The following is a 72,089-nucleotide window of genomic DNA, read 5'->3' on the forward strand; positions in this document are numbered from 1 at the left end:
AGCTCCTCCATCTAAGGATGTAATGTTATATCCTCAGTAGTTATAAGTAAACTCTCCAAGACTATCTCTCTTAAGGAGCGCCTTCAATGAAATACCTATGTCATCTTCCTCGACATTAAAGACATGATTTAGAAAGAAGCAAATGAAGTACAATGATCTTCCTAGTATGTCGAGAGTTTAGTTTCAGTGAACACGCCCTCACATCCTCGATAATTTGAGTGAGTTTTCAGGCCGTGCCCTGAGCATATATGTCTCATATGTTAAGGTTTCTTCTTTCGGTATAATTACCAAGGTCATCTGGTTGTTTTTAGCAAGAAAAAATTATGAGAGTTGCCTTAGAAATGGATGAAGAAGATAACGCTACAAAGTACTTCTAACAGGGCGCACGCTCAGGGGGTAGGTCACCTCTCATTAGTTCTGCAGTGTTACATATTTCCACATGGGTAAGATATATAGTTGTTCCTAAAAATCAGGGAAATGCTCAAGGTCAGGAAAACACCCACGTTTAAGGAAACGATCAACTTCAAGAAAATGTCTCTGAGAGTGAGATACCCTTTATTGTATGCCACTTCGTGAGATGTCGTGCTAAGAGATGTTTCTACATGAGATAGCTTCTGTATCCCTTGAGTTTAGTTGAAGATGGAAGCCTTCTAAGAATGTTGATCTTTAATTTAGTTTTGTTACATGAAGATTCTGTAGAAGAACATTGTCGAGGTAGATGCTCCTCTTACAGAGGACGCGCCCTCCAAGGACGAATACCCTTGTTGAGGTAGATGCTCCTCTTTCAGAGGACGCGCCCTCCAAGGATGAATACCCTTGTCGAGGTAGATGCTCCTCTTACAGAGGACGCGCCCTCCAAGGATAATTCTCCTTATCGAGGTAGATGCTCCTCTTAGAGAGGATGCGCCCTCCAAGGACGAATACCCTGGTCGAGGCAGATGCTCCTACAAAGGACATGCCCTCCAAGGATGAATACCTTCTCCAAGGTAGATGCTCCTCTTATAGAGGATACGCCCTCCAAGGATGAAAACCCTTGCTGAGGTAGATGCTCCTCATACAGAGGATGCAACCTCCAAGGATGATTCCTCTTATCGAGGTGGATGCGCCGCTTACAGAGGATGCGCCTCTTACAGAGGATGCGCCTCTTACAGAGGATGCACCCTCCAAGGATGATTCTCCTTGTCGAGGTGGACACTCCTCATACAGAGGATGCGCCCTCCAAGGATGATTTCCCTTGTCGAGGTAGACGCTCCTCTTACAGAGGAAGATACTTCTAAGGAATTCCCTTGTTGAGGTAGACACACCTCATATAAAGGACACGTCCTCCAAGGATGTTAACTTGTCTAGGTGGACACTCCTCTTACAGTGGAAGCTCCTTCCAAGAATGAATACCTTTTTCGAGAAAGACCCTCCTCGTAAAGAGGACGTGCCCTTGAAGGATGAAAACCTTGTCGAGGTAGACACTCCTCTTACAGAGGACGCGCCCTCCAAAAATGTTTCGTTTGTCGAGGAAGACGCTTCTCGTAAAGAGGACGCATCCTCTAATGATGTTAATTATTTGAGGAAGACGCCTCCACTATAAAGGGCGTGCCCTCTAAAATAGATGATTATTAAAGATTGTAATTTTTTTTACTTTGATTTTAATAAATGAATCACACTATTTGTGGAAAAGACGAGATCGGCGGTTTTGAGTTATAATTTTACAATAAGCAAGAAATCATATATGGAAAGGTATTGTGTCATCGGTGGAAGGATCACTCTCACCAACAAGGCACGTCCTCCGTGCATCAAAGATTATTTACTACTTGAACATCAAAGAGATAGTCTTTTATTATGGTTGCGCCTTCCCTTCGAGCGCGCCCTCCTATGATGACCCTTTCAGTATAAGGCACGCCTATAGAAAACCAATATTGGGATGGAAAAGTTAGAGAAAACCTTCAAACCTTTGTTAATGGATTATGCTTTTCCAAGGTATGCAAGGTGCAGACTTTTGTACAATTTCTCTTGATTCTTACACCGAGTTAGTTCATGTAAGCTTAGAGATGTGGTGCATAAGTGGTAAACCTCTCTAGATAAACCAAGGTTAAAGCTATCAAGAAGAGAAGCGATAAAGAGTGACAGATGTTACATTATGGGGTGTGAAGTTGTTATACAGATTCATGAGATGCGCATTCATCTAAGGCGCGCCCTATCATGTTTAAATAAAAAATAGAGCGGGATGAATAAAGAGGAATAGATAAGTTTGTAAGGGCACATCCTCAAGTTGGTAGACACTCATACAAATTTTTAAGTTTGCTAGGGGGTGAAAAATCCAATCCCATTTCCAATGGCATCTGGAATTTGGGGGGTAGTTGTTATGCCGAAAATTTGGCACAAGCAATATCCGGGTCAAACTCGGGTCAATTGGATGAAATTAGGGCAATAATACCAAGTTCAAAGAAAGATATGGTAAAACCCTCTTTCCCAAAAAGGTAAGGGCGCGCCCTCCATGATATATGGGTTAGGGATGCCTTAAAACCTCAAGGCACGCCTCAGAACGATGAAAACAAGAAAAGTCCTAACCTCCAGAAGTTAGGGCGTACCCACAATGCCATAAAAATAGGGGAAGCCCTGACTTTCCTAGAAGTTAGGGCGCGCCCTCGAGTTATGGAGGAAGAAGATTTTGAGTGATGATACATGGTGGCACCAATGCATGGGAGTGTTTTGGCGCACCCTAATGGTCAACATGGCACATAATAGAACTTTAACATAAGGTTATGATGAATTCTTTTGACGCTTCGTGAGGATAGGAAGATGATAAATTATTATCGCTAACATATTTTCTGCAGGTACTCTATTGAAGAACTCCTTCCTGTAATGCAACCACAGGAAGGCGGTGTCCGTGGTCAGAGACCTCCAGGGGTATGCCTGGATGGAAGGCCTCCTCCTATAGTCAATGGGTATCCTCATTGGAGATGTGGAGTAAACTATGGTGTGTGCTTTGGGAGCTCTGTCTCTGTAGTCAACGGGTGTCCTCGTTGGGAGACTTCAGAGTATCCTGCACTTTGCACCCAAAAGCTTGGGCTCACTTATTTGCAATCTGATAGGGGCTCCTTATCTGGGGGACAAGGATGCGTCCTACATTTGGGTGAATCACAGCTATACCTGCGTCCACGGACTAGAGAAACATCTCATAGTGGAAGGTTATCCTCGGCCGGGGAGATCCCTTATCCGCAAAGTCTTGAAGCCGTGGACAAACCATGGGCCTTTATGGTTGGGCCTTATCGGAGGACATTCCTAAAGCCCAATAGAATTTCTTGTTCCCAAGAACTACGTTGGCTTGATTTCCTATAAATAGGGATACATAAGCAATTTGTAAGGGGTCGGAAGCGAGAGTCTTAAGGAGCCACCACCAACCCTAAGCAGTCTCATCCCCCAATTCATCACAACCACCACACTCCACTCACTTCTCCGGTGAAGAACCTTCATCCTAGATCTTGATTCCGATGACGAACCTCAAACTTTGTGTTGACGGAGGAATTTGGTAGCAACAAAGTTTAAGGTTCGTAGCTGGAAATAAGATCTGTGACAGTGGTTCTTCGTCGGAAATATGAACAGTAATCGATGGATTTGATTTGATAAACAGTGTTTGGTGGTGGTGATTATTGATGGTTAAGATTACTTAGGGTTAGTGGTGGCTCCTTTGCGCTCTCGCTTCTGACCCCTTATAATTTGCTTACATATCCCTATTTACAGGGAATCAATCCAACATAGTTCTTGGGGAACAAGAAACCTAATGTGCTTAGAATTCTCATCCCGAGGCCCAGTAGAAAACCCATTGGAAACCATCTTCTACTAGCTTTAGGATTGTCTGCCGATGAGGCCCAACCACAAAGGCCCAAGACTCGTCCGCAGCTTCGAGACTTTGCAGATAAGGCATCTCCCTAGCCAAGGATAATCCTCCGCTACCAGCTATTTCTCTAGTCCGTGGACGCAGGTATAGCCATGGTTCACCCCAAATATTGGATGTATCCATGTCCCCCGATAAGGAGCCCCTACCAGATTATAGGACAAGTGATCCCAAGCTTTTTGGGTGCAAAGTGCAGGATACTCCGAATTCTCCCAACAAGGACACCCGTTAACTACAGAGACAGAGCTCCCAAAGCACACACCATAATTCACCCATCATCCCCAATGAGGACACTCATTGACTACAGGAGGAGGCCTTCTGTCCAGACATACCCCTGGAGGTCTCTGACCGCAGACATCGCCTTCCTATAGATGCACTACAGGAAAGACTTCTTTAATAGAGTACCTGCATCAAATAAGTTAGTAATAATAATCTACATCTTCCTTGAATCCTCCAAAGAACCCATCCAAGCATCCATGTCAAAACCTCACCCTAGCCATCTTTGAACTTAGGGCGCGCCCTGATCTCTTCCAAGGGCAAAAATGGTCAATCCTTTAACAGCTTTCTTTCAACCAACAGGGCGCGCCTCCCTCATCAAGGGACGGCGCGCCCTCCATATATACAGAGGCTCATTTCCATTAATTATTCATAAACCAGGGCGCGTCCTTCCCTGCTTATAGGGCGAGCCTACTTTCCTTCTATAAAGGAGGGTCATCTTGTCTTGTTCCTTAATATTAAGCGTTTGTACCTCAATTTCAACTATTTTATCAATCTTAATCTGAATAATATTTATACCAATTTTCTGGCATAACAACTACCCCCCAAATTCCATATGTCATTGGAAATGGGTTTGGAATTTTTACTTGTCTTTCATCGAAATTTGTATAAACCTATTTATCAACATTTTTTTCAATGCACGCCGTCAGCAGGGCGCGTTCAAAATTTCCATCATTTTCTACTAAGATTTTTAGATTGCCGTGACAATTAGACAAGGCACGCCTTCAAGAGGGCGCGCCCTAGAATTTCAAACGGTTCAAAACGGTTCCTCTTTTTCTTCGGGAATCATGACCGACGTGATTGATGGGACTGACAGCTGTCCTACATAACTTCCATCTATAAATACAAGTAATCGTTTAGTTTTCACTTTTTTACTTTACCCTCTTTCACTTTCCCCTTTTTTCTCTAAAATCATCAGCACCGGCGGGAGACCTATTCGTTCATAACCTATCCTAATCTCCACCATTTCTTCAACTCTTCTGGTCAATCTTCTTCAGGAATATAGAAAGGTACATATTACTCTTTGGTTTTCTGAATTTTATCCATTAAATCATTGTACATGTAGTACCAACTGTTCATCTTCAATTTCTTGATTATGCATGTTTTTATATATATATTTGTGTATATAGGTGTATATATTCATACTTTGCAATTTAGATCCTAAATCACGGGATTTTGAATTTCAAATTTATGTTTTTGAGGGTCTTAATCGTTATTATTTTCTATGCCCGGCCAATCTTTATTTAGAATTTGCATATAATCATATTTACTTTATAGCTCGCCATCAGTTTAGGACGCGCCCTCATATTCTTCTCCCAATAACGATGCCAGGTTTAGACACAAAAATATAACTTGGGATGTGACCTATTTCTTGATAGGGCACGCCTTAATTCTTAAATATAGACTTCATTCTTTTAGGACGCTTCTTTTGAACTGATAGGATAATCGTTAAGCCTATCTCATAATAGTTTTTTAATAAGGCATGCTATCTTTTCAATGCATGCATGTTATTAATTTCCTCATATTTTCTTCTCTTGCTTTCTGAATTGGACGCGCCCTCAATGTTTCTTGATTTTCTTGACAGCTGGAAGATGAGGGCGCGTCCAACCCTTTTCATTCATTCAAGGATTTTCTTACTAGGCTAGAAATCTACTCTCTTCCACCTGTTTCTTTTGAGCCAGACTTCCCGGACGCTCATAGAACTCCACACTCCTTAGAACAGGAGGCACGCCTTGTTCAAAAGTTTAAAGTTGGTGATATAATGGTTGAATCATCAAATGACTCTCAAGATCACGTCCCTTTAAGTCAAAGGAGGGGTAAGCAGAGGCTGATCCAGAAAGAAAGATCCCCAACTCCTGTTAGCACAGAGTGGGATGATGATGACTGGTTAGGAATTTTTAACGCGGATAGGTATAAGGGTGTTGAAATTGGTCTTAATATTGGGGCAGGACCATCTAAGGTCTCTTACTGGGCTGTTTCTCCGAGCCTCTTTCAACACCAATCTCAGGGCGCGCCTACTCCCTCCACACCAATCTCAGGGCGCACCTACTCCCTAACAATCAGAGGGAGTGTCCGGAGAAAGCCTATTGCCTCTTCGTGATGAGATGAATTTCTTTTCTTAAGACACTCTCCAGTTTTCCACTTTTCCTGAACCTTCTCCAATCCCTTTCCAGCATTGGGAAGTTTCTGATAGTGAGTTAGACTTTGACTGGGACGAGTTCGAGTCGTGCAATGAAGCCGTGAAAAAAATGCTATAGGAAAGAGCATGGGAAGCTATTATGTGTGGGACTTCCCTCAGCCTGTTCTGATGAGCAACTAGAATGGCTCATGGAGTATTATGACATTGAAGGTATTTGGGCGTGCCCTCTCAGCATGATGCGGCCCCACATTTTTAACTATGAGAGAAATTTTAGGATCCCTAGAATGGTAACCAGTCCTAAGCTGGTTTCATTGGGTGTGGGCACACCCTTGCACCCTTTCCTTAGAGAGGTGATTGAACTCTATGACATGGCTCCACTCCAACTCTCTCCCAACAGCTACAAGTTTGTCCTTGCATTGTTCATTCTTTACACAGACTTAGGTTTTCCACAGCCCACCATGGCCGAAGTAAGTCACTTCTTCAGCCTAAGGAAGTATGACCATGGATACTAGTATTTGGTCATGGACAAACAACATAATAAAAAAAGGCTTCTCTTCTGGAAAGCTTAGCCATGAGAAGGGCTGGAAGGAATTTTTTTTCTATTTGTACGATGTACCCAGGATGAGAATTAGATTCAACACGTCTCCAAGTAAGGGCGCGCCTCCTTTGTTCTCCTTTTCTCAGCTCGTATTTATTTTCTGTTTCTCATAATATTGCTTTTATTCAGACAAACCAGTGGTAAGAACACTCAAAGGCACGCCCAAAAGGCGAGTAGAGGCCCTTCTTAAAGTAGCTTCCGAGAGATGGAATCTGAAAAAAGTGGTCACTAGGACCAATCTGATGCGAGTTGGAATCCTTTCTGACCAAGTGGGAGCAAAGTGTAAACTCATAAAATTTAGCAAAGGTGTCCCCATTTCTCGTTTCATTGATTTAGATAGTGATGAAGAAGTAGAAGACAGCTCCCTTCAAGTCGAGGTTCCTTCAGGTTTAACCATTTTAGATCTTAATGGCGCGCCTCCTTCGTTGTTGGCGCGTCTTCATTGCTTAATAAAAACTTGGTTTCATTTAAAATTTCTTGTTAGTTTCACTCCTTGTATATCATATTATTGATTCAACATCACTTATCTAGGGCGCACCCTTTACTAGGGGCCTTATACTTTTAACTGTTATTTTGTAGATTGCACATTTATACTTATGTATATGTTTTTATTTTTACTAGTCATTTCTTTGTACATCTCATATCGGTAACCTCTATTAGCAGCCTTGTTTTGGTGCATCCCCTTGATTAGGCGCGCCTTGTTGCCAGGTTTAACTAATATTTTTCATGTTTTGTGTAGAGATGGCTCCCCCAAGGATTCCTAAATCGTTCAGGGTGCGTCCAAGCGACAAATCCAAGCCCAAATCAAGGAAAGATGTTTCAATAGCCCAAACATCCGCTCCTGTTCCTACTCCTGTCCCTCAGACTACTCATGTTCCGAAAAGACCAATCATTGATCTGACCGAAAAACAAGGCGCGCCCAAGAAGCCAAGGATCGATGGTGTGCCTTCAGGATCCTCTGCTGCTTTGAATTCCCTTGGTCCTTTAGGTTCCCTCCACATTACAGATGAGGAGGTGGAGTAGTGGCAAGCCATGAGCTTGGAGGATTCCACCAGGGCTTCCATTAAGGCATCTTGCCAACTGTTCATCCACTCCAATCAGATGGTGGACAAGCTTTTAAAGGAGAAGGCGCGCCTTGAGAGGCTGCAAGGTGAGAATAACATTTTGAAGAACACTTTGAAGGACAAAGACTTTCTTCATGCTAAAAATATCAAGGCCAAGGATTCTGAAATCTCCTTCCTCAAAGGTGAGGTGGCAAACTCAACTTCCCAGCTTGAAATAGCCAACCAAAAAGCTGAATCTCTCCATACCGAGATAGATGACGTGAAGGCAAGGATTGAATACCTCGAGGATCATGAGAGGAATGGCTAGCTGGAGGAGAGGAGGATCATAATAGATGATGCTTTTGCCAACGATTTTCATTTTCATAGGATTGGATTCGTGGCGAACGATCCTGAGTACACCTTCGAGAAGTTTGGTGAAGAAACCGTAGCTGAAATGGCTGAATTCAAGATGGAATTTGCTAAGGAGATTCAATAGAAAAGGGTTAAGCTCGGCTTAGAAGAAGCTGAGGGCGCGCCTACTGACGAGCCTGAGAAGGACGCGCCTGAGGTTGACCCATCAATTCCTCTCCAATCCATTCCTCCAACCGGTGAAAATCAGGGTGCGCCCTAATTTATTATCATGTTTATCAGAACTAAGTCTTCTAATACTTTGAGGAGCCAGCCCTATTTTGATGCTATGTAAAGTTGTATGATTATATTTCATTTTGCTACTCTTTTATCTGCGTTGTTACTGTCGTAAGGTTTCATTTATCTTTATTTCAACAAGTTGATCTTCTGTAAAAAGTTCCTAAGTACCAAACTAATGGCGCGCCCTGATGGGTAAGACACGCCTTAAAAGTAAACATTCTTATCTAACAATCTTTCAAGAGAAATTTGTCAAGACGCCTCTACCCATAGGGCGCGCCTCATTTTATTTAAGCTTTTGTCTTAGCTTCTTCTTAATCATACTCTTTTATCATTTGCTGAAATTATCTAAGTGTATAGAAACTCTAGGCGCGTCCTTTCATAGAGGCGCATCTTGATATTTAGCAGACATTCTTAAATAGGATGTTTAGCAATTTAGAGAACATTGTTTCATGGATATATTTCACGTATTCAAAAATGACTTTTTCTTTACTATTGAAGGGGCCATTTTTGGTTAGGGCACACCCTAACTGTTTCTTTAAGAAAATGAAACACATAAAGAAATTTGACTCAACTTTGTTCTTTTACTGATAATGCGTTCTAGTATAAAAATTACACCAGTCCCATGGCTACTATGCTCTGTGGGGAAATTATTCTGAAAATTTTATCCTTCTGCCAGTTCCAAGGTTCATAGTCATGTATACTACCCCCTTGGCTAGGAGGAATTTATTTACTACTAGCCTATCACATAAGTATTAATTATAGAAACTAGGGGGCCAAAGCCACACCCTACTGATAATACTTCCGTAGATGCTCTACATGTTAGTGTATACTGAAAATATTTATTTGAAGTATGTACATTTATTTCTGGCCAGTTTATTTGAGAATCATTTGAATGTTTACATGTTGTCTAATATTATATATTGTGAACAATCTAGTATCAAATGGGATACAGAATATTAGATTGTTAAATACGGTTATATAATATAATAAGGTTTACAGCACAGGTGGTGTTGGACAATCCACTGGTATGGCTGTAGTATTATTTAGATTAGTTTATATTGACTAATAAATAATACTAGTATACTTTGTGTATATTGAACATGATCAAATTTAGAATTGTTCCCTTAATACTGATTAAGAAGGAGAACTAAGATTCTATGTTATTATTAATACTTAGGTTCTTAATCCGGAAATAGTAATTGGCACGTGTATATTATTTACATGCTTTGATTTATATATGAAATAATTCTTTTGAATTATTTCATTATATTTTGGGTGATGGAATTATATACATGGTGGATATTATTTATTGAAGGAATCCATGTCCTGATAATATTCGGGTTAATGATGTCCCCTTGAAGGCTCAAAAAGATTTAATTATGTGAAACCCTGCAGGTGGAATTTATTCTGGCATAATTAAATAAAGGTTGAGTGGATGATCAAGGATAAAAGATATTAATTAAATAAATTATCAGTAATTTATTTAATTAATGGACATATGATATTTTAAACATGGGGAATTTAATAAGCAAATAATATTGGAACCGAATTAATTAAATTACAGTATTAGGAAAGGTAGTGTAAATATTAATTCTTTAGTGGATTGAATTAATATTTAATTACATTGGGCTAGGCTCAAGATGTAATTAGAAGGCCCAACCTAATTATCCATGGTCCCTATTGTAGCCTATATATATTCTTATTCTCTTCTTGCTTGGCAATTGTGTAAAAACATATTGTAGCCACCAAGGAGCAAGAAGAGAGGATAACTTGAGAAGACGGAGGCCACACTTTCCTCAAGGGAATTTGGGAATACAATTGAAGAGCGTGGAATCAACCATTAACAAGGTAATCCTCTTTTCGTAATCTTTATCGTAAAACATAGTAACAACCTAAGTCCGTGGTTCCCAATAATTGATATCAGAGCCTGGTAATGGGTTCTACGTTTTATGATATAATGTCCATGTCGTAATTATATATGCGTGTATATAGTGTTTTGCTTGTATTGGTTTTGATGCAGGTTGTTAATCCACTATTATGGCCATATATATTTTAATTATGTGTTTGGATCCCACGTGATTTAATTGTGGTTAATTTTTGTTTTGGTTTCCACGTGGTTTAATCGTGGTTGTAATTTACACGAGGGTTGATCGTGTTAGAATAGATTTTACAAAATTAGTTTTGTATTAGATCTATTTTTTTTGTAATTGTTCCGGGTATTTTGTAATAGTTATGTGCGATCGGAAATCAATTCCGTTAGTTTTTTGTTCCGCTGTGCGATTACAAGGGGCTGCTGTTGATGTTTGGATCGAACAAAATCAAAACAAAACTCACAGAAAAGCAACAGGCGCGCGCGCTGTGGCCGCTGCGGCAGCTGGGACTGCTGGGGCTGCTGCGGCAGCTGGGACTGCTGGGGCTGCTGGGGCTGCTGCGGCAGCTGGGGCTGCTGGGGCTGCTGGGGCTGCTGGGGGCGTCGGGGCACGCTTGGGGCAGATTTTTTTTGAGAGCTGGATTTTTTTTCAAGGGCCATAATAGTGGAAAATTTATTTTAATTTTTTCCATTAAATTTTAATTATTGCTTTAATTTATTGATTATGTGTGTCGTTAATTATGTGTGTAATTCTTTTAAAATTGCATGTTTAACTTAATTAGGATGACATGGACATAAAATTTATTTATTGCTTTAATTAAATGTTATATGTTGCTAAAATTATGTGTGTATTTTGAATGCATGATTAGACATAATTATAACAACATAGGGCCCCATTTAATTTTAAAATTCCTCAATTTTAATAATAAAAAATTCTAAGTGGGAGAGGGAATTAATATAAAATCCCATGGTCTCCATTATTGGTTGTAGGTAATTTAACATAAAGACGAATATAAATTATATATACGTCACCCATCGTGGCATGTAATTTATGGTGTCTAGAATGTTATAGAAATTACTAGAACAAACTTTTTAAATTAATTTTCAAAGGAATAAAATACGGATTTTCTTTATTTCTGATTTGGGGCGATTTTGTCAAAAACGAGTTCATCGAACTTGTAAGGCTGTGGGTTTTAAGCGAGACCGATGTGACTCCTCCACTACCTGGAAATCAAACCATTGATGAATATTGAATTGAAGTATTATATTCAAGGCAAAATTACGAATATTGGAAGGTATACACGCCACCCATCGTGGCGTACCAAGTTCCATAGATTTCGAATAATTTAAGATTTGATGATGGTATACACTTAGCTATGAAAAATAATATAGTCCACCCCAACGTGGCATATTATTTAGTAATAGGACCGAAGTAACATTTAAACAAAATTAGGTGGCATACATGTCACACATCGTGGCAGACCAGAAGCTTATGGTGTTTATATGTTAGTGCATTAAATTTTAATAATTGTTAGAGGAATCAATAGATCTTAATAATTAATGCACCCTTATTTATGTGATGTTTTTATGCATAATTCTCAGGATAAAATGGGTTTTAATCCACTATTCACCATACTTAAGGATAACAAACTTACCGGACCTAACTATATTGAATGGAAACGAAATTTGGACATTGTGTTGACTGCTGAGGAGTACAAGTTTTGCATTTATGAACCCAAGCCTGAACAGCCTGCTGTTGATGCTCCTGAAGATGAGAAAGAGTATTATAAACGGTGGATTAAGGCTGATGAAATGTCGCGATGTTACATTCTGGCAGCAATGTCGGGTGTTTTGCAGCATCAGCATCAGTCTATGGCCACTGCTTCGGATATGCTCTTTAATCTCAAGGAACTTTTTGGAGATCAGAATAGGGTTGCTAGGCAAGTAGCCATGAAGGCTTTAATGAACACTCAGATGGCTGAAGGCACACCTGTAAGGGATCATGTTCTCAAGATGATGTCTCATCTGAATGAGATAGAGATCCTTGGTGCTGAACTTGATGGGGAAACCCATATTGACATTATCCTTATGAGCTTGTCCAAGAGTTTTGAGCAGTTCCGCTTGTATTACAACATGAACAAGAGGCAGTATAGTCTCGCGGAACTGCTGACAGAACTTCAGGCAGCTGAAGGATTATTTCGGCAGAGTGTTCAAGTGAATATGGCTGAGAAAGGTTCTTCCTCTAAGCCGAAAGGTATTAAGAAGAAGAAAAAGGCTCAGACACAGAAAGCTGTGAAGGCAGTGGGAGTTCAGGGTGGTGTGAAAAAGCCTAAGGGAAAGTGCTTCAGATGCAAACAGTCAGGTCACTGGAAACAGGATTGTCCTCTTCCTAAGAAGACAAATAATACTGGTATGTCTCTTTCTCTAGTTACAGAAACATTTATAGCGGCTATATATACGAGCACTTGGTGTGTACATACAGGAGCCACTGATCATGTTCGTAATTCTATACAGGGGTTCCAACTATCCAGAATGCTTAGAGATGGTGAGATATACGTGTTCATGGGAGATGCTACGAAAGTAGCAGTAGTTGCAGTAGGAGTTATTCATTTATCTTTTGGTTCTGATAGGATTTTGGTTTTGAACAATTGTCTTTATGTACCTTCTTTTAGAAGGAATTTAATTTCGGTTTCTAAACTTGCTTTGGATGGTTATAATGTTTGTTTGGATCGTAAAGTTTCTATTATGATGAATAAACGAATTATATGTTCTGGTACATTGCAAGACAATTTGTATATAATTAATCCTAGTCAACCTGCACTGCAACTGCAATTTAGGGAATTGAACAACACATCTTCTAACTCTACTAAAAGAAAGGAACCTTCTAGTTTGAACCAAACATATCTTTGGCACTTGAGATTAGGTCATATTAACTTGAGGATGATTCAAAGACTGGTAGTAGACGGGCCTTTAAGCTCATTGGCAGTGGAGCCATTTCCAGTTTGTGAATCCTACTTGGAAGGTAAAATGACTAATAGGCCTTTCAAGGCAAAAGGGAATAGAGCCAAACAACTGTTAGAATTGGTTCACTCTGATTTATGTGGACCCATGAATATCCAAGCAATAGGTGGTTATGAATATTTCGTCACTTTCATTGATGATTATTCTAGATATGGGTACGTTTATTTGTTGCACCGTAAGTCTGAGTGCTTTGATAAGTTCAAAGAGTACAAAGCTAAAACGGAGAAGCGACTTAATAAAAGTACCAAGTCACTACGATCAGATCGTGGTGGCGAATACTTGCTTGGAGAATTTAGGGAATATTTATCAGAAAATGGGATAGAATCCCAGTTAACTACACCAGGCACACCCCAGCAGAACGGTGTAGCAGAGAGAAGGAACCGCACTCTTTTAGAGAGTGTTAGATCGATGATGAGTTATTCGGATTTACCCAAGTCATTTTGGGGACATGCCTTAGAGACAGCAGCTTATCTTCTGAACTCAGTACCTTCTAAGTCGGTTCCTAAAACCCCCTTAGAATTGTGGACCGGGGATAAACCGAGTCTAAGACATATTCGAATATGGGTTTGTCCAGCACATGTGCTGAACAAGAACGCGACTAAGTTAGAATCTTGTACAGAAGTAAGGTTGTTTGTAGGCTACCCCATGGGAACGAAAGGATATTTATTTTATAGTCCGAAGAATCGGGATGTCATTGTTAGCACCAATGTAAGATTCTTGGAGGAGGACTATATAATGAATCACAAACCCATGAGTAGTGTCATTTTAGAGGAACTAGTGGGAGGGACAAATAATACCCATGAAGCTGTAGTACAAGTAGAACAACCACAACATAATGTACAACCTGTCACTAATACCGCACCAGTGCCTCGTCGTAGTGGGAGGGTTGTTCAACAGCCTGATAGATTCATGTTTTTGGGAGAGTCTTCAGACTTGGTCCCTGGTGAACATGATGATGATCCCCGTACATACGAAGAGGCAGTACAAGACAAAGATGCAGATCTTTGGCAAAAGGCGATGGAATCTGAGATAGAATCAATGTATTCTAATCAGGTCTGGGAGCTCGTGGAACCACCCAAAGGTATAAAACCTATTGGATGTAAGTGGATCTACAATAAAAAGAGGGGATTAGATAAAAAGGTGAAAGCCTGGAAAGCAAGACTTGTTGCGAAAGGGTATACTCAGAAAGAAGGTATCGATTATGAGGAAACCTTTTCACCGGTAGTCATGCTTAAGTCAATCCATATTCTTTTATCTATAGCAGCTCATCTCGATTATGAGATTTGGCAAATGGATGTCAAGACAGCTTTTCTTAATGGAAGTCTTGAAGAAACCATCTATATGCAGCAACCAAAAGGATTCATTAAGGAAGGCCAAGAGCATCTGGTATGTAAGTTTAAGAGGTCTATTTATGGACTTAAACAAGCTTCTAGAGACTGGAATATTCGTTTTGATCAGGCAGTCCAGACATATGGATTTGATCAAAGTCCAAGCGAATCGTGCGTGTATAAGAGAAGTGAAGGTAATGCAGTGGTTTTTCTAGTACTATATGTAGATGATATTTTACTCATTGGAAACAATGTTGAGATGTTGTCATCAGTAAAGGCATGGTTGTTCAAACAATTTGACATGAAGGACTTAGGTGAAGCGGCATACATCCTTGGGATCAAAGTTATAAGGGATCGCAAGAAAAGGATGTTGGCTTTATCTCAAGAGCCCTACATTGATGAAGTATTAGCTCGTTTTAACATACAGAACTCCAAGAAAGTTTTTTTACCTTTTAAGCATGGAGTTGCTCTATCTAAGAAGCAGTGTCCTTCGACACCTAAGGATATAGAGAGCATGAAAGCAGTTCCTTATGCTTCAGCATGTGGAAGCTTAATGTATGCTATGTTATGTACGAGGCCTGACATCTGCTTTGTTGTAGGCATGGTTAGTAGATATCAGTCGAACCCAGGTCAGGAACATTGGAGTGCAGTAAAAACTATACTCAAGTACCTGAGAAGGACTAAGGAGTATATATTAATTTACAAGGCCTCAGATCTATTTCCTTTGGGATATACTGATTCAGATTTCCAATCAGATAGGGATAAGAGGAAATCAACCTCGGGATATGTTTTTACTTTGGGAGGTGGAGCCGTTATATGGAGGAGTGTAAAGCAGAAATGTATTGCAGACTCCACCATGGAGGCCGAGTACGTGGTGGCCTCTGAGGCTTCCAAGGAGGCTGTATGGTTCAGGAACTTCCTTTTGGACTTAGATATGGTACCTAATTTGCCTAGGAGCTTGACGGTATATTGTGATAAAACTGGTGTTGTGGCAAATTCAAAGGAACCGCGAGACCACAAAGCAGCTAAACATATTGAACGTAAGTATCATCTCATACGAGGAATCGTAAAGCGAGGGGATATAGTTGTGGCTCACATATCATCAGAAGACAACCGAGCAGATCCTTTCACAAAGAGCTTGCCAACCAAGGTTTTTGACAAGCATGTGGAAGCGATAGGAGTCAGATGGATGGACATATAGATTTTTATGTAATAGTGGATTAAATAAACACTGATGTACACATAGAATATTTTGAGTATAAGTGGGAGATTGTTAGTGTATACTGAAAATATTTATTTGAAGTATGTACATTTATTTCTGGCCAGTTTATTTGAGAATCATTTGAATGTTTACATGTTGTCTAATATTATATATTGTGAACAATCTAGTATCAAATGGGATACAGAATATTAGTTTGTTAAATACGGTTATATAATATAATAAGGTTCACAGCACAGGTGGTGTTGGACAATCCACTGGTATGGCTGTAGTATTATTTATATTAGTTTATATTGACTAATAAATAATACTAGTATACTTTGTGTATATTGAACAGGATCAAATTTAGAATTATTCCCTTAATACTGATTAAGAAGGAGAACTAAGATTCTATGTTATTATTAATGCTTAGGTTCTTAATCCGGAAATAGTAATTGACACGTGTATATTATTTACATGCTTTGATTTATATATGAAATAATTCTTTTGAATTATATCATTATATTTTGGGTGATGGAATTATATACATGGTGGATATTATTTATTGAAGGAATCCATGTCCTGATAATATTCGGGTTAATGATGTCCCCTTGAAAGCTCAAAAAGATTTAATTATGTGAAACCCTGCAGGTGGAATTTATTCTGGCATAATTAAATAAAGGTTGAGTGGATGATCAAGGATAAAAGTTATTAATTAAATAAATTATCAGTAATTTATTTAATTAATGGACATATGATATTTTAAACATGGGGAATTTAATAAGCAAATAATATTGGAACCGAATTAATTAAATTACGGTATTAGGAAAGGTAGTGCAAATATTAATTCTTTAGTGGATTGAATTAATATTTAATTACATTGGGCTAGGCTCAAGATGTAATTAGAAGGCCCAACTTAATTATCCACGGTCCCTATTGTAGCCTATATTGTTAGGTCACACACACTGTAGAGGGGGGTGAATACAGTGTATAATACAATCAAATCGACATTAAGTAACAGAAAACAAACTTTATTGAAACAATAAACTCTGTTACAGTGTGGAACTGTTACCTCTCAGTGATGAACAAATATCACGAGAGCTGCTAGGGTTACAATGAATAATCTTCTCGAATATGATAACACTTATAGTGTAAACCCTATGTCTGTGTTTATATACTACACAGTTACAAGATAATCGCTAATTGATATGGAATATAATTCTGCTTCCTAAAATATATCAATCAGATATCTTTTCTTCCAAGTATTCAATTCTTCACGGAACTCCTTCTTCATGCATATCTCTTCTTATGTTTATCTTGATCTTCTTTCCTTTAATCAGCTACTGTCCTTATCTGATCGTCCTTCAGCACTTAAGTTCTAATATCTAACTTCTGATGATTATCTCCTGATAATATAAGTACTGATATGCTTAAGTCCTGACTTCCAGTATAAGCACTTGTTTGGCGTTTCTAGTAAGTTCACTTAATTGGGCTTAAGCCCATAAAAACTTATCATGGACCGTTTGGGTTCTAACTTATCAACTACTACCTCAAATGGGATAAGCCCATAAGTGAAATGTACCTCACCCGATACATCTCCACTTATTCATCTCTAACCTAGGCGCCTCTCTCTCCCCTCTCTCCCCTCTCTCTCCGCTCTCTCCCCTCTCTGCTCTCTCTCAATTTGGCGCTCAAATCCGATTCGATCTCTCTACACCTGCTTTGGTTCTCATCAGGTATCTCCCCTCTCTCCCTTATGTATATATTTGTGTGTATTTTTAGTTTCGTTAAAATAGCAAATCTGATTGGTTTCGTGTATTTATTGATGTCGATGTTAATGATTTGTGTATATTGGAAACGATAATGGTCTTTATTTTGTAAACCTTTTGATCTATAAGTTGAAGGTTAGTGCCTGTAGTAACAAGTATTCTTTATTCTGAGTGATAGACTAATTAGAAGAGAAGTGGAAAAAATGGGTGTGTCAGGTGCCTCATATGGATTATGAGTTGCTATAATTTTTATTGGACTTGCAATTTGGCTGGTGCTATTTCTACACTCCTATCATGCCATGGGTTCTGATTATTAATATTGTCATTTGCATCTGTGAGTTTGTTTATGTAGATATAGGAAATATGTGATAAATCAACAACATATAATTATCTGCACTTCATAATTTGTTTTTTGATCTATGAAATTCTTTAAGGTGGATCATTGATCGATGTAATGGTTTGTGCAGATGTCAAGGGCACAATCGAAGATACGGCAACGGGATCAACCATCAGGTGCGGCTCCTCCCGTAGGTGCGACTCCTTCTGCATCATTTGCTGCCAAGTGGGGAGATGAAGAACATGATTTATTTGTCAGGCTATGCTACGGTCAGGTTGTTAAAGGCAACAGGCCTAACACCACTTTGAACAAAGAAGGTTGGAAAGCTGTGTATCTTCAATTTGCTGCTCGTTCAGGAAAGGATACCGTTTGGGATTTAAGAAAACTAAAGAATCATTCGGATGCGATGAGAGAAGATTACAAAATTTTTAGGAAATCGAAGTTTGGGCAAACTGGTTTGGGATGGAATGAGTTGACAAAACAATTTGAAGCGTCTGATGAATGGTGGAAGGAGAAAATTAAGGTACATCTTTTACAGTCTACAATTTACAATTTCATTAGAGATGTTGATATTGATTTCTGGCAATGTGATTTAGGTTTGCTTATCTGCTTATGTGTGACTTTGCAGAACAAAGGTCGAGAAATGGGTATTAACTATAGATGTAATAATCATGATATGTAAATGTGCTGCTAAGTTTTTTAATTGCTGTTGGCAAGTGTACCTAGATGTAGTTGAAAATCAGAACTTATAAGCCTGCAGTGGATCACAGAAAATTCATAAACTTCATCCCTCCTTGACCCTCATATAGAACTGTAACTCCATGGTACCTTGTCTTTAAGCTGTATATATCGGTTGCCTGTTTAAGAGGTTAGTGTTGTACTTCATAGTCATGATTCTTGTTCTGATAATTTAAACGCCGAGGTTCCAATAACATTTGTTAATTTTCCATTTCATTTTATGCTAGAGAAGGCAGTTTCCTGCCGCTTTGACTTGAAGTTTGGCTATTCATTTATTAATTAGATGTAATGTGAGAATTTTCCTATTTTAGAAATCACAAGTTTTATGTTTATGCTCTACCTGCGGTTATGATTCTTATAGGTAAGCCGTGAAGTGAAGTTAATCCAAAATGCTCCTTACAGATTCTGATTTGTTCAAATTTGTATCACTCAAATTAAGTTACATAAAGTTTACATAAATGTAATATTTCAAAGAATTCCAAGTACTAACTGCTTGCAACTATTTGGCTTATTTATACTTAATAATAAGTTCATTAAACACAAACACAAGCCTAATAAGTTCAGAACTTAGTGTTTGCATCTTATAATTTTCCTTCCTTTCTTAATTTTCTATTCCGGAAAAAGTTGTACTCGGCATAATCTCAGTTTGTGTCTGGGTGTATATTATTCCAGCAACAGCAAATGTACTTGCTCCAATTTTCATCTTTTAAATTTATGTTTGTTTTTTATCTTGCAATATGTTTAATTAGTAAAGTCCTGGCCCATATCTTCACTTTGGCCCATGTTTTGTTTTGAGTCCATTTTTAATTCTCGGCCCGCATCCATTTCTTCAGTTGGTGTCTTGTTTATTGTTTCTCTTAATGTTAAAATTTGTTTAGTTTTTGCATTGACAGTCATTACTTTAGTTATTTGGTAACCATTACATCAATAATTAAAAGCCTTCATTTCTTAGCATTAACTAACAATTAAATATTGTTTTTAATAACCCCATTTTCTTACTGTTGTAGTATAAATTCTTGTATGAAAGTAGACTAGCCCATTTCATTGATTGGCTCAACTTCTTTAATCTCATTTTAGTTAGCCCATTTGCATTTTCATTAGCCTTTTTAGTTAAAAATCTATGTCTTTTTATCCTGGCCCAAGCCCATGTTACATATTATCTATTTTTTTTCTTAAGTCGTAGCTATAATAGTGATAGTAGTTAATAATAGTCATTAACTTTTGATAGTAATTAGTATTACCACATTAATTCCTAGTTAATCAATTTTTGTATCCAGTCAAACCATGCATATCAATACGATTTTGAAATTCCAAATGAAACTGAGGAAGATGAGTCAAATTTGTTGGATTGGCAAACGGTTTGTCGTGCCGCTACTTACACATTGGTGTATTATTATGAAAGTTTTGTACACAAAGAGCCATGTCATGATTCAATTAGAACGGGAGGTAAATTAATTGACGAAATAATGAAAGGGAATGAAATTCGTTGTTATCAAGATTTTCGTATGTCTAAAGATATTTTTATAAGTTTTTGTCGAATATTAGTAGATCGTTATGGGTTGGTTCCCACACAAGGCATGTCTGAATATGAGGAAGTAGGGATCTTCTTAATGACTGTTGCGCATGGGTGTGGGAATCGTTTAATGCAAGAAATGTGGAATCACTCTGGTGAGACTATTAGTCGACATTTTCATTCTGTTCTACAAGCTGTTTGCAGACTGGCAAGTGATTACATTAAACCGGCTTCAAATTATAATACGGGATGTGGTTATCATACACCTCAACATGAACGATATCATCCATATTTTGAAGTAAGTGTATATATTTATATCCAAATATTTTCATGACTTCTGTTGATAAAAATTAATATTATTTCAATATTAATCGCAGGATGCTATTGGAGCTATTGATGGTACTCATATTAAATGTCGAGTAAAAGAAACAGAGCGTACACCCTATTTTGGTAGAAAGGGATACACCACTCAAAATATTCTAGCAATCTGTGATTTTAACTTGTGCTTTACTTTTGCTTGGGGGGGCTGGGAAGGGGGAGCACATGATAGTCGTATTTTAAATGAGGCTACAACTCAAGGGAATCTGAATTTTCCACATCCAAGTGGAAACAAATTCTATCTTGTAAATGCAGGTTATGCACACAAAAAAGGATACATGGCTCCGTATAAAGGTTCAAGCATTAGATATCATCTTGCAGATTTTCGTCGGGGTGATGGCAGCGAACGTGTACCACGAAATCCTAAAGAAAAATATAATCATCTTCATTCTTCTTGCATAATGGTTATTGAGCGAACATTCGGGGTGTGGAAAGCTAGATTTGCTATTTTAGCAAATATGCCGATGTATAAGATAGATACGCAAACTGATATCGTTCTATCCACGATGGCGATTCATAACTACATTAGAAAATCAAATTGTAGTGACAGCGCATTTCGCACGGCCGAAAGAGAAAGTTATATTCCTCCGGATTCTACTACAACAACTAATAGGAGTCGAGAATCCGAGATAGATGAAACTGATGAAACTGACTATGACGGTAGGTGTAATAACCCCAATTTTTGAGAAATTTTGAAACCCTTATGAATAGTGTTTTTGCTGAACGAGAAAACTTTTCATGCCACGCTATGTAGGGGTTCTGTTATTGATCTTATGGGATATTATTAGTACTCTATGTGGTATATAAGTGTATGTAAAGATCGTCAGAATCCAATTCCGAACACTTTAATTTTTCCCGGAAATCCACAAGATACGGAGAGAATTGAGTATAAGGTAACAGGATAAAAAGGATTGAAATTAAAGGATTATAAGAGAGGATCATAAAAGGAATATAATATATTGAGAAAGGTTAAGGGAACCTAAGTAATAAGATCCCGGGTATGATCCCTCAAACGATAAACGAGAACGAAAGATAAGCGAACCGTAAAACAAATAAGTGACCAAGAGACAAGCTTGTACAAGAAGCCAGGGATTGTGACATCATCAAACCACAAGGTGTGGACAAGTGGGAGCATAATGACATGTGCAAGGTGACACAAGCATGACATAGAAGGGAAGGAAGTGTGGTTGAATTATAACCACACAAAATCAAGGTTAATTAAGTCATTAACCAAAAACAACACAAAAATCAACCAACCAAGCAAATCATTTCATTTTCATCAAACAAAACACAAAAATATCTTCTTCCCAAGCTAGCTCTCGGCCCATTTCTTAAAATTTGAAGATCCAAGCTCCACCACTTATTATTTAGCAAGGTAATTATCCTAGCTTCTCCTAGTTAAGTTACATACTTCCTATAAGTTTAAGCTTCTAATTCCAAGCCAATCTTTTTCTATAAATCAAGGAAGAAGATGGTGAATAGTAACCTTCAAGAAATAACTTTAGTTTTCTTGAATTTTTATGAAAGATTAAGGTTATACAAGCAAGGATCAAGGTTCTTTTAGGCATTCAAAGCTCTTGGGTTGTGTTAGGAAGCTTCAAGGAGGTATAAACAACTTTCACCTTTAACTTATAGTTTGAACTTTGAGTTTTGATGAGTTTATGGATGGATTAATGTATATATAGAAATATCCATGTATGTATAGCAAGATCCATGTATGATAGATGGTTTGGTTGGATTTGTGGTGATTTTGGATATGAATCTTGGTTAATGGTTAATGAATCTTAAGTTATGGTTAGTAGATCATGTTTGTGGTTGAATAAGTTGGAAAACCTTGAGATTATGGACTGACTTTGCCTTGATATAAGTTGTGTTTGAGGTATTGATGATGGTTGGGTGGTTTGTAGTGAATTGGTAAAGAATTGGAGTGGTATAAATATTGGTAATCGCGTAAACATAGCCGTCGTAACGTCCGATTTTCTTTAGACTGTTTTGTGCATAACATTAGGACCCGAGAACCCCCTGCTAGATTATGACCACTGCCATGTTTAGATAGCTCATGTTACGAGCTTCGTTTTGATATGTAGTTCGTTCGATTCCGATTTACGGTTTAGGAGAAACGACCGTTTCAAGTAACGGCGTTTCGCGAAGAAACATTTCCCCTCGCCTTACTTTGAAATATAGGTTAAAGACCAAAAAGGACTAATTGAAGTATGAAACATTTATGGTAAGTGTGTTAGGCAGTTGGTAAGACACTCGCGAAGGAATCGCCTTAAAACTCGTAAAGTTTAAATTATTAAAAATGGTGGAGCCGAGGGTACCCGAGTGACTTAAGCGAATCAGTGAGCGCAAAACGAGCGTTAGAGTCTAAGTTAGTTAAAGTATAGATTTACAAGTGACTTTGGTTTAATTCCAACTTACTTGTTGCTTATAGGTTACCAGACTCGTCCCGAGCCATTCGTAACCCCCAGTCGCTCAGGCAAGTTTTCTACCCGTTATACTGTTGTTGTGATGTAAATATATGTATATGCATTATCTTGTGATATTGCATAATTGTTATTAGCAAATTTTGCAATATATTGGAGTATGCTAATATGGTATATATGCATGCCTGTTTCATATTCTTGAAATATATATCTGTTGGTTCATTTGATAATACCTATGCTAGAGGATAGTTGTATCTTGCATATACCCTTAGTATAGGGACCCAAAGGTGAAAATATTTTCTAAAACCGGGAGTCGAGGATCCCGAGTAGATTTTATATGGATATGGATATATATATATATATATATATATTTATATATATATATGGTTATAGTTTTCCAAACTATTAATCGAATAAGGTTTATTCGATAACTTTAAACTTCATTTTATTATTGAATATTATTTCGAATATTATTCGAGGGCTTATGACTCTTTTATTTATTTATCTGAATATTATTTGAATATTCATTCGAAGGCTTATGACTCTTTTATATTATTTATGAATATTATTTGAATATTCATTCGAGGACTTATGACTCCTTTTATATTATTTATTGAATATTATTGAATATTCATTCGAGGACTTATGACTCCTTTTATATTATTTATTGAATATTATTTGAATATTCATTTGATGATCTATGACTCCGATTATTTGCTGAGATATATTCTTTATTTTATTAAAGAATAAGGTGTAAATAATCAAACTTATTTTCGATTATTCAAATAAAGATAATACTTTCACATAAGTATATCTTTGGTTATTTAATACTCGTTTCAAGTATAAATTTTAATACTTCTACTTCAATTATTTTTATAAAGATTATTCTTTATGGGAATATTAATTAAAATAATAATATTCAGTCATTTTCTAAAAATATTCTGGGGACTGATTTACTTCATTAAATCAGCCTTACTCCAAACACTCTTTAAAGTGTTTTCGAGTCTTCAAAATGATTTTTAAAAGTCAGAGCGGATCCCAAAACTCATTTTTATATTTAAGATCTTCCTTTTTAAAGGGGATTTAAATACTCGCTCAAAACCTGGGGAATCCGGCTCTGTGGTGTATTTTATATTCGCAACAAGGTTGCAGATTTGGTAAATGAATTGATTACTTGCCCAACATTCGGGAAGTAAGCCCCTCTCATTGAGTCGGCATAAGCGACAGGCCGGGGTACGGTCTATTATTGTGTAAGTGGCTCAGTGGGAGTCCATCAAATGCATAAGTGGCTGAGTGGCAGTCCAGCATAGGTCTTAATTATGACCAGGGTGATGACCAGTGGGGAATTCGTCCATCTACTAGTAGAAAAGGTTACTTATTGGTATCTTTGCCTGATCAGCGAGATATCGGGTTTATGCCAAAATTCTTTTCCTTTCCAAAATTCATTGGATGTTTCAAACTCTGTTCATACTTTACATAACAGAGGTTCCAGGAAATGTTTAAGAGATATATATATGTGGATATATATATATCGGGACTAAATAAAGTATCTCGTAACTTTATTTCATTCAATAATATTTCAAAGATTGAATCTATTCAAATCTTGTCTTGTAGTCTCATCTATGTGATGAACTTTTGAAACTGATTATAACTTGAACGGTGGTAGTTCAAGTAGTATTGGGAAAGATATAAGTATATTGGGGTATTTGGTAACCTCATCTTTTAAACTTATATCTAATTAATAATTGTCTTATGAATGACAAAGATTTTCAGAAAAACGTTGAGACAAGGTTAGATATATGAGATCACCTTGCAACGATATTTTTTTATATATACAGTTATACACTGGGACTTTGTGTATATTATGCATGGAAGAGGACTTCCAATATTTTGAAAAGTATATATGTATATATACTGAATATTTTGCGACTTCATCGCATTAAGATATCAAACTTGGTTCATTTCTTTTGACCAAGATTTTCATGAGTATTATGAGTAGGCTCATATATTGTAAATCATTATACATATTATTTTGGTGGGCTTGCTGCTCACCCTTGCTTTATTTCTTCATCACACAACAACAGTTAGGAAAGATGGCCAGACCCCAGCAGACCCAGCGCAAGCGCGTGGGAAGCGTCCCGCGTCTTCCCGTTGATGTTGTAGCTGCTATAGCTGCAGAGGTAGATCTATTGTAGATCAGACCATCTACTTTTGAGAATCAATTATGTATAATTATAACTTGTGGCAGATAATGGCAATTAACTGTAAATTTATCAAGTAATCATTTTGGGTTGTAATAACTTTTAAATTGTGGATTCAAAGACTTGTACTTATTTAAATTTCATCTCTGAGACTATAACGGGTTGTGGTGTGTGTTAGTGTGGGGTCACAGCATAAGGTTATTTATTATTAATTAAGTGAAGTGATATTGTGGAAAGAAAGACCGTGACGACCCGGATCCCCGACCCCGGATCTGGGGGTGTTACAGAAATGGTATCAGAGCTAAGCGTTATAAACCTCAGAGATGATGGGACGTAAAGATAATAAGTTCACTAAGATAATAAGAACTCTTGCCAAGTTCATAGTCGGACTACCTAACGTAGTACTGACAGTTAAAACCCTTATGGGAACCCTTATAAATGTAGCGATAGAAGCGTAGTTCGTTATCGTATAGAGTAGCGGGACTCCGAACCCTGAGGTTGAGGAGCAACAGCGCGATGATATTTTATTACTAATTGGAGATCGGATTGTGGATCCGATAGAGTGTCCTAATGCAGGACCGGATGATGTTGATATTAAGGATGTTGTCCTAGAAGGGATAGTTGCTGAGGAGGATCCCATGGAGGATCCTGACAAGAATGGATAAAGGGCCACTGATGAATTGATGACCATGGTTAGGTCAACTACCAGAGGTAGGATTGGTCGATCACTACCGGAGGTTCGTTCAAATTTGTAAAGATAGTAGCCCCCTTTAACGCGGCTTACTCATAAGACTGAGAAGTTCGAATAGATAGAGAAATGCGAGAACAGCTTTTAAGAACTGAAGCAAAGGTTGGTGACGGCCCCTATGTTGGCGTTGCCGGATGGAAAAAGGAGATTTTGTGATTTGTAAGTGACGCTTCGCATAAGGAATTAGGGTGCTTCTTAGCGCAGCAAGATAATCGCGTCTGCGTCAAGACAATTAAGGTAATATGAAATTCGATATCCCCGTCCATGAGCTTAGGCTCGTTGCAATAGTTTTACCCTAAAGATTGGAGGCACTACTTGTATGGAGAGAAGTGCGAGAATTACCTAAGCCATAAGTGCTCTAGTACATTTTCACGTCACAAAGAGCTCAACATATGCCAGAAGAGGCAGTTAGAGCTAACCAAGAATAATGATTGGGAGATTCTTTATCATTCGGGGAAAGCCAATATGGTGGCTGATGCCCTTAGTAAAAAGGAGAGACTCAAGATGATAATGCCTTTTGGAGAGTTTATAAGAGATTTTGAGAAAATGGAAATAGAAGTGAAGGTAACCGGAGCCGGTACCGAAAAGCTGTTTGAGATTGCAATACAGCCCGAATTATTGGAAAAGATCATATTGTGCCAGAAAAAGTTATGAATGAAGGTAGAGAGCCAACAATTAGATAAAAGATTAATATCGAGAAAGATGATAAGGGAATAATGAGGTATTCCTATAGAATTTGGGTTCCGAAAGTTCAAGAGTGTAAGGATGAGAACTTAGATGAGAGCCATAGTTGAGGAATAAGATTTAGAGCAAACCCTGAACGCGATAGTCAGGGAGGTCGCCATCAAGATAGAAGGAACCCATGACATAATGGAGTGGAAAATGAGGATTTTAAATTAAAAGATGACCCCGATTATGGGGAGTAGGATGAAACATTTCATAATAAGGAAACAGAAAGTCGAGTAAGGAAAGGAGACCCGAGACGGTACTCCTATACGGCAATTCATAGACCTGTTTAGACAGAACTTAGACTATTATCCCCAACCACCACTCTGAGGAGACAGTGCGGTGGGAAATTCTTTCATGACCTTTAAGTCGCTAAGCTCTCAGAGTTCCAAGGAACAAGCTGACCCAGTCGAGGCAAGAGCCTGGCTAAAGGAAATAGATGAATCAATTGAGATTCTAAATGATTAACAAATCACAAAGGACTGTTTTTGTCACTTACCCTCCTAAGAGAGAGACCACCCGCTGGTGAAAGACCAAGAAAGGCACGGAGCCAGAGGTTATGATAAACTGATTAAAGTTCAGCCAATTGTTTTCGGGAAAGTAATTCCCAAAGATAAGGAGATACTGTAAAAGCTTTAGAGCCAGAACAAAGGCGGACGAGTATGATGAATTGTGAATCTAAGTTGTAAAAAGTTGTCAAGATTCGTTCTAAGGACACGAATCCAGAATGACGGGACGTTTGAAATCTATGCTTATGTTGTGTTGGTTCATGAATTAATGATAAGAGAAAGGAAAATAAAAAGGAATTGAAGTGGAAAGGAATATAACGGCAATAGAGTTTGAGGTATGATAAGGGAGTTGGGTATGAGGAAACCCTAACGACTCGTAGCAATAGAAATAGAAAAGTATGCATTCGTCAGGATGAGGGTGATTCACCATGAGTTAAAGTTGATGATTGAAGGAATAAGAGATACATATATTTTATCCCTTGTAAGTTGGGAGGATTTGAGGAAAACTTGAGATAGTTCGAAGGTTAAAAATGAGACGCGGATAGACTAAGGGGATAAGAAAGTAAGAAATTAAGAAAATTGGATGAAGGAAGTGACCTTCAAGAAGGTGAAGTGTAAGACCGGTGGCATGATACCCATAAAGGGAGACGCCAGATATGAAAGATATCCCAACATTGAGGTGACTGTTGAGATAAACAACAAAAGTAAATAAGGAATTATTAAGAAGAAGTTCACGTTGAACACGACCAATATCTTCCAGAACATCCATGTTATCGTTACCAGATTAGGCAAGAAAAGCGGATAACCGTTGTTATCTTTTGGAGGCCATTTTGATTAACCTCATTTTGTATACAGATGTTATTGTGAAATTAGGCATTTACTATCGAGGTGGGAATGATTGAATAAGATACCCATATCAGGGATATATGACTTTATTTATCCATGGAAGGATGCTTGTACCTTTTTAAAGGTGGAATTAAGGATAGAACATCGGTAACTTAAAACGAATCCTAGGGGAATGCATAAAGGTTGGCATTTCACCCTTGATAGGGATAGTATGAGTTTTGACAGTATGAATTGGAAAGCATTAAGGTAATAATAACCTTTAAGGATCAGTGGAGAAATTTTTCAGAGGTATATAGACAATGGTTCTAGTAATAGTGAATGGTATTTTGATATGCCCTGTATCTAGGGAATACAGGAGGAACGATTGAAGGATAACCTTAGAGGTTTTACAAGGAGAAAGGTAATATTCAAAATTCTCAAGAATAAAAATGTTGATAAAGGAAATATGACGTAATTATAATGTTGCCAAGTGGGGCACGTGTTAAACCACGAGAAAGTATGGATCGAACCAGTAATGGTCGAAATTGTTCAGGGCAATTAGGACTTAAGATAAAAGATGTTCTAATTATGATTGAGAGTCAGTCGTGACAGTGATTAACCTCTAACGACTGAGGCAATAACTTATGGAAAAATGGTGATATTTTTTTTTTACTCATCAGATTTTAAGGAATACATCTTCACAAAAGCAGTGATTGAAATAAGGTAGAAAATTTATTTGGAGGTGGTTAAAATGACATTGACTATAAGGAAATTTTAATATCAGGAAAGGCCAAAGAGGTGGCCGACACTTTAAAGGTAAGAGGATAATTATAGGCGCTTGTGCCAGAGGAATACAGTGATGATGGTTAAAACTGTGAAGGTTGTATTATGGTTTGGAAGATTGACATTCCTTCTGATGACTGTGCAATACCCAACCGTAATAGTAGTTGGTAAAAGTTTAATTCGTGTAATCGCCATGAACGGGCTATCTATCTTAGGAGGTCCTATCTTGGGATAAGCCAGGACCATGTTTCCAAAAGGACTAGACGAACCTTTGAGTTAAGTCTTCTATTTAAGGCATATGATTAAGAATGGTATTAACCTGCTATCGTTGCTTTGATTGAAACTCTTCTGCAATTTTATCTGCTTCACGTCATGAATGTACGTCAGGATCAGGAGTGTTCTTCATGAATCAAGAACGGTGATCATGTTACCTCCTTAGAAGAATTCGATATGATATGAATGGACTCCGTATGGTTAGCTATTAAAACTTCATGGAAAACGAATGACTACAGTAGGTCAACGGTGGGCCATAGTAATGTAGGAATGATTCTGCGAGTAGTGAGATGATTACAACCGTGAGAGTTGTATTAGAATGGGTGTTGAGATTGAGTACCACTAATCGGGTCGTGGTAGTGTATAAGTTATCATTGATAGACTAATTAAGTAGAGTATCTACCTAGTGAATAATTATTCTTTCTTATCAATAAGAGAGTCGTATTATTATACGAGGAAGGTTGCGGTGCGAGCATAGAATTCTAGTAACGATGATGTATAGAATGAGATCCCAGATTCGATTTTCGATGTCGAGGGAGTTTCAAAGGTGATTGTGTATAAGCTCGATGAAGAGCATGGGTCCATAGAATGATGGACGGAATAGAAATATTTAGGCATGGGAAATACGATGCTATAATACTTGATGTTGATATAAATACTCATATGATTCGTTCTCCTATGACAAACCTCTATAGTTCAGAGGTAGGTTCCAAGCCGGATATTTTGTGGCAGTATATTTTTTTCATATATACAATTCTCTTCAGTTCGTTCTTTTCTCTTCTTTTCATTTCATGTAAGCTGAGAAGAACAACCCTTCCAAAAGGGGAGGTATTGCCGAATGACTATCTATCTGTGTGATAGAAGCCGAGTAGGATACCAGCTATTGTTTAATTGCTTGTCAAGTACTAAAGGCTGGCCACCTTCTGTACTAACTATGCAATATAACAAGTGTTCATGATCATAGTGATCTCTCAACAAATTCCTTTACTTCTATTTGATTGATCAAATTTTGGAAAATAGAAACAACTGAAAAGGAGTAATAAAGTGGTGGTAGTATGCGGAATGGGAACACATTCGTGATACTAAGGTTGACGTGGTTATTAAAAGGTTATAGAACGCTAACGAGCAAAAGTATAACCAGTATAATATTAGGAACGGAAGGTAGTAGCGATTACGAACTGGAAAAGAATGGGTATTGAGAAGCAGAAGCTGTAATGATAAAAGCTATAATGAGAGTCTGTGCAATAGACTTGAAAGAAATTGGAATGATCACTTAACACGGATTGAGTTTTCTTACGACAATAGATCATATGTCAGTATTGAGATATCGCCTTATGAGATCCTTGAGGGAAGACAATATCGATCTCCCTTATGTTAGGATGAAGTTGTAGAGCGCAAGATGCTCGGACCAGCAGTGGTCTAAAGGACCAAGGATATGATAGATCTAATCAGAGGACGGCTGGTAGTAGCCCCAGATGGACATGATAAGTATGTTGATTTGACACGAAAGGATAAAGAGTATGAAATAGGGGACCTAGTAATGTTATAGGTATCCCTTGGAAAGGATTGATGAGGTTCGGAAAGAAAGGAAAGCTAAGTCTACAATTTGTTGGACCCTTGGATATATTAAGACGTTTGGGAAGTTAGCATATAAGCTAGCCCTAACCCCGAACATGTAGCAAGTTCATAACGTGTTCCACGTATCAATGTTAAGAAAGTGTAATTCGGATGCCAGTCAAATAGGGGCATATGAGCGCATAGATATGCAACCCGACGTAACCTATATGGAGCAACCAGGAAGGGTTATAGAGTGAAAAGGAACAAGTGCTTAGGAGAAGGATTATCAAACTAGGCAGAGTTTGGTGGTAGAACCACAATGTGGAAAATTGACTCGAGAGTTAGAAAGTGTAATGCTAAGAAAGTATCCCCATTTGTTTTCTATCTGATTCCGGGACGGAATCCTTTTAAGGAGGGGAGACTGTAATAACCCCAATTTTTGAGAAATTTTGAAACCCTTATGAATAGTGTTTTTGCTGAACGAGAAAACTTTTCATGCCACGCTATGTAGGGGTTCTGTTATTGATCTTATGGGATATTATTAGTACTCTATGTGGTATATAAGTGTATGTAAAGATCGTCAGAATCCAATTCCGAACACTTTGATTTTTCCCGGAAATCCACAAAATACGGAGAGAATTGAGTATAAGGTAACAGGATAAAAAGGATTGAAATTAAAGGATTATAAGAGAGGATCATAAAAGGAATATAATATATTGAGAAAGGTTAAGGGAACCTAAGTAATAAGATCCCGGGTATGATCCCTCAAACGATAAACGAGAACGAAAGATAAGCGAACCGTAAAACAAATAAGTGACCAAGAGACAAGCTTGTACAAGAAGCCAGGGATTGTGACATCATCAAACCACAAGGTGTGGACAAGTGGGAGCATAATGACATGTGCAAGGTGACACAAGCATGACATAGAAGGGAAGGAAGTGTGGTTGAATTATAACCACACAAAATCAAGGTTAATTAAGTCATTAACCAAAAACAACACAAAAATCAACCAACCAAGCAAATCATTTCATTTTCATCAAACAAAACACAAAAATATCTTCTTCCCAAGCTAGCTCTCGGCCCATTTCTTAAAATTTGAAGATCCAAGCTCCACCACTTATTATTTAGCAAGGTAATTATCCTAGCTTCTCCTAGTTAAGTTACATACTTCCTATAAGTTTAAGCTTCTAATTCCAAGCCAATCTTTTTCTATAAATCAAGGAAGAAGATGGTGAATAGTAACCTTCAAGAAATAACTTTAGTTTTCTTGAATTTTTATGAAAGATTAAGGTTATACAAGCAAGGATCAAGGTTCTTTTAGGCATTCAAAGCTCTTGGGTTGTGTTAGGAAGCTTCAAGGAGGTATAAACAACTTTCACCTTTAACTTATAGTTTGAACTTTGAGTTTTGATGAGTTTATGGATGGATTAATGTATATATAGAAATATCCATGTATGTATAGCAAGATCCATGTATGATAGATGGTTTGGTTGGATTTGTGGTGATTTTGGATATGAATCTTGGTTAATGGTTAATGAATCTTAAGTTATGGTTAGTAGATCATGTTTGTGGTTGAATAAGTTGGAAAACCTTGAGATTATGGACTGACTTTGCCTTGATATAAGTTGTGTTTGAGGTATTGATGATGGTTGGGTGGTTTGTAGTGAATTGGTAAAGAATTGGAGTGGTATAAATATTGGTAATCGCGTAAACATAGCCGTCGTAACGTCCGATTTTCTTTAGACTGTTTTGTGCATAACATTAGGACCCGAGAACCCCCTGCTAGATTATGACCACTGCCATGTTTAGATAGCTCATGTTACGAGCTTCGTTTTGATATGTAGTTCGTTCGATTCCGATTTACGGTTTAGGAGAAACGACCGTTTCAAGTAACGGCGTTTCGCGAAGAAACATTTCCCCTCGCCTTACTTTGAAATATAGGTTAAAGACCAAAAAGGACTAATTGAAGTATGAAACATTTATGGTAAGTGTGTTAGGCAGTTGGTAAGACACTCGCGAAGGAATCGCCTTAAAACTCGTAAAGGTTAAATTATTAAAAATGGTGGAGCCGAGGGTACCCGAGTGACTTAAGCGAATCAGTGAGCGCAAAACGAGCGTTAGAGTCTAAGTTAGTTAAAGTATAGATTTACAAGTGACTTTGGTTTAATTCCAACTTACTTGTTGCTTATAGGTTACCAGATTCGTCCCGAGCCATTCGTAACCCCCAGTCGCTCAGGCAAGTTTTCTACCCGTTATACTGTTGTTGTGATGTAAATATATGTATATGCATTATCTTGTGATATTGCATAATTGTTATTAGCAAATTTTGCAATATATTGGAGTATGCTAATATGGTATATATGCATGCCTGTTTCATATTCTTGAAATATATATCTGTTGGTTCATTTGATAATACCTATGCTAGAGGATAGTTGTATCTTGCATATACCCTTAGTATAGGGACCCAAAGGTGAAAATATTTTCTAAAACCGGGAGTCGAGGATCCCGAGTAGATTTTATATGGATATGGATATATATATATATATATATATTTATATATATATATGGTTATAGTTTTCCAAACTATTAATCGAATAAGGTTTATTCGATAACTTTAAACTTCATTTTATTATTGAATATTATTTCGAATATTATTCGAGGGCTTATGACTCTTTTATTTATTTATCTGAATATTATTTGAATATTCATTCGAAGGCTTATGACTCTTTTATATTATTTATGAATATTATTTGAATATTCATTCGAGGACTTATGACTCCTTTTATATTATTTATTGAATATTATTGAATATTCATTCGAGGACTTATGACTCCTTTTATATTATTTATTGAATATTAGTTGAATATTCATTTGAGGATCTATGACTCCGATTATTTGCTGAGATATATTCTTTATTTTATTAAAGAATAAGGTGTAAATAATCAAACTTATTTTCGATTATTCAAATAAAGATAATACTTTCACATAAGTATATCTTTGGTTATTTAATACTCGTTTCAAGTATAAATTTTAATACTTCTACTTCAATTATTTTTATAAAGATTATTCTTTATGGGAATATTAATTAAAATAATAATATTCAGTCATTTTCTAAAAATATTCTGGGGACTGATTTACTTCATTAAATCAGCCTTACTCCAAACACTCTTTAAAGTGTTTTCGAGTCTTCAAAATGATTTTTAAAAGTCAGAGCGGATCCCAAAACTCATTTTTATATTTAAGAACTTCCTTTTTAAAGGGGATTTAAATACTCGCTCAAAACCTGGGGAATCCGGCTCTGTGGTGTATTTTATATTCGCAACAAGGTTGCAGATTTGGTAAATGAATTGATTACTTGCCCAACGTTCGGGAAGTAAGCCCCTCTCATTGAGTCGGCATAAGCGACAGGCCGGGGTACGGTCTATTATTGTGTAAGTGGCTCAGTGGGAGTCCATCAAATGCATAAGTGGCTGAGTGGCAGTCCAGCATAGGTCTTAATTATGACCAGGGTGATGACCAGTGGGGAATTCGTCCATCTACTAGTAGAAAAGGTTACTTATTGGTATCTTTGCCTGATCAGCGAGATATCGGGTTTATGCCAAAATTCTTTTCCTTTCCAAAATTCATTGGATGTTTCAAACTCTGTTCATACTTTACATAACAGAGGTTCCAGGAAATGTTTAAGAGATATATATGTGGATATATATATATCGGGACTAAATAAAGTATCTCGTAACTTTATTTCATTCAATAATATTTCAAAGATTGAATCTATTCAAATCTTGTCTTGTAGTCTCATCTATGTGATGAACTTTTGAAACTGATTATAACTTGAACGGTGGTAGTTCAAGTAGTATTGGGAAAGATATAAGTATATTGGGGTATTTGGTAACCTCATCTTTTAAACTTATATCTAATTAATAATTGTCTTATGAATGACAAAGATTTTCAGAAAAACGTTGAGACAAGGTTAGATATATGAGATCACCTTGCAACGATATTTTTTTATATATACAGTTATACACTGGGACTTTGTGTATATTATGCATGGAAGAGGACTTCCAATATTTTGAAAAGTATATATGTATATATACTGAATATTTTGCGACTTCATCGCATTAAGATATCAAACTTGGTTCATTTCTTTTGACCAAGACTTTCATGAGTATTATGAGTAGGCTCATATATTGTAAATCATTATACATATTATTTTGGTGGGCTTGCTGCTCACCCTTGCTTTATTTCTTCATCACACAACAACAGTTAGGAAAGATGGCCAGACCCCAGCAGACCCAGCGCAAGCGCGTGGGAAGCGTCCCGCGTCTTCCCGTTGATGTTGTAGCTGCTATAGCTGCAGAGGTAGATCTATTGTAGATCAGACCATCTACTTTTGAGAATCAATTATGTATAATTATAACTTGTGGCAGATAATGGCAATTAACTGTAAATTTATCAAGTAATCATTTTGGGTTGTAATAACTTTTAAATTGTGGATTCAAAGACTTGTACTTATTTAAATTTCATCTCTGAGACTATAACGGGTTGTGGTGTGTGTTAGTGTGGGGTCACAGCATAAGGTTATTTATTATTAATTAAGTGAAGTGATATTGTGGAAAGAAAGACCGTGACGACCCGGATCCCCGACCCCGGATCTGGGGGTGTTACAGTAGGTGGATTGCGCTGCGTGATAGTATCGCTAATAGTATTCATAACAGAGCATAAATGTTGTAATATCTCGATCTTTTTATTTGAGCATTGTAATAAATAAATAAATAAATAAATTTCATTCTAATAAAATTATATATTTCTATGCTCAAAAAATTATTACTAAATTTTTTAAAAAAATTTAACTTATAAGTTATTTTACCAAACACTCCACTTTACTTATAAATGAAACATCCAAACACTCAAATTAACTTATTTGTTAAAAACCACTTATTACATATATGTCATTTATCACACTTAAGTCATAAGTTACTTATTTTAAGATTTCCCAAACGGGCCCTAAGTAATGATCAACAGTTAAGTACTGATTTGTCCTGTTAAGTAAGATCTGAAATCTAAACATAAATTATATTAGCCATGACATTATCAAATATATCTAACAATCTCCCCCAACTTGTAAATTAGCATAATATACAAGTTTAACAGATATTTGATGATGTCAAAAACATTAAGTACAAATGCATGAGAATTAGACTAGATAACTACAACTTACAGTCCTTAAAGCTTTACCAATATTCAACTTCTGATAACAACTTCAGTCTGTACAAATATCAGAATTTAAGCAGTTGTAGATCTTCGACTTGGCTTCATCATCTGATCTCTCTGATGTCAGGAGTTGTTCTGAGATAGTTCTTCAACAAACATTTCTCAGCATATCTGAGTTCATCAATCGTTCTCCTTTTGGCATCTTTAAGCTCTGCAGTATCTTCTCCAGTTTGAAAGATTGCAGCTCTGAGATCATTGATCTTTGCTTTTCTCAACTCCTGATCTAGTCTTATGACATAGGCTTTGTCAGACTCCAGTTTGAATTCAAGTCCCTTAATACCAAGATATGTTCTGATCTGTGCAGTATTAGGTTTCATATCAACAATATCACCATTGTGATCTCTGTACTTTGGAACATATATGCTGTCAGACTTAACAGAATAAAGCCTTTTCTGTCTCTGAATCTGTTCTTTTAAATAGTTTGCAGCAGTTCCTGTTATTCTGTCATTCACTTGAAGTAAGAAAAGTACATGCTCCAATTCTTCAAAATACTTCAATGGAATGGCATTTTGTCTTATATGATAAACCCTACCATCTGTCATGAAATACAACATGATGTATTCTTTCAAGTAGGTATGGTAAACCATTTGTACAGATTCCAGTTGATTCAATCTCTCAGGAGTTGCTCCAATACCTGGTTCACTCAAGGAAGTTGGATCATTGGTAGTGTTATGTATTCTCCTTTCATCAGCACTTCCCAATCCAGTTTTATCTCTTGCTTCCTTTCCAGTAACTACTCTTACTTCAAAACCACTTACAGTAGTCTTCAAAGGTTGAGTCTGTTTTGCTTTAGTGAATCCTGGTAGGAGTGTTTTTGGTCTATCTTCTGATATCAAGTTAACTTGAGCTATGTCAGAGGTTACTTGCTTCTTTTGAATATCAGAACTTACAATTTCTTGACTCTGAACAACTTGAGCCATGTTAGAGGTTATTTTAAGAATTTTTCTTGAAGTCAGAGCAAGATCATCCTTTTCATCAGTAATTTCTTCATCATCAGGAGGCACATAAACCTTGATAGGTTCACCAACTTTTTCTTTACCCTTGGATCTTGGATCTATCTGCGGTTGTGATCTAGCCAATGTTGCTTCAGTAAGTGTCCTTTCTTTGATCATAATGCCTTTGAGTTTTGGAAGTGGCTTTTTACCAGAAGCTTCAGATTTAGATGTGACTTTCTCTGATTTAAGCCTGGCTTCTTCTTTCATTAAACTCTCCAAGTCCATTCCTGGATTTTCCTAAAGAAATAACTGTCTTGATATTTCCTCATCAAGATCTAAAAGTTCATCAGAACTTATCCTTTTACCAGTAGCAGAACTTATTTTATTCCCGGTATCAGAACTTGTCCTGTGACTAGCTTGTCTTGATGTGAATCCTCTACCTTGACTATGACCTCTACCCATTCCAGAGTTTCCTTGATCATCTTTTTCATTATCCTTTCTAGTCAGTGTCTTGTCAGTCTTGCATTTGGACTTAATTACTTTATCCCCCTTTTTGGCATCAGCAGGCAGTAGTAGAGAGATAAGTAATTCCACTGAGGATTGGATTTCAGTTAGTTGTGATTGCTGAAAAGCTTGATTTTTCAGAATTTCATCAATCTGAGCTTGTTGATGATCTTGAGTCTTCTCAATATTAGCAATCCTGTCAATGGTAGGTTGGAAGAACTTTTTCTTATCAATTTTCCAAACTTGTTCCTGTTTGATAAAGTTCTCTTGAATCTTGTGTAGCTCTGCATGAGTAGTTGAATGAAGACCTTGTAGATGTTTAGTACTCAATGCAGTGACTCTAAGCTGTGTTTTGAAATCATCAGTATTTAACATTGCATCAGCTTTAGTCAAGTGCTCAGCAAGATGCTTTTCAGTTGGAACACAGGAAACTGAGTTCCATTCCTTAGTCCACTCCTGACCTGCAGGAGTTTCACTTCAAGGTACTGGTGCTTCTCCGGTAACAAACTTCTTAACCAGTTCAGACTTTAGAATAGTCTGTTGAGGAGCATGTCCCGAAGGACCTGCTGTATCAGCATCTGCAGTTGGAGCAGCATCACCAGTATCTCCAGCATTTGCAGCATCAAAACTTAAAGAATCAGTATCTTCTGATAAGACAACAGTGTGAGTAGCAATAGAGGCTTCAGCATCCTCTAATTGCTGATCTTGATCTAAGTTCTGATCAATAGCCAAATCCCGATGCTCACCTAAAGTCTGATCATCAGCATCATGATTCAGAGAAGATGTTGTTGATAACTCTGGAGTTTGAACAGCATCAGGAACAGGTGTTATAGAAGGATTAGTTGCTGGTGGAGCTTGTAAGAAAAGTATGTCAGGCACAACCAGATTCTGAATATCAATTTCAGCACTTAGGCCTGGATCAACAGGAGATACAGACTTTTGAACAGGAGACACAGATGGTGTGTTGGCCTTTTCAGTAGTAGCTTCCTTAGATGGAGTTGATGGAGAAGAAGTGACTGGAGCAAATTCCTTGTCTTGTGAGATCAGAGATTCCTGATCCCCTTCCTTAGCTGCTTCCTCTTCATCATCTGAAACTGGCCTTTTTGCCCTCTGTTTCTGGTATCTCTTAGTTGATTTGGATTCCTTGGGAGTTTCAGGAACTGTCATTCTTCTAAGCCTTTTGAGAAGCCTAGATCCCCCAATTCCAGAATCCTTCTGAGAAGTCTTTTTTTCAGCTTCACTTACAACAGGTTCTGAAGAAGGAACCTGTTCCTCAGTATCAGATTCATCTCTCAAGGTAATCCTCCTTCACTTTTGAGGTGTTTGAGGAACAATTTTTGTCCTCTTTGGCTTGAGGAAGAAGGCTTCACAGTAGGTGCTGAGGCTGAGGGTTGTTCAGTCTGTGAAGTGGAGAGATAGGATTTGAGATATGTCCTGAGGGTAGGTTGAGTAGAATGAGTGGTAGGTGCTGAGGATGATGGTTTTTGGGTGTTTGTGGTTGGTTGGACATCAGAGTAAACAGATCTATAAGTATGAGGATCAGCATTTACTAAGATCTGTTTTACAGACTGAGGAATCTGTAATGGTCTAACCACTGATTTCTTAGTATCAGCATTTACCAGGTCATTAAAGTATCGTTTTGCAACTCTAAAAGGTGGGGTTGAGGAACTGATTAATTGAGGTTCATCAGTACAAAAAGTACATATAAGTTGACAGAATCTAGCAAAATAGACAACATTCCTATCCTCTGTCATCCTATCCCCAATAAAACCAATTATTCCAGTTGCAAAATCAAAATAAGTTTGATGGATAATAGCATACCCTATGTGCTGACTCAGAATTGGGATAGCATCAAAATTCGAATATTTGTTCCCAAAAGCTTTGGTGATGTAGTCAAAGAAGAAGCTCCATTTTCTTCTTATATGAGCCCGTTTCAACTGCCCAAGTTTTGCCAAACTCCTTTCATACCCCAAATTTGCCACTAACTCCTGAAGAGCTGATTCTTCTGGAATTGAAAAGGTACAATCTTCTGGGAGATGTAGAGCTTTGCGTATTGTACCAGGAGTGATTGCATAAGATGAATCACCCACTTCGAAAACAATACTGGGAGTGCCATGTTTACCACCATCATCAAAATGCCCAGTCCGCCAAAACGTCAGAACTTGTTGGCTCGAAAAGACTAAAGGCTGGGTCAGTGCATACCCAATCTCACTGTGTGCAAGAAGATCTTGCACAAAATACAATTCAGATGGAGCTTCAGCATGATCAAGAATTGCAGCATAGTTGTTTGAAACAAACTTAGCTCCATCAATGATTAAATCCTTAGGTGCCATGTGAAAAATTGAGATTTAAAAGTGCCTGTTAGGTGTTTGATAAAATGTCTGTATGAAAAACCAATGTGAGAGAAAGAGAGAGTAAAAGCAAGTAGAGAGAAAAAGTATGAAGGAAATAAAAGATTAAAGAAATCCTTTCTCTGTCGTACTTATACTCCAAAAAAAATGTTACCGTTGGACACCTGTCAGACATGCAGTAATAACGGATAGTTACTAAGCGCGAGAAAACATGAATCATTACTTGCCCACTTGCCTGTTTTCAAGGAAAAACTGTTCCATTTACCCAGATATTCCATTAATCAAGGTGAAACAGTTTTAATTCAAAATTGAAACCGTTCCCACTGATTTAATTATTTTTTACTGCATCATTAATATTCTGAAAAGAAATCAAGTTAAAATGACAAAGATAAATCAAATGAATAAGTACTGATAAAGGAAAGTCAGAACTTAAATTAAAACAGAATTTATATGGTCATCAGAATATCAATCAGGATTTATCAATGCATTACAAAATAACTTAGAGACAAAATCTTGAAATAAAGACAGATTTCATTAATATATCAAGAGAATACATTCATGAAATGGAAATTACATCCAATCGCTCCAGATGGTGATGGTAGTCCATATAGAAGAACAGGAGGTGGGTCAGTACCTCCTGTGGGACAGAGTCCCATATCTCCTCAGGAATGGCCGTGACGTGCCATTCCTGTTGCCAGTCGGCACAGCTTAGCTCCATATTGAAGTTTTGGTAGTTCAAAAACATGTTGTATCTGACCATTGTGTTTTTGAAAGAAAAAGTATGAAGGTAAGTTTGTGAGAAAGAATTTGATGGGAAGGCTGATGTGAAGAGGCTGTTTATATAGGCAAGAGAATGTCAGGAGACATAAAGGTTTTTAATGCTGACAGGTAGAATTAATTCTACCTCGTCTCCCCAGACTTGGAAAAAGAATAACATTCATTGTAAAGAGAAAACATGGTTTAATGCGCACAAGACACAAGTAAAAGTTGACTGTTCAAGTACGAGTACCATTAATCCTAACCATAGTGACTATTAATCTTCCACTTCACATGTTCTAGATTGTACCGAGACTGTTATCAAATTTTATCCACAGATAAGTCAAGTAAAGAATTTAGACTGTAATATCAGAACTTAGACTTATTTCAGAACTAACAGTCATCAGAACATAATTTCTTAACTCGAAAAAGGAATGCCTATCTTAGTAAATCCTCATACAAGTGCTGAGTTATACTCTTCAGAACTTAATCGTCAGAATATGCAACCAGAACTTGGCCTCAGAGTTAGTGCAAAATGACACAATGACTGGTTATCTAAAACAACATAGACCACCACAGTAATTTTCATCATTCAGATAGAGTGATTAGTGTGTGCATTAAGCTAAATTTCAGACAAGGAGTAAAGTTTGATTCAGTTCAGTATATCTTAGAAATAAGGCATAACTAAAATTTTGCTAAAGAGCTGTCATTATCCTGAAACCTACTGATGCATGAGTTCATGCTTGAGTCCACCTCAACTATTTTGTGCTAATTTTATGCATCTTTTTAAATTCTATTTTACAGTGGCTCCTCAGTGTAAGTGAGTCACGACTGCTTATCAGAATTTATGCTATTATCAGAGTATTTCTCCAGTAATCATAGAGTGTGAAAAGTCACCAAGAAAATATTTTGCTTTTCTAATACATATTTACTAAATACCAGCAATGCACTTAGGTCTTCCCTTCCACATTTTTACTCTAGATCTCAAAGGAGTACCTGATTTTATTCTTTGATCCTTTTTCTTTTTATAAGTGAGGTTTATCAGCACTTAGTACATTCAGCAATTTTACTAGTATCAGAACTTAACAGATGAGTAGCATTATTCTAATTTGTGACTTAGTAATAAGATAAACAAAGTAAACTCAACTAAGCTCAATTATCAGAATTTGCTTGTGTCATAAAATTTCCACAGAAATAATTACTTCTTACATGAGATCATTTGTTTATTGAAGACTACTAGGTCAGTATCTAGCACAGTTATCCTCATAGGATTGAATTGTTACTTAGATAGACAAATCACTTATCAGAGTTTAGAAACATATATCAGACAACAGTCAGTACTTGAAAACATTTATCAATTAATCACAGAAAGAGATTAAATTCTGTAAATACTGATCATAAAGTCTGATAATACAGAACAAGACTAAGCAGATTTAGAGAAAGAACCTGAAATCATTCCAAGTTCATTTACCAATCTTGTAAAAGTGGCTTCACACAGTGGTTTTGTGAAGATATCTGCTAGTTGTTGATCTGTTGGAACAAAGTGCAATTCCACTGTACCTTCATCCACATGTTCCCTTATGAAGTGGTACCTGATGCTGATGTGCTTTGTCATAGAGTGTTAAACTGGATTACCTGTCATAGCAATAGCACTTTGATTATCACAGTAAATAGGAATTTTGAAATATGTTAACCCATAATCCAGTAACTGATTCTTCATCCAAAGAATCTGTGCACAACAGTTTCCTGCAGTAATATACTCTGCTTCTACAGTTGATGTGGAAATTGACTTTTGTTTCTTACTGAACCAAGAAACCAATCTGCCTCCAAGAAATTGGCAGCTTCCACTTGTGCTTTTCCTATCAATTTTGCAACCTGCAAAATCTGCATCTAAGTAACCTATTAGTTTAAAATCTAATTCTCTAGGATACCACAATCCCAGATCAGCTGTTCCTTTAAGATACTTAAAGATTCTTTTCACAGCTATTAAGTGAGGTTCTCTTGGATCTGCTTGAAATCTTGCACAAAGACAGGTAGCATACATGATATCAGGCCTACTAGCAGTTAGATAGAGTAGAGAGTCAATCATACCTCTGTAATCAGTAATATCTACTGATTTACCAGTATACTTATCCAGTTTTGTTGCAGTGGCCATGGGAGTGGATGCACTTGAACAATCTTGCATTCCAAATTTCTTCAGCAAGTTTCTGGTGTACTTGGTTTGACAAATAAAAGTGCCTTCTTCATTCTGCTTGACTTGAAGGCCCAGAAAATAGCTAAGTTCCCCCATCATACTCATCTGATATCTTGACTGCATTAGTTTGGCAAACTGCTTGCAAAGTTTGTCATTTGTAGACCCAAAAATGATATCATCAACATAAATTTGGACCAGAAGTAAGTCCTTTCCATGGTTGAGGTAGAACAGTGTTTTGTCTATTGTTCCTCTGTTGAATCCACTTTCCAGAAGAAACTGAGCTAAAGTCTCATACCATGCTCTAGGAGCTTGCTTAAGTCCATAAAGTGCTTTATCAAGCCTGTAGACATAATCTGGATGTTTGGAATCTACAAAGCCTGGAGGTTGTTCAACATATACCTCCTCCTCCAATTCTCCATTGAGAAAAGCACTTTTCACATCCATTTGAAAGACAGTAAACTTTTTGTGAGCAGCATAAGCCAAAAATATCCTTTTGGCTTCTAACCTAGCAACTGGTACAAATGTTTCATCATAATCAATTCCCTCTTGTTGAGAATATCCTTTTGCAACCAGCCTTGCCTTATTCCTTGTAATTATGCCATCACTGTCAGTTTTGTTTCTGAATACCCACTTTGTACCAACAACAGATCTATTCTTTGGTCTTGGCACTAGGGTCCAGACTTTGTTTCTTTCAAATTCATTTAACTCTTCCTGCATTGCTTGCACCCAATCAGCATCTTGAAGAGCTTCTTCCACTTTCTTTGGCTCAGTCTGAGAGAGAAAAGAATTGTAGAGACATTCATTTGAAGTACTTGTTCTAGTTTTGACACCTGCATCAGGATTTCCAATTATCAAATCAGGTGTATGTGATTTTGTCCACTTCCTTGTAGATGGAAGGTTTTCTCTAGAACTGGATGCTCCCCCATGATCCATGCTGTCTTCATTTTTATTTTCTGATGCTCCCCCTGAAACTATGCTCTCTGAGTTGGATTCTTCAGTATTTAGATTTTCAGCACTATCAGAACTTGGCTTATCAGAACTTGACGAATCAGAACTTGAAGAGCCAGATGTATGTTCTGATGTTTCTTGAGATGTGGTAGGATCTTGAGTATGCTCCTCCTGCATAGGTGCATCTTCCTTTGACTTAGTCACCACAGTTTCAATAATATCAGAGTTTAATCCATCAGAGTTTACAGTATCAGGACTTAGACTGTCAGGATTTTCAGTATCAGAATTTGAGTCTTCATTTTCAAATCTCAGCTGATCATGGTCAATGAAATCTTCAAGACCAGTAATCTTTTTGTCATCAAAAGAGACATTGATAGATTCTATGACCACTTTTGTTCTCAAATTATAGACTCTGAAGGCTTTTGTGGAAAGTGGATATCCAACAAAGATTCCTTCATCAGCTTTTAAATCAAACTTGGATAGCTGTTCAGGATGAGTCTTGAGAACAAAACACTTGCATCCAAATACATGAAAGTATTTCAGATTTGGCTTCTTTTTCTTCACCATCTCATATGGTGTTTTTCCATGCTTGTTAATGAGTATTGCATTTTGAGTAAAACAAGCAGTCTGCACAGCTTCAGCCCAGAAATAGGTTGGAAGCTTTGCTTCTTCAAGCATTGTACGTGCAGCTTCAATGAGAGTTCTATTCTTCCTTTCAACAACTCGATTTTGCTGTGGAGTTCCAGGAGCAGAAAATTCCTGCTTTATTCCATGGTTTTTGCAGAACTCTTCCATTATCAAATTCTTGAACTCAGTGCCATTATCACTCCTTAAAATTTTCACAGAATCTTCGACCAATTTATCCAGATGTTTGACATGATCAATCAAGATAGATGCAGTTTCACTTTTTATGTGCAAGAAATACACCCATATGTATCTGGTGAACTCATCCACTATGACCAACGCATATTTCTTCTTTGCAATAGACATGACATTTACTGGACCAAATAGATCAACATGTAGTAGATGATAAGGCTCAAGAATTGATGATTCAGTCTTCCTCTTGAATGAAGATTTTCTTTGTTTGGCCTTCTGACAAGAATCACAAAGGCCATCAGGAGCAAATACTGACTTTGGCAGTCCTCTCACAAGATCTCTCTTAACCAGTTCATTTATATTGTTGAAATTTAAATGAGAGAGTTTTTTGTGCCAATTCTAGCTTCCTTCAATTGATGCTCTACTCATCAGACAGATTGCAGAACCATCAGTACTTGTTGAAAGCTTAGCTTCATAAATGTTACCACGCCTGTATCTTTTCAGAACAACTTTGCCTTTAGATTTACTCACAATTTCACAGTGTTCTTCAAAGAAATCAACATGATAACCTCTGTCACAGATTTGACTTAGACTCAGCAGATTGTGTTTAAGTCCTGAGACCAGAGCTACTTCTTTAATTATGACATTTCCAAGATTGATATTGTCATATCCCAATGTTTTTCCAATGTTGCCATCTCCATAAGAAACACTTGGGCCAGCTTTCTCCACAAAGTCTGATAGCAGGGCCTTATTTCCAGTCATATGTCCTGAACATCCACTGTCCAGAACTAGAATATTTTTCCTGTTGCCCTGCAATCACAAAGACCATTAATTATTAGTTTTAAGGACCCAGACTTGCTTGGATCCTTTGGCCTTATTAAGTTTGTTAACATTTGCAGCGGATTTAGCATCAGAGTCTATGTTAACATTTTTCTTATCAGTACTTACACTATCAGACTTTGAATCAGAAATTACACTAGAAGGAACAATGGAAACTTTCTTCAAAGAAGGTTTTATTTGATAATAATCATAGTACAAACTATGATATTCCTTACAAGTATAAATGGAATGCCATAAACTACCACAATGAAAACAAGGATTTTGTGGTTTATATCTAACAGACTGACTCTTAACTCCTGATTTTGAAGGTAAGGAGTTAATATTCTTATTCTTCCTGCAAAAAGAAGCCAGATGGTTAGAACTTCCACAGTTATGACATGTTTTCCTAGGAGCATCAGGAACAGGTTTATAATCATTGCTTTTATTCACACCTTCCTTTCCATTCCTATTTTTCCTAGGTGATTTTACCTTGTTTCCATTCTTGACATCTTTCAGCTTATGCTTAAGCTGCTTCTTTGTCATTAAGCCTATGTTCACTTCAGCTGTCTTTTCCTGTTTTAGTTTGTCAGAAGTTGATTACTCTTTAACTTCTGATTTCTCATTTTCAGACTTTACAGTTACAAACTTAACAGGTTTTAACTTTGGCTTTTGCTTAACAACAGACTTAATCTCTTCAGTTCCTTCATCATTCTTATCTTCTCCATAACCTAAGGCTTTTTTCCAGTTTCCACTACTTAGCAAATTTTGAGTTGTTTTGCCAGAGTTAGTCCAAGTCCTGATAATCTCTCTTTCCTTTTCTAACTCAGTTTTTAGAGATTCATTCATTTTTAGCACTTCATCCCTAACATAAAAAGCATCATCTCTATCCTTCTGAGTTTGATGGAACATGACTAACTCTTTTTCTAAGAAATCATTTCTTTTCTTAAATGCAAGATTTTCAGAAGTTAATCTTTCACATGTTAAAGTTTGATCTCTATAACTAACAAACATGATTTTAAGATATCTTCTCAACTCATTAATATCATCAGTATGAAAAGCATAAGTAGTCTGAGGTACCTTTGTTTCAGCAGCTTCAGAACTGATCTCAGCACTTTCTTTATCAGCATTTGCCATCAATGCATAGTTCTCCTCACTTTCAGAGTCTGAGGTGTATGTCCATCTTTTCTGCTTTGTGACAAGAGCCTTGCCTTTGTCACCCTTTACCTTCTTGCAATCAGGAGATATGTGGCCTTTCTCACCACAGTTATAGCATTTAACATTGGTATAATCTCCTCTGTCAGACTTTCCTCCTCTGCCTTCAGATCTTCTGAAATTCTTCTTATCAGAACTTATGCCTTTCCTGGAAAACTTCTTTCCCTTCCTGAACTTCCTGTATGCAATCTTCGTGATTCCTTTCACCATAAGAGCACACAGCTTCATCATCTCCTCATCAGCATCAGTCTCAGGCAAGCTTTCAGAATCTGAGTCATCATCACTTTCAGAACTTGATGACTCAGTTTCAGACTTTATGACAAGAGCTTTACCCTTGTCTTTCCTTGAGGAAGCTCCTTTGGGGGATTCTTCTTCAGCCTTAAGAGCAACTGTCCTTGACTTTCCTCCTTTCCTCTTGCTTCTTTATTCCATCTCAAGCTCATGAGTCTTGAGCATTCCATAGATTTCATCAAGAGTTGTTTCATCAAGATTGTAGTTGTCTCTTATTGTCGTTGCCTTCAAATCCCAGCATTCAGGAAGAGCTAACAGGAATTTAAGGTTTGAATCTTCAAGATCATACTCTTTATCAACCAATGATAAATCATTCAAAAGTTTGACAAATCTATCATATAAATCATTCAATGACTCATTAGTCTTTGAGTCAAAATGTTCATACTCTTGAGTGAGTATTGTCTTCCTGTTCTTCTTAATTGTGTCAGTTCCCTGACACCTTGTTTCCAGAGCATCCCATATCTCCTTAGCAGTCTTGCAGTTGATTACCCTGTTTGACATTACATTATCAATGGCACTATGCAGTAAGTGTCGTACCTTAGCATCCTTAGCAATTGATGCTATATCTTCAGCAGTATAATCACTCTTCTCCTTTGGTACGGTCTTTGCTGCTTCACCTGCAACTGCAACTGCGAGCTTGGTTGGTTTGTGAGGCCCTTCCTTGATTCTATCAAGGTATTCTGGATCTGTTGCTTCCAGGAACATGGTCATCCTTACCTTCCATATGGGATATTCAGATGGTCTCAGTATGGGAACTCTGATGGTCTCATACCGACTCTGAATTTGTGTCTTTGGTGGTTCCTCAGTTTTGGTAGGCTTAGTTGGAGTTTCTGTGTCCGACATGATTGTGTTTAGATCTTTAACTGTATGTGTGTTAACAGATAAGCTCTGATACCACTGGTTAGGTCACACACACTGTAGAGGGGGGTGAATACAGTGTATAATACAATCAAATCGATATTAAGTAACAGAAAACAAACTTTATTGAAACAATAAACTCTGTTACAGTGTGGAACTGTTACCTCTCAGTGATGAACAAATATCACGAGAGCTGCTAGGGTTACAATGAATAATCTTCTCGAATATGATAACACTTATAGTGTAAACCCTATGTCTGTGTTTATATACTACACAGTTACAAGATAATCGCTAATTGATATGGAATATAATTCTGCTTCCTAAAATATATCAATCAGATATCTTTTCTTCCAAGTATTCCATTCTTCACGGAACTCCTTCTTCATGCATATCTCTTCTTATGTTTATCTTGATCTTCTTTCCTTTAATTAGCTACTGTCCTTATCCGATCGTCCTTCAGCACTTAAGTTCTGATATCTAACTTCTGATGATTATCTCCTGATAATATAAGTACTGATATCCTTAATTCCTGACTTCCAGTATAAGTACTGATCAACAGTTAAGTATTGATTTGTCCTGTTAAGTAAGATCTGAAATCTAAACATAAATTATATTAGCCATGACATTATCAAATATATCTAATATATATATTCTTATTCTCTTCTTGCTTGGCAATTGTGTAAAAACATATTGTAGCCACCAAGGAGCAAGAAGAGAGGATAACTTGAGAAGACGGAGGCCACACTTTGCTCAAGGGAATTTGGGAATACAATAGAAGAGCGTGGAATCAACCATTAACAAGGTAATCCTCTTTTCGTAATCTTTATCGTAAAATATAGTAACACCCTAAGTTCGTGGTTCCCAACACTACATTCCAAGCCCGGAGAATAAGCTTGTCATCCAAATCTTCCAAGGGATATGTTCCCTTCCAAAGTATAGCTTTGACTTTGTATGGTCCCTCCCAGTTAGCTCCGAGCACCCCATGCTGAGCTATTCTAGTATTTAGCATGACTTTTTGCAACACGAGATCTCTCACCTTGTATGGCACAGACTTCACCTTCTTATTAAAATACCTTGCAATTCTCTGCTGATATGCAGCAAGCTTCAATTAAGAGTTCATTCTGGCTTCATCCAACAAATCCAAGTGGAGCCTTTGGTTAACTTCTGCATCTTCCTCAGCAAACAAATCCCTTGGCAGGGATCTGGCTCCTACTTCTACGGGAACCATAGCCTCATACCCATAAGTGAGCAAAAATGGGGACTCTCCTGTAGTTGATCTAGGATTTGTGTTGTAAGACCAAAGGACCATGGGCATCTCCTCCAGCCAATCTACCTTCTTTTCTTCTAGCTTAGCCTTTAAAATGTGTTTATCGCTTCTGTATGACCATTTCTTTGCGGGTGATAGACCACAGCAAAATCCTTCTTGATGTTCAAGTCTTCACAAAGCTTCCTTAGCTCTTTGCTGTCAAACTGCTTTCCATTATCTGAGATGAGTTTATATGGAATACCGAACCTGTACACTATGGAGTTAAAAACAAAGTCTTTGATTTTCTTTGCCGTGATCGTGGCCAGTGGCATAGCTTCCACCCATTTTGTAAAATAATCAACAGCTACCACATCATATTTTACACCCCCTTGGCCTTGGGCAGTTCTCCAATGAGATCAATCCCCCACATGGTGAAAGGCCAAGGACTTGCCAACGAAGTGATAGATGTCGTCGGGGCATTGGAATAATTAGCGAATCGCTGGCAGCGATCACAAGCCCGAACAAACTTGAAGGCATCTTATTTCATAGTTGGCCAATAATATCCTTGTTTGAGGACTTTCAATGCCAACGAACCACCCCCGAGTGATTTTCACAAATTCCTTCCTGCGCCTCCCTAAGAATATAATTTCCTTCTTCCAGATCCACGCAGCGTAACAGTGGTTGGTTAAATCCTCTCTTATACAATACTCCATCATATTTAACATACTTCGCAGCCTGGTAGCGAAGGCGTCGAGCCTGTAACTTGTCTTCTGGCAAAGATCCCCTTCAAATATAGTTATGAATAAGAGTCATCAAATTTCCCTAGGGATCTCCTGTGTCTGGAACACCCTTACTTTTGGAATACTTGGGATTTCTTGAATCCCCAAAGGAATTTTTCCAAGTTGGACACTGTCCATTTATGACCCCATTTTTGCCAAGGTATCTGCATTATTGTTTTCTTCCCTCGGTATACCCTCTAGCCTGGCACTTCCAAACTTTTCCAGTAGACGCTGCACATATCTCATATATAACTCTGTACGAGGGCCTCGGGCTTGGAAACCTCCGTTGACTTGGTTTACCACTAACTCTGAGTCACTCCGAGCGATCAAATTCACAACCCCCACTTCTAGAGCTATTTTTAAACCATTGATTGATGCTTCATACTCAGCATCGTTGTTAGTAACGTAAAATTTGAAGTGGATGACACTCATCAAATGATGCCCTTCCGGGGTGACCAAAACAATCCCGACACCTACTCCATTATTATTCACAGCCCCATCAATATGCAAGATCCACCAATGGTGTGGGAAATCTTCTCTCATATCAACAGGAGAATTTCCTCGTGAGGAAGGTTCTGCCAACACTATAGCCTTATTGTCTACTTCAGAGTCAGACTCAAGTATGAAATCAGCCAACGCCTGTCCCTTGATCACTGTACGAGGGCAATATTCCAAATTGAATTGACCCAGCTTTATCGCCCACTTTAACATTCTTCCCGATGATTCTGGTTTATGTAAAATATGTGAGAGGGGATAAGCGGTGCGAACCTCTATTCGGTGAGCTTGGAAGTACGACCTTAACTTTCGTGCCACAAGGATAAGGGCTTACACTAATTTCTACATGCTGGAATATCTAGTCTCTGCATCTAGCAACCTTTTGCTCACATAGTACACAGGCGATTGGTGGCTCGCTTCCTCTTTCACTAACAACGCGCTGACAGAGTATTCTGAAACTGCCAAGTAAAGAATCAACATTTCTCCCTCTTCTGGCTTGGCCAACATAGGAGGATTTCCCAACTGCTCTTTGATTTTCAGAAAAGCCTCATCACAATCCGAGGTCCACATGAATTCCTTCCTGATCCCTTTAATTGCCTTAAAGAATTCCTTGCATCTATCCGACGACTTTGAGACAAATTGATTCAAAGCCGCAATCATTCCCGTCAGGCTTTGGACTTGCTTAACGCTGGTGGGAGATTTCTTGTCCAACAGAGCTTTGATTTTTGCCGGGTTCGCCTCAATCCCTCGGTGGTTAACCATAAATCCCAAGAATTTTCCTAATTTCATGCCAAACACACACTTCTGAGGATTCAGCTTCATCCTCTACTTTCTTAATATATGGAACATCTCAGCCAAGTCTGCTATGTGATCTTCCGCCCTCTTAGATTTTACAAGCATATCATCCACGTACACCTCCATCGTCTTCCCTATCTGCCTCTTAAACATTTTGTTTACTAATCTTTGATAAGTGGCCCCAACATTGATCAGACCAAACAACATCACAATGTAACAATAGAGCCCTCTATCAGTAATAAAAGAGGCGTGGTCTTGGTCGGGCTCGTACATGATGATTTGGTTATACTCAGAGTATGCATCCATGAAACTCAGCAGAGCATGTCCTGTCGTGGCTTCGACCAAATGGTCGATTCATGGCAAAGGGAAGCTATTCTTTGGACATGCTTTGTTAAGATCGGTGAAATCCACACACATTCTCCACTTACCGTTGGGTTTTTTCACTAACACTGGGTTTGCCAACCAATTTAGGTAAAAAGATTCTCTGATTAGTCCTACATCCAAGAGTCTTTCCACCTCTTCTACCAAGGCTATATCCCTTTCTCCACTAACAGCCCTCCGCTTTTGCCGGACACCCTTATGCTTGGGATCAATGTTCAAATGATAACACATGACTTTCGGGTCAATCCCCACCATATTTGAATGGTTCCACGCAAATACATCAAGGTTTGCCAAGAGAAATATTGAAAGTCCTTCTTTTAATCTTGGAACCAATTGAGATCTAATTCTCAAAACTTTACTTGGATATTTTTCATCAACAGGGATTTCAATTGTGTCTTCTACTGCCCCCACCTTTTCCATTGGCATTGGTATCCGGGGATCTAAGTCGAGTTGATTACGATCCTCATTATTTTGCAGAGAAGGTGCATCCTTTTGGAGAGGAGCATCAACTTCTTTAGAAGGCGCGCCCTGTGTCATAGGGGCATCAACTTTCTTTGAATTTCCTGAGGATAAGGGCGCGCCCTCAGGGAGAGGGGCATCTACCTTATGCATGTCTTGTCCAAGACTCTGTAAGACATCAAATCTTCCCTCGAGCCATTCCCCGTTGAAATTTGCATGGACTATGCCATTTGGGGGGTCTTCTTCCTCCAATATTTTAATTCTGATTGCGTCTTCTAAAAATAACGTTGTTGGAGGCAATTCAGAGGGGCGCTCATTTTCTTGCTCGACATAGTAATGGACTCGAATTTCCTTGATTAGTTTTTTATTACTTTTCTCTCGCTCATCATCCGAGGCATCTTCGCTGTGGGCATCCTTTCTCCTAAAGCCCCTTATTGCTTGTCTGTAACATTCTCGAGAGTCATATTGAGAGCCCTTTATGCTGCCCACACCATTTGGGGTTGGAAACTTGATGGTAAGGTGGTGGATCGAAGTGATGACCCTCATTTCCCTAAGCAAAGGTCATCCTAGAAGTACGTTGTGGGATGACTCCTAATTTAGAACCTTGAACTCGAGCATCTTTGTTACGGACAACGGACTCTCCCCCAAGGTACACGGTAATCAAATTGATCCCATAACTCTAACTACTGTGCCAGAAAAACCATAGACCCAAGAATCTTCTCCTGACATATCCCGATCAAGTAGGCCCATCTTCTTAAATGTGCTGTAGTAGAGGATGTTTGTCAATCTTCCATTGTCTACGAAGGCTCTATGGATATTCTTGGTCCCGATCTGGATGGAAATGACCAGTGCGTCATTATGGAGGTGATGTACCCACCGTGCATCTGCTTCTCTGAAGGTGATGTACATGGACTCGCCCTTAAATACTTTGGGTGGCTGAGTTTCCACCCTATGAATGTCAGTTAGAGGTCTGAACCGGGCTTCCCTTGCATACTTTTCCAAGGCTATGCTACTGCATTCTATCCCGGGATCTCCTCCGTAGATTGCTCGGATGCTGCCATCCCTGACGAACTTATTTTCTTTCAGAGTTTCATTGTTTGACCCCCGTAAGGCTTGACCTACTTCTTCCTTTACTCTGTTGGCACCATCCTTATGCCTCCTTACTTCCTTAACCACCCATTAGCTAAGATATCCTTTCTTGATAAGGGCTTCGATCTCATCCTTTAGTTGTCGACACTCATGTGTGTTGTGTCCGGATGAATCATGGTATTCATAATATTTCTTCTTATCTTTGCTTTGCCAAGATGACAGAGCCTCAGGTTTTCTAAAGAGCCCTCTATTTTTTGTTTATCTCAAAGATATGTTCAATGGACGCGGCCAAAGGTGTATATCTGCTCGCTCTGTGGTCGTGCTCGAGGGAGGGCTCCATTCCCTCCTTGTAGTTGTAGCATTTACCCTATTTGGGCTTCTACTACTCCTTCAATATCTTGGGCTTGGAGATCTGTCCCTCTTCTTAGCTTTGCTTCTCTGACTTGCTTGCGAAGTTGGTTGTACCTCTGCCAGAGACTGCTCTATGGCTTTAAATGATTCTGCCATGGAAAAGACATCCGCCAGAGTGGCTGGGTCTTTTCCCTGTAAATGTTTCCAGAAATCCGAGTCAACCCTCAGTCCTGCTATCAAAAAGCCTTTCAAAGCTTCGTCTGAAGCCCCTCTTGTGCTGGTGGACTCAACGTTGAATCTTTTAAAGTAGGACATCAAGCTTTCATTTTCCCTTTGTCTAACATTGACAAGAGTTGTGACAGAGGGAGCATACCTTAAGGCGGCTTGGAACTTGGTCAGGAACAGGGTCTTCATTTGGTCCCAGGAAGTGATCACTCCCGGTCCGAGCTTCTGAAACCATTACTGGGCGCTCTCCCTAAAAGTCTCTGCCAAGAGCCGACATCGAGCCAAGTCTGGGACTTGATACACATCCATCTCTATATTGAATCGACCCAAGAATTTTACAGGATCTGTACTTCCATGGAAACGAAGGTCGTTGGTAGTGTTACGATACCCAATCGGTAACTAAGCTTCTCTCACTGCTATAAAGAATGAAGAAGAAATTTCGGTCGTGGCAGTTACTCTGCCTTCCAAGTGGTTGAGAAGCCTTTTCAAATCATCCACATTGAAGGTTTCCATGCCCGAGATAGTTTGCATGTGAGGCTGTGGACCTTGGGGCTGAGGTAGAGGTACTACTTCCTGATCTCCACCTGGAGGAGCCTGTTGTTGGTTGGTGTTTTGGTCATCCCCAGGTATCACAATTACTTATGGGTTTTGACCTTGATCTCCCCTAGATTTTCTCCTTGACCGCGGCCGTGGCCCCGAGTTATCCCGCGATCATAATTTGCCACATCCCTATGATCATCATATTCGGCATAGTTATCACTTTCTGCTCGATTATACCGGTGAGTATCCCTGTGGCCACGATAGTTGTCGCGGCGATATCCATCTAATATCTTCCTCGACCTCCGCCTCTTCCCCTCCACTGGGGTCTTCTCCAACGATCGTTTCCATATACTCGACCATACCGGTCTAGCGATCCGCGGGGAGGAGCTCTCTCATAATTGCGGTGCCGCTCTTGATTCTCATGGGAATTCAGGGGCACACGCGTTGTACCATGGGGCGTCACATCTGCGCGATCAGCCTCTGCCATTCTAGCAGCAACATCCTTAGATCATCGTCGCCTAAGAGGATCCCCAAGCGATCCTTTAAAGCCGTGAAGCCTTGTTTTTCACTGTTCGGCACAAAATCAGCTTATCGACGTTCCTCAAGACTACGCCCGGACTGGTGGGGGTGAGCAAACCCCCGGTTATCTGCCCACAATATTTCTCGACCATCCGCATCTTCGTCCACAAGCTCAACGATCGGGGTTATATCATTGGAATAGTTCAGACGTCATGGGGTTATTGGCACAAGTCCACCTTCAGTTTGACCGTGACTGGCCAATGCATCTCTATCAGTCATGGGAGCCTTCCCAGGTTCATGAGCAGTACGGTTATGGCGAAGGCCCCTTCTGGTCTTGCATCGCTCCATGGTGCTCAGCCTTAAGTCGAAACCATTCAAAGCTTCTCCTATACGATACAGTTGTTCCAACAAGTCAGCGTTGTTGATCAGCACAGGCGGCAGACCCCTAACATCTGGAGTGGGGCGATTAGTCATGGGTGGAACGTAGGGTAATAGGGTTCTTGGCGGTCATAGCCAAGATCATATTCTATTTCAGAGCTTCCATCATAAAAACTTCCATCACGGTATTGAGACATCTTTCCTCCTAGATTCAGATCTTGATTAGCCCCTCCTTCTAGCGCCAATTTGTTGACGGAGGAATTTGGGAGCAACAAAGTTTGAGGTTCGTAGCCGGAAACAAGATCTGTGACAGTGGTTCTTCGTCGGAAATGTGAACAGTAATCGACGGATTTGATTTGATGAACAGTGTTTGGTGGTGGTGATTATTGGTGGCTGAGATTGCCTAGGGTTAGTGGTGGCTCCTTTGTGCTCTCACTTCTGATCCCTTACAATTTGCCTATGTATCCCTATTTATAGGGAATCAAGCCAACGTAGTTCTTGGGGAACAAGAAACCTAATAGCCTATATTTCTTTTCTAGAGGCCCAGTAGGAAACCCACTGGAAACTGTCTTCTACTAGCTTTAGGAATGTCCGCCGGTGAGGCCCAACCACAAAGGCCCAAGGCTCGTCCGCGGCTTCGAGACTTCGCAGATAAGGCATCTCCCTGGCCAAGGATAACCCTCCGCTACTAGATGTTTCTCTAGTCCATGGACGCAGATATAGCCATGGTTCACCCCAAATGTTGGACGGATCCTTGTCCCCCGATAAAGAGCCCCTACCAGATTACAGGACAAGTGATCCCAAGCTCTTTGGGTGCAAAGTGCAGGATACTCCGAAGTCTCCCAACGAGGACACCCGTTGACTACAGCGATAGAGCTCCCAAAGCACACACCAGAATTCACCCCTCATCCCAAATGAGGACACTCATTGACTACAGGAGGAGGCCTTTCGTCTAGGCATACCCCTGGAGGTCTCTGACCACGGACACCGCCTTCCTGTAGATGCACTACAGGAAAAGGTTCTTCAATAGAGTACCTGCATCAAAGAAGTTAGTAATAATAATCTCCATCTTCCTTGAATCCTCCAAAGAAGCCATTCAAGCATCTATGTCAAAACTTTACCCTAGCCATATTTGAACTTAGGGCGCGCCCTGATCTCTTCCAAGGGCAAAGAGGGTCAATCCTTTAACAGCTTTCTTTCAACCAACAGGGCGCGCCTCCCTCATCAAGTGAGGGCACGCCCTCCATATCTACAGAGGCTCATTTCCATTAATCATTTATAAACCAGGGCATGTCCTTCCCTACTCATAGGATGCACCTACTTTCCTTCTATAAAGGAGGGTCATCTTATCTTGTTCCTTAATTTCAGGCGTTTGTACCTCAATTTTAACTATTTTATCAATCTTAATATGAATAATGTTTATGCCAATTTTCGGGCATAACACTTTGTTGTTACCAAATTTTTCCGTCAAGATAATTGATGCTCAAGTTATTTATTAATATCCTCTTTGTAGATAAATTTATAGAAGAAGTGTCTACCAAGTGGATTGAACCGCAGCCGTTGGGCAATCGATTCAGGGAATTGCTACCTCAAGATAAAATCGTCCATTGTGATGGAGAAATGGTAGATATAGATCCATTAAATCTCGAACTTGCCCAAGCTGCTATTAAACACAAAGAGCACATTGTGCGTCTAGAGAAATATAATACAACCATACTTTTATACACTAAACTGCATACACTTGGTAAAATCTTAGAGCTAAATATTTTCTCATTGCATTAGAATTAAAATGAAAGCTGTATATTTTCATGGCTTCACAGTATATAAACAGGTAGAAGAATCAGCTGTTAAAGATGATGGATATGCTATGACTACTAAATCTCAGCCACTGAATTTCCAAACCATGAACTATCTGCCATGCACGACAAGAATGCAAAGAAGACACAACTGTGTTGGATCCTTCAGCTCAGAAACCAATGTGGGACGATGCTCCTCAGATTCAAAATATAGGGCTTGCTTTGGGTACATAAAATGTTGACATAGACATCCATTTTTCAAATAAATTACGTGTAGAGGGTGTTGGGCTTTGCTGAGCATGCCTAACTCCACATTAGTATGATATTTTCCGCTTTGGGCCGAGCCCGCACGGGTTTGGTTTTGGGTAACTCCCAAAAGGCCTCATACTAGTGGAGTTAATTGGCTGCTTATATGCTAGCAATCCCCCCTCCCATAAATGATATGGGACAACTCCTAACAATATTCCCCTTCACACATCGAGCTCGACACATGTCGAATCTGCCACTTGATTGTGCGATCTGCTCCCCCTGGACTCATACTGGAATCTTTCTGACTCCCCCTAGGCCCATACTGGAAGATCCACCTGCCTTTTTTTAGCCCATAACGGGTAGCCCATTTGGCCCCTCCTAGGTCTATTCTGGAGGCCATCTTAGATTGTTATGGACCGTTTATAACCTGAAGCTCTGATACCACTTGTTGGGCTTGCTGAGCAGGCCTAACTCCACATTAGTATGATATTATCCGCTTTGGGCCAAGCCCTCACGGGTTTGATTTTTGGCACATCCCAAAAGGCCTCATACTAGTGGAGTTAACTGGCTGCTTAAATGCTAGCAAAGATTATGGGTTTTGGAAGATGCAAATTAAGGATTATTTATCAAAAAAAACTACATGAACCGCTAGAAGAGAAGAAACCAACTTCAATGAAGGATGAAGATTGGAAGCTTTTGGACAGGCAGGCTTTAGGGGTTGTCAGGTTGACTTTGGCAAAAAATGTTGCTTATAATATCGTCAAGGAAATGATGACTTATGGTTTGATCAAGGCTTTGTTAAACATGTATGAGAAGTCGTCTGCTTCAAATAAGGTGTATTTGATTCGCTTGTTAGTTCCCACTGATTGAATGAAGGCAATTGTGTTGCTGATCATGTGAACGAATTTAATTCTATCCTAGCAAGATTGGAATCGGTGGATATTAAATTTGATGATAAAGTACAAGCCTTGTTGTTGGCATCCTTATTACCAGATAGTTGGTCGGGATTTGTCACTGCTATAAGTAATTCATCTGGGAGCGGTAAGATGACTTTTAATGGAGTTCGAGATTCGATTCTTGGAGAAGATATTCGTAGGAGAAACTCAGGAGAGTTGTCAGGTTCCTTGTTGAGTGCTGAGAGTAGAGGCAGAAAGTTCGAAAAGGGGCAGAATAAGGGGCATAGCAGATCGAAGTCATAGAAGAGAGAAGAATCCAAAGATCACAAGGATATTGTTTGTTGGAATTGTCAGAAGAAGGGTCACTTCAGGAATCAGTGCACGGCTCCCGCGGCTCCTAAAGGAAAGAGTAAAGAGAATAATTTAGCTAACGTAGTTAAAGAAGCGGTGGATGACGATGCTTTGATTTGTTGTGTTGAATGTTCGGTTGAATCATGGGTTATGGATTCTGGTGCATCATTCCATACTACCCCTTGCAAGGATTTAATGTTAAATTTCAGAGTTGGAAATTTTGGTAAAGTTCGTCTTGCTGATGATGAGACTTTGGATATTGCAGGCATGGGAGATATTAATCTCAGAACCTCTTTGGGAACTAGCTGGACGTTGAAAGATGTAAAGTACATTCCTGGACTAAGAAGATTTTGTTATCCGTAGGTCAGTTAGATAAGGAAGGGTATCGAGTTACTTTTGGAGACGGACAGTGGAAGGTTATAAAGGGGAATCTAGTTATTGCTCGTGGAGAGAAAAAGGGGACTTTATACATTGTTGAACAATCTAGCTATGAAGCAAATGCAGTTGCTGATGAGATTGAGTCTTCAACTTTGTGGCACCAAAGGCTTGGTCATATGAGTGAAAAAGGTATGAAGCTGTTAACGTTAAAGGGGAAGATTCTAGAGTTGAAGAATATGAAAGTTAGATTCTGTGAGCCATGTGTTCTTGGAAATCAGAAATGTGTTACTTTTGCAAAATCAGGGAGGACCCCCAAGGCTAAGAAGTTAGAGTTAGTTCATACAGATGTATATGGTCCAACAACAGTTGCGTCGTTGGGTGAATCTCACTACTATGTCACTTTTATTGATGATTCCACTATAAAGGTATGGGTTTGTTTTTTGAAGAATAAATCAGACGTGTTTTCTACTTTTAAGAAGTGGAAGACTGAAGTTAAAAATCAGACCGGTTTAAAAGTGAAGAGTTTGATGTCAGATAATGGAGGTGAATACAGAATCAGAATCTTCGAAACCCACCGCAGGATCCATGCGAAAAATAAATATTTAATTTGTAGATCAGATTGTTTACCTTAAGAAGCTTTACCAATTGGTTGACAAATGGAGATCCAAAGGTTATTCAATCACCACGCATCTCGCTCTCACGATCTACGCTCTATTGGTATCCACACGAATGCTTGAACTCAAGGATTGGATGTGTACTAGCACAAACCCGTTTCTTCCTGCTCTCTCCATCTTCTCTCTTGGTGGATAGGGTTTTTTTTTAGTAAAAGTCTTTTGCACACACAAAAATCAGCCACACAAGAGATATTATATAGAGAGAGTAGAAAAACGAATTATAATTCTTAACTAATCAGGAGTTATTATTAATTCGAAATTTCTATTTGTATTATAAATAAGTCTCACTTAATTATTTAACAAATAAATTTTATAATTAATATTAGTAAATTCGAATATCAATATTTATCTAATTAATTAAGTCATACTTAATTAATATCATAAATAATTCGAATTACTTTAAAATAATTTAAATCCAATTTAAATTAAATAATCCTTCAAGCATTCTTAGTGTGTGACCCTATAGGTTATTATTACGTTGGCAATGAATTTTAAATCTGATTTAAAATCGTAAACAATTAGCGGCATCTAGTAATACATCATTGTTACCCAATTAATAATAATTGAATCAGTGACCGATTAAACCTTCGTGAATAATGTACAATGTAATATAATTCCTTTAACCAAATATTATAGATTAAACTAGAGGCATGCAATGTGTCATCCTCTTCATAATTTAATCCGAGTTTCCTTGATCAATGAGTAGACTATTACATCAAATCAATATTTGAGCGTGGCCACGCATTTCATAGTCTAGCTCACGCACGAGGCCAATAATATCACTCCTAAAATAGGAGGGTTAAATCCCATCTAGATTATTCATATTTCTCATACGGTTAGTAATATCCCCAATGTCCACTTTTATCATTACCCGGTCAAGGATAACTTTTAATTGAATCAATGTATAGTAATTCTCGTATAGAAATATAATGACTTCAGGTCTAAGGACCATTACATCATTATCACTGTGAGAATTACTTATGACACAACATACATGTAGAATCTCACATTGGGTCTGTCCAGCACCATGTACATATACATCTGCCAGTATTTTTGACTTTAGTATCATCATACCTATGATCAATGAGATGTGATCATCAGTCAACAAACACACCAGTCTTAATGCATTATTATTGTCCCTTAATAATAATACTCGACTAGGGACCTTTAGGAATATTGATACTATTCTCAAAATCTCATTTCTAAGTCACGTACTTAGAGATATAGAATTGCATATCATATTCCAAGGATATTTATTAATCTAACATTTATATCACAGTAAATTAAGAATTAATAAATTATAAAGGGAATAATCGATAGAACATAAATATTAATAATCCTAATATCTTAAACTAAAACATCATAGTGTTGTCTCTAGGGCACAAACACTGACAATCTCCCACTTGCACTAGAGCCAATCACCCATGTATCTAATACACATGGAACTAGTATGACCATCGTACTTCTGCTGCGACAAAGCCTTAGTCAGTGGGTCTGCAACACTATCATTACTATGCACTTTACATTTATATATCCTTAATCATTAATCTCATTAATAAGGCAATATTGCCTAAGGACATGCCTAAACAGTCTCCATGGTTGTTTCAAAAAAATATCAATATATTCAGCTTCCATAGAATCATCAATGTTTTTGCTGTAAAATATTCAAGCTAACATCAATCATATTTAGACAAAACACAAAACAAACATAAACTCATAATCATCCTTGTATGTCCAAAAATTAGGTTCAGAAACTAGTATCAGTGTAACCCTTTACAACCAGTTCCCTATCTTCTCCATACACCAAAAATAAATCTTTAGGCCTCTTTAAGAATATTCTTGAAAACTATCCAGTGACCCTCACCTGGATTAGACTAGTATCTGATCGTCATGCCCAAAGCATACGAAACATCAGGATAAATACATATCATTGTACACATTATAGATCTAAGTGCTAAGACATTTGGAACTTTCTCAAACGGCCCTTATCATCTAATGATTTAGCGGGCAATTATCTTTTGAGATCACTATCCCATGAGTCATCGAAACATATCCTTTATTTGTCTCTTGCATTATAAAATGATGTAATACTTTATCAATGTATGTACTCTGACTAGGTCGATTAATCTCTTCAATATATCTCTATAGATCTCGATCCCTAATATATAGGTAGCATCGCCTAAGTCTTTCATCGAGAAACTATTTCTCAACCAAGTCTTAACAGCCTGTAGAGAATGTATGTCATTCCATATATGTTATATGTCATCTATATATAATACTAGGAATGTCGCATGGCTCCCACTAACCTTCTTGCAAACACATCCTTTTGCCAAATCTCATAGTCAAAGTAAGCAACTATTGTGAACAAAATCCTGATGTACTTGACCACAACAACTAGTGAAAAACTCTCATCATAGTCTATACCATGAATTTGTTTGAAACTTTTTGCCACTAGAAGCGTCTTATAGGTCTGTACTTTACCATCCATGTCAGTTTTTTTCTTGAAAACCCACCTGCACCCTATAGGTTTTACCCCTTCGAGTGGATCAACTAAACTCAATACTTTATTTTGATACATGGATTCCATCTCGAATTTCATGGCCTCTAGCCATCTCTCAGAGTCTGAAATGTTCATAGCATCTTGGTAGGTGAGAGGCTTATCATTATCCGTAAGCATCACATCACCATCTTGGGTCAAAAGAAATTCATAATTTCTCCCGGGCTCATGGTGAATCCTATTAGATCTATGAATAACCTGTGTTTCATGGAAGGATTACTTTCAACATTTTAATGTACATCCTGATCTTATTCTAACTCTGGTTCAGTGTTATCATGTGGTTCTCGATCTTTATCGAGATGTATTATCCTCCCACTGATTTTCTTAGAGAGTAGTTCTCCCTCTAAAAATACAGCGGCCCGAGCAACAAACACTTTGTTCTCGGAAGGATTATAAAAACTATACCCTAGTCTCACTTGGGTATCCCACACAAATAGCATCTACCTAATTTTGGTCCAAGCTTGTCAGAGGCTAAACGTTTTACAAACGCTTCACGTCCCCAAATTTTCATAAATGACATGCTATGACATTTATCACTCCATATATCATACGGAGTATTTTGAACCGCTTTAGTCAGTGTTAGGTCACACAACACTATAGAAGGGGGTTGAATATAGTGTTTATACAATCAAATCAATTTAGAACACAAGTATGTAACAGTGATCAAGTTTATTCAATATAATAAGCTCTGTTACAAAGTAGGTTAAACTACTCTCTCAGTGATGAACAATATCACTTAGAGCTGCTAGGTTTACAATGAATAATATTCTCGTGAATGATAACACATATAGTGTAAACCCTAAGCTGTGTTTATATAGTACATAGTTACAAGATATCTTCTAATTGATATGAAATATATCTCTTCCTAAAATATATCAATCATATATTATCTTTTCACAAGTCTTCTAGTCGTCCAACTCCTAAAGTATATCTTCCAGTGTTTTAGTCCAGATGCTCTCCTGTAAATCAGCCGCACTTTACTTCTGAAGCATATCCTTCCTTAAGTTCTGATATCATAAGTTCTGATACCTTAAGTTCTGATATCTTCCTATCTTCAGTAAATCCTGATTTCCAGTAAGTCCTGATATTAAGTTCTGAAACTAAACACATCAGATTAGTCATGACATCACAAATATATCTAACAATCTCCCCCAACTTGTAAATTATGAAAAATATACAAGTTAATAGATTTGATGATGTTAAAAAAATTTAAGTATAAATGCAATGAGAGTTTATTTAGACAACTAACTCCAACTTACAGTCCTTGCAGCTTTTACCAATCTTACTGAATCAATCTGAATCCAAAGTGCTTCTTGACAAAGTTTGATATTAGCTTCTCTTCTGCATTTCTCAGGACTTGAGCTAATATAGCCTTGACTTGCTTCAATTCTTCATCTTGACTTCCAATCTGGTAGATGGCAGTCCTAAATGCTGAAATGTGATTTCTTTCCAATCCATCACCAAGTCTGATTACCCTTGGATGAGTGGAGTCTTCATTGTAGCATAGACATTTTTCTTTCAGAATAACTTCCATCTTAGCAGAATTCTTCTTTATTGGAATTTCTCTTCCATCATCTTCAACTATTTTTGGAATAAATTCTGCAACCCTTGATCCAGAGATTCTGGATTTATCCCTTATGGTCTTCATCATGAAATTTGACCATCTTCTGGTAACCTCAGACTTTATCTCTAAAAGATAATGAAAGAATTGAAGTTCTTTCAGAGATTTGTTCAGCATATCTGATTCTGATATTCTGTATGTTCTTCCATCTTTAAGAAATAGAATCAGCTTTTCCTTGACTTTACTCTTATCATGAGTATCCAGTACCACTTGAACAGATATAACCTTGTCAAGGTGTTTTTTTGTAACTTCATCAAGTGGTTTGTCAGTTAATAAAAATGGATCTTTGATAGTTACTTCAACTCCTGTTTTGATCTTGGCTTCGCTTGATCCTAACCCGGATCTGTCTCTTGCTTCTCTGGCATTCAATCCAACAGTCAAGAAATCATATATCAGTTGACTTTTCTTAGGATCTAATGGTGTAACATTTTTCCATAGGAGTTTCTTCTTATTAGTAACTGTCATTTTGTCCAAATCAACTTGAGCTCTGTCAGAGGTTGATGTCTTGATGACTTGTTCAGGATTTGCAGATTCTTCTGTAGCTTGCTGTTCTGAAATTTCTTCACTCTGAACAACTTGAGCTATGTCAGAGGTTGTGTTAGATTCTTCTGTCATCTTTCTTCTTTTCAGAGTTTCAACAGTTTCATCTTCTGCAGCAGCATCATCAAAGACTTGAACCAACTTGCATACAGGATTCATCAGAATTTGATGAATCTTCATTTCCTGTTTTTTGACTGTCTCCCCAAATTTTCATTTTCCCTTGTCTTTGGGATCAGTATTAGTTTGAGATCTAGTACTTGATCTTGGAATCTCTGTGGCAGATCTTTCTTTTATCACAATACCTTTCTCATTAGGTCTGAGAGGCTTTTTTGTATTAGAAGCTTTAGATTTAAGATTTGTCTTCTTAGTAGAAAATCTAGCTTTTTCCTCCTTTAGAGTCTCTAAATTCATTCCAGGATTATGCTTGAGAAACAATCTTTTAGCAATTTCTTCATCAAGAGTCTGAATCTTGGGATCCTTATAGTAGACAGTAGTCTCCCTTCCCTTAATCTTCAGAGTTTGTAAAAACTTCTGAGAGTCTTGACTTCCAAACTGAATCAGAATATCAGAACTTGATATCAGCGTTTGAGCATTCACAGCTTCAGAACTTGTATTCTTCTGTGTAGAAGATTTGCTAGAATCAGAAATTAGTTTATGTGCAGAAACTTTGCTGCTTTGCTTGCTTTGACCTTGACCTTTGCCCTTGCTAAGGTTTCCCTGGTCATCTTCAGAATCATCCTTTTTCTTCACTGATTTTCTAATTGAGCATTTGGATTTAACTACCTTCTCCCCCTTTTTGGCATCATCTGGCAGGAGTAGAGAAAGAAGGAGTACCACTGAAGATTGGATTTCATTGAGTTATGTTTGTTGAGAGGCTTGATTCTGTAAGACCTCATCCAGTTGAGCCTGCTGCTTGGTTTGAACTTGCTCAATAGCTTCCACTTTTTCATGAATTGATCTGATAAACCTATTCTTGTCTAGCTTGAGCATCAGGTCCAGCTTATCAGCATTTTCCTGAAGTTTATCAACCTTTTCATGAGTCTTGGAGTGTAGACCTTGAAGATTTTTAGTACTGAGAGCAGTAACTTTAAGTTGTTGCTTGAAATCAGAACTTGTCAGCAACTCATCAGCTTTTGAAATATGTTCTGACTGAACATGTGAGCTAGGAATGAAGTCAGGTTCATTCCACTTCTTTGTCCATTCAACTCCTCTAAAAGTTTCCTCCCATGGAACAGAAGCATCTTCTTCAATAAACTTAAGTAGTGCCTCATTTCCAAGAATTGGAGCACTGACTGGAGCACTTGCTGGAGCACTGTCTCCAGAACTTGATAAAATCTCATCATCTTCTGATAACACCAGAGTGTGTGTAACTGAAGGAGATTCTGGAACAACTTCATCTATTTCAGGTTCCAAATCCAGAATTGGAGTAGTAGGAATTTCAGCATTTATTATTGGAGAAACAGGTGGAGTTGACACATTTGCTAGTGGTGCTTCTAGATACAAGACAGATGGAATATGCAACCTGTGAATGTCAATTTCAGGACTTAACCCTGAATCTTCAACTGTAGATGTTTCTTTGAATGGAGAGATATGAGGTGTGATCACTATGTCTTGAACAGTGTCGTCAGGTGCTGGAAGGGCTTCAGTTACAATAGGTTCTGATGAGATCAGAGATTCCTGATCCCCTTCCTCAGCATCTTCATATTGAGATTGTGTAATTTTCACACATGCTCTAGTCTTCCTTGATCTTCTAAATGGTGGAGTGACATGATCTGTATCAGAATATGAAGACCTTTTTCTTTTCAAAATCCCAGAAACCTCAGCTTCATTCTCCTTCTGAAGAGTTGATTCTTCAGCTGCTACTGTCACAGGTTCTGATGCAGGAACCTGGACTTGTTCATCCTCATCAGATTCATCTCTCAGAATCATCCTTCTTCTTCTCCTTGGTGGATATTTAGGCACAGAGATAGTCCTTTTGGTTTTGGTCCCAGAGGATGTGTTAGATTTTACAACTGGCACTTTTTGAGAAGTACCAGAGGTTGGTTTGGTTTTGGATTTGAGAGGTGAGGTTCTGATAGTAGGTGCTGATGGTTGTGGTTGAGAGGATTGTGCTAGTTGATAGTAGGTTCTGATAGTAGGCTGTGGTTGAGTATTGGAAGGTTGTGTTGGTGGAGGTTGAGAAGTAGAAGGCTGTGTAGGTGCAACATCAGGATAAATGGTTGTGTATGTGTGAGGATCAGAATTTACTAAGAATTGTCTTACAGATTGAGGAATTTGGAGGGGTCTTAGTATATCCTTCTTATTATAAGCAGAGAATAAGTCTATGAAAGCCCTTTTGTGAAGTTTAAAGGGTTCAATTGTCTCACTAAAGTTTTGGGGCTTATCAGAACAACAAAAACCGTAAATAAGCTGACAGAACCTAGCAAAATAAACAGTATTTGGGTCCTCTTTCATCCTATCCCCAATAAAACCTAGCACAGCACTAACATAATCAAAATGAGTTTGATTAAGAAGAGCATACCCAATTTGCTGACTGATGATTGGAATAGCATCAAAGTTGGAGCATTTGTTGCCATAGGCTTTGGTAATACAGTCGAAAAAGAAGCTCCACTCCCTCCTAATGTAGGCCTCTTCAGTTGTCCCAGCTTGGACAAAGAATTCTCATAGCCAAGATTTGCCATCATGTTTTGAAGTACTAATTCTCCAACTTGTGAACTGTAAGTATAGTTTTCTGGTAGATGCAATGCTTGTCGAACAGTTGACAAGGTAACCAGGTGCTCATCTTCCCCTGTTGTAAAAATTATGCTTGGAAACCCATCTTCACCACCATCATCATAGACTCCAATCCTCCAAAACTCCAGAATTTGCTTGCTTGAGAGAGTCTATGGTTGGTTCAGAGCATAACCAATTTCACTTCGAGCAAGAAAATCTTGAATAAAGTGATGTTCAGAAGGAGCCTCATCCTTGTTGAGAATATCCATGTAGTTGTTGGGAACAAACTTGGCTCCATCATAGATAAGGTCCTTTGGTGCCATTTCTGTGAGAAACTAAGTGAAAAATTATGTGTTTGCAAGGTGTTTGATAAAATGCCTGTAAGAAAGTCCGTCAGAAAATAGAGAGAGAGAGAGAGAGAGAGAGAGAGAGAGAGAGAGAGAGTAAAAGAGATAAGGTAAGAGAGAAGGTAAAAGATTTGATAATCTTTAATCTCTAATATTTATACTCTTTCCACTCAACGGCTCTTTTTGGAAGTAAAACCAACATTCTACACCTGGCAGCATGTAAACAGTCAAAACATTATTAGTGGGCACGGTAAATGTGCAGTAATAATTGCTCACATGCGGTTACCAAAACAAACACGCAACCCATTAACCAAATGATTATCACTGTTTTTATCTCCACTTAATTACTTTCCTGTGAAATATAACTGTTACAGTAAATACTAAAAAATAAGTCAAGTAATTAAAATGTGACAAGTAAGCATCAGAGTTTGTATCAGAACTTGACTCTTATCAGAATTTAACGGTCATCAGAACATGGCTTCTGTACTCAAAAAGTGAATGACTGTTTCTGTGATTCTTTACACAAATACTGACTGGTATCTTCAGAGTTTAATCATCAGAACATAATCAGAACTTGTCCTCAGAATTTATGCAAATAATACTTAACTGTTTATCAGAAACAACTTAATCACCACAGTAATTTTCATCATTCATATGGAGTGATAGTGTGTGTATGTGCAAATAATCAGATAATAATTAAAGTCTGATAAACTTCAGTATATCTTAGAAATAAGGCATAACTAAGAAAAATGCTTAAAATCTGTCTTGAATTGTGAGGTCTACTGTAAAATAAAGTTATGCAAGAATCCACCTCAACTGTTTGTGCTTATTTTATGCATCTTTTGAAATTCTTTAGACAGTGGCTTCTCAGTGTAAATGAGTTACAACTGCCATCAGAATTTATGTTGTTATCAGAATTTTCTCCAGTAATCAGAGAATGTGAAAAGTCACCAAGAAAAATCAATTTTCTTTTCTAATGCATATAACTAAATACCAGCAATGCACTTGGATCTTCCCTCTCACATATTTACTCTAGATCTCAAAGAAGTACCTGATTTTAATTTTTCTTTTCTTTTAATTTCTTCAGATAAGTGAGACTTATCAAGCATGTAGTTCATCCTTAAGATTTACTGACATCAGAATTTGACAGATAAGAAGCAATAATCTAGTTTGTGACTTAGTAATAAGATACAAAAAGTAAATTTGACTAAGATCAAAATCAAAATTTGCTTGTGTTATTGATTTCCACATAAACAACTAATTCAAACATGGGATACATAGTTTGTTAAAGACTACTAAGTCAGCATCTAACAAGATAATCCTTATTGGATTGAATAGTCACAGAACATTCAAAACACTTTCAGAGTTTATAGAATCACATCAGAGAACAAGCAGTGTTTAATATGTAACAATTTTAGCACAGATTATATTGAGATAAGAAAATCTATAAACACTGATCATAAAGTCTGATATATGAGAACAAAAACTAAACAGATTTTAAGGAAGAACCTAAAACTATTCCAAGTTCATTTACCAGTCTTGTAAAAGTAGCTTCACATAGTGGTTTTATGAAGATATCTACTAGTTATTGATCTGTTGGAAAAAAATGCAATTCCATTGTACCTTCCATCACATCTTCCCTTATGAAATGGACCTAATGCTGATGTGCTTTGTTATTGAGTGTTGAACTGGATTTCCTGACATAGCAATAGCACTTTGATTATCACAGTAAATAGGTATTTTAGAAAATTCTAACCCATGGTCCAGTAGTTGATTCTTCATCCAAAAAATCTGTGCATAACAGCTTCCTGCAACAATATATTCTGCTTCTACAGTTGATGTGGAAATTGATTTATGTTTCTTGCTAAACCAATAAACCAATCTGGCTCCAAGAAATTGGCAGCTTCCACTAGTGTTTTTCCTGTCTATTTTGCATACTGCAAAATCTGCATCTGAGTAACCTATTAGCTTAAAGTTCGATTCCCTAGGATACCACAATCCTAGATCAGCTGTACCCTTGAGGTACTTGAAAATTCTTTTCACAGCTATTAGATGAGGTTCTCTTGGATCAACCTAAAATCTTGCACAAAGACAGGTAACATACATGATATCAGGTCTACTTGCAGTCAAATATAGAAATGAGCCAATCATACCTCTGTAGTTAGTAATATCCACTGATGCAGTTGACTGTCTTGCATTCTAACTTTCTTGAGTAAATTTCTGGTGTACTTGGATTGATTTATGAAAGTACCTTTTTCAGTTTGCTTGACTTGAAGTCCCAGAAAATAGCTAAGTTCTCCCATCATACTCATTTGATATCTTGACTACATTAAATTACAAAATCTTTCATAAAGTTTTGTATTTGTAGAGCCAAAGATGATATCATCAACATATATATGTACCAAAAGTAAGTCTTTTCCATGGTTGAGGTAGAATAAAGTCTTGTCAATTGTGCCTCTATTAAATCCACTTTCCAGAAGAAATTGAGTCAGAGTCTTATACCATGCTCTTGGAGCTTGCTTAAGGCCATAAAGTGCTTTGTCAAGCCTGTAGACATGATTTGGAAATTTTGGATCTACAAAGCCTGGAGGTTGTTCAACATACATATACCTCTTCTTCTAATTCTCCATTGAGAAAAACACTTTTCACATCCATTTGAAAGACTTTGAACTTCTTGTGAGCAGCATAAGCCAAAAAGATTCTTATGGCTTCCAATCTAGCAACTGGAGCAAATGTTTCATCATAGTCAATACCCTCCTGTTGAGAGTAACCTTTAGCAACCAACCTTGCTTTGTTTCTTGTAATTATATCATCACTGTCAGTTTTATTTCTAAACAATAAATCTGTCCTTTGGTCTTGGCACTAGGGTCCAGACTTTGTTTCTTTCAAATTTATTTAACTCTTCCTGCATTGCTTGCACCCAATCAGCATCTTGAAGAGCTTCTTCCACTTTCTTTGGTTCAGTCTGAGATAAAAAGGAATGATAGAGACATTCATTTGTTGTTGCTGTTCTAGTGCGGACACCTGCTTCAGGATCTCCAGTTATTAAGTCAGGTGTATGTAATTTAGTCCACTTCCTTGCAGATGGAAGTTGATCTCTAGAAATGGATCCTCCCCCATGATCTATGTTGTCTCCATCAGTATTTTCTGATGCTCCCCCTGAAGTTATGCTATCTGAGATTCCAGAATTTGAGTTGGATCCTTCAGGAATTGAAGAATTACAGTTTCCAGAATTGTCAGAATTTGGCTCATCGGCACTTGATGAATCAGAACTTGAAGAGCCAGTGACTGGTTCTGATGCTTCTTGAGAGTCTTAAGATGTGGTATATTCATCATCTTGCTCCCCCTGAACAGGTGCATTTTCCTTTGGAGTAGTTACCAAAGTTTCAATGACATCAGAATTTAATCCGTCAGAACTTATAGGATCAGGATTTAGGTCATCAGAATTTACAGAATCAGAATTTATATCTTCATTTTCAAATCTCAACTGATCATGATCATTGAAATCTTCAAGTCCAGTAATCTTTTTATCATCAAAAGATATATTGATAGATTCCATGACAACCCTTGTTCTTAAATTGTAGACTCTGAAGGCTTTTGTGGAAAGTGGATATCCAATAAAAATTTCTTCATCAGCTTTTAGATCAAATTTTGACAGATGTTCAGGATGAGTCTTAAGAACAAAACACTTGCATCCAAATACATGAAAGTATTTCAGATTTGGCATGTTTTTCTTCACCATCTCATATGGTGTTTTTCCATGCTTGTTTATGAGTGTATCATTCTGTGTAAAACAAGTAGTCTGCACAACTTCAGCCCAAAAATAGGTTGGTAGTTTTGCTTCATCAAGCATAGTTCATGCAGCTTCAATAAAAGTCATGTTCTTTCTTTCTACAACTTCATTCTGCTGTGGAGTTCCAGGTGCAGAAAATTCCTGCTTTATTCCATGCTCTTTGCGGAACTCTTCCATGATTGAATTCTTGAACTCAGTGCCATTATCACTTCTTATTATTTTAACAGAATCTTTGACTAACTTATCCAGCTGTCTGACATGATCAGTTAGAGTAGATGCAGTTTCATTCTTCTTGTGCAAGAAATACACCCAAGTGTATCTTGTGAACTCATCCACTATAACCATAGCATATTTCTTATTTGTAATGGACATGACATTGACTGGACCAAATAGATCAACATGCAGTAAGTGACAAGGCTCAAGAATTGAGGATTCAGTTTTGCTCTTGAATGAAGAGTTTCTTTGTTTTGCCTTTTGACATGAGTCACAAAGGCCATCAGGAGCAAATACTGATTTTGGCAATCCTCTCATAAGATCTTTCTTTACTAGCTCATTTATGTTGTTGAAATTTAAATGAGAGAGTCTCTTGTGCCAATTCCAGCTTTTTTCAATTGATGCTCTGCTTAACAGACAGATTGCAGAACCATCAGAATTTGTTGAAAGTCTGGCTTCATATATGTTACCATGTCTGGAACCTTTCAGAACCACTTTGCCTGTAGAATTACTTACAACTTCACAGTGTTCTTCAAAGAAATCCACATGATAACCTCTGTCACAGATTTGACTCACACTTAGCAGATTGTGTTTAGGTCGTGAGACAAGAGCTACTGATTCAATTATGACATTCCCAAGATTGATATTGCTATATCCCAGAGTCTTTCCCATGTTGCCATCTATATAAGAAACTCCTGGGCCAGCTTTCTCTACAAAGTCTGATAGCAGGGCTTTATTTCCAGTCATATGTCCTGAACATCCACTGTCCAGAACCAGGATGTTTTTCTTGTTGCCCTGCAATCACAAAGACCACTATTGGTTAGTTTTAAGGACCCAGACTTTCTTGGATCCTTTGGCCTTTTTAAGTTTGTAAGCATTTGTAGCGGATTCAGTTTCAGAGTTTATGCTAACATGCTTTTTATCAGACTTTATATCAGACTTTGCATCAAAATTTA

The 72,089-nt window shown here is 37.9% G+C and overlaps 1 protein-coding gene across 1 annotated transcript; it reads left to right on the forward strand.

Annotated features, from left to right (window-relative positions):
* The first annotated feature begins 8,004 nt into the window (after positions 1-8,004).
* LOC141685865 (uncharacterized) lies at positions 8,005-21,432 on the forward strand. The gene is made up of 4 exons (XM_074490943.1): positions 8,005-8,232; positions 18,248-18,640; positions 20,133-20,666; positions 20,746-21,432. The coding sequence occupies exons 1-4, from the start codon at positions 8,005-8,007 to the stop codon at positions 21,430-21,432; spliced, it is 1,842 nt and encodes a 613-aa protein (XP_074347044.1).
* The last annotated feature ends 50,657 nt before the right edge of the window (positions 21,433-72,089 follow it).

The sequence above is a fragment of the Apium graveolens genome, chromosome 9 (assembly GCF_009905375.1).
Source record: "Apium graveolens cultivar Ventura chromosome 9, ASM990537v1, whole genome shotgun sequence".
In the NCBI taxonomy this organism is placed as follows: domain Eukaryota; kingdom Viridiplantae; phylum Streptophyta; class Magnoliopsida; order Apiales; family Apiaceae; genus Apium; species Apium graveolens.

Coding starts and splice junctions, on each gene's coding strand:
- LOC141685865 (XM_074490943.1), top strand. CDS start 8,005: ATGGTGGACAAGCTTTTAAAGGAGAAGGCGCGCCTTGAGAGGCTGCAA. Junction 18,641..20,132: donor GGTGGAAGGAGAAAATTAAG/GTACATCTTTTA, acceptor TTTTGTATCCAG/TCAAACCATGCATATCAATA. Junction 20,667..20,745: donor GATATCATCCATATTTTGAA/GTAAGTGTATAT, acceptor TATTAATCGCAG/GATGCTATTGGAGCTATTGA.